The 60,948-nt window shown below is 40.9% G+C and overlaps 2 protein-coding genes and 1 non-coding gene across 3 annotated transcripts; all 3 read left to right on the top strand.

Moving 5' to 3' along the window:
- The first annotated feature begins 13,694 nt into the window (after positions 1-13,694).
- On the top strand, positions 13,695-29,122 carry LOC126028128 (cytochrome P450 2B4-like). Its single transcript, XM_049787178.1, has 9 exons — positions 13,695-13,900; positions 16,564-16,726; positions 17,060-17,209; positions 19,572-19,732; positions 22,189-22,365; positions 22,785-22,926; positions 25,203-25,390; positions 25,694-25,835; positions 28,845-29,122. The coding sequence occupies exons 1-9, from the start codon at positions 13,730-13,732 to the stop codon at positions 29,033-29,035; spliced, it is 1,485 nt and encodes a 494-aa protein (XP_049643135.1). The 5' UTR covers positions 13,695-13,729; the 3' UTR covers positions 29,036-29,122.
- A 1,913-nt stretch (positions 29,123-31,035) lies between these two features.
- Positions 31,036-44,048, top strand: LOC126028540 (cytochrome P450 2B4-like). The gene is made up of 9 exons (XM_049787500.1): positions 31,036-31,206; positions 38,051-38,213; positions 38,304-38,453; positions 39,016-39,176; positions 39,690-39,866; positions 41,727-41,868; positions 42,497-42,684; positions 43,541-43,682; positions 43,858-44,048. Exons 1-9 carry the CDS (start codon positions 31,036-31,038, stop codon positions 44,046-44,048), a joined length of 1,485 nt encoding a protein of 494 aa, XP_049643457.1.
- A 9,848-nt stretch (positions 44,049-53,896) lies between these two features.
- LOC126028935 (small nucleolar RNA U3) lies at positions 53,897-54,109 on the top strand. The gene has a single exon (XR_007502608.1). It is a non-coding gene; the product is annotated as a small nucleolar RNA U3 (small nucleolar RNA).
- The last annotated feature ends 6,839 nt before the right edge of the window (positions 54,110-60,948 follow it).

Here is a 60,948-nt window from a genome sequence, read left to right as displayed (position 1 = left end):
TTCTCTCCACATCCCCGCCAACACTGTTTATTCTCATTCTTTGTGATGTGTGCCATTCTCTGGGGTGTGAGATGGTATCTCATCGTTGTTTTGATTTGCATCTCCCTGATGATTAGTGATGTGGAACATTTTTTCATGTGTCTTTTGGCCATGCGTATTTCTTCTTTGTCAAAGTGTCTGTTCATTTCTTCTCCCCATTTTTTGATGGGGTTAGATGTTTTTTTCTTGTAAAGTTCTGTCAGTGCCTTGTATATTTTGGAGATTAGCCCCTTATCTGATGGGTATTGGGTGAATAGTTTCTCCCACTCAGTGGGTGGCTCTTGTATCCTGGGCACTATTTCCTTTGAGGTGCAGAAGCTTCTCAGCTTAATATATTCCCATCTGTTAATCTCTGCTTTCACTTGCTTGGAGAGTGCAGTTTCCTCCTTGAAGATGCCTGTAATGTCCTGGAGTGTTTTGCCTATGTGCCGTTCTATATATCTTATGGTTTTGGGGCTGATATCGAGGTCTTTAATCCATTTGGATTTTACCTTTGTACATGATGTTAGCTGGGGGTCTAAGTATAATTTTTTGCAAGTGGCTATCCAATTGTGCCAACACCACTTGTTGAAGAGGCTTTCCCTGCTCCATTTAGGATTTCCTGCTCCTTTATCAAAAATTAGATGGTTGTATCTCTGGGGAACATTTTCTGAGTATTCAAGCCTATTCCACTGATCTGAGGACCTATCCTTATTCCAATACCATGCTGTTTTGATAATTGTTGCTTTGTAGTACAGTTTAAAGTTGGGAAAAGTAATTCCTCCCATATTCTTTTTCCCAATGATTGCTTTAGCTATTCGAGGGTGTTTATTGTTCCAAATGAATTTCAAAAGTGTCTGATCCACTTCTTTGAAGAATGTCATGGGTATCTTTAGAGGGATGGCATTAAATCTGTATAATGCCTTGGGGAGTATTGACATTTTGATGATGTTAATCCTGCCAATCCATGAGCAGGGTATGTGTTTCCATTTCCGTGTGTCCTCTCTTATTTCTTGGAGCAGAGTTTTATAGTTTTCTTTGTATAGGTCCTTCACATATTTAGTCAAGTTGATTCCAAGATATTTGAGTTTGTGTGGTACTATTGTGAATGGGGTTGTTTTCTTAATGTCCATTTCATCCTTATTACTATTGGTATATAGAAAGGCCATTGATTTTTGTGTGTTAATTTTGTAGCCTGCCACCTTGCTATATGAGTCTATTGTTTCTAGAAGCTTTTTGATAGAGTCTTTAGGGTTTTCTAAGTAGAGTATCATGTCATCTGCAAACAGTGAGAGCTTGACTTCTTCCTTTCCTATCTGGATTCCCTTGATATCCTTTTCTTGCCTAATCGCTATAGCAAGTACTTCCAGTGCTATGTTGAATAGGAGTGGTGAGAGAGGACAGCCTTGTCTTGTGCCAGAATTTAGAGGGAAGGCTTTCAGTTTTTCTCCATTGAGGATAATATTTGCCACTGGCTTGTGGTAGATGGCCTTCACTATATTGAGAAAGGTTCCCTCCATTCCCATCTTGCTGAGAGTTTTGATCAAGAATGGGTGTTGGACCTTATCAAATGCTTTCTCTGCATCTATTGATATGATCATGTGGTTTTTATTTTTCTTGTTATTGATGTTGTGTATTATGTTGATAGATTTACGGATGTTAAACCAGCCTTGCATTCCTGGGATGAAACCTACTTGATCGTAGTGGATGATCTTCTTAACGAGGCATTGAATCCTATTTGCCAGGATTTTGTTGAGGATCTTTGCATCTGCATTCATCAGTGATATTGGTCTGTAATTTTCTTTTTTGGTAGCATCTCTGTCTGGTTTAGGTATCAAGGTGATGTTGGCTTCATAAAAGCTATTTGAAAGTGTTTCTGTTTGTTCAATTTCATGAAAGAGTCTTGCCAAGATTGGCAGTAGTTCCTCTTGGAAAGTTTGATAGAATTCATTAGTGAATCCATCTGGACCTGGGCTTTTGTTTTTCGGCAGACATTTGATTACTGTTTTAATTTCATCAATGGTGATGGGGGTGTTTAGATATGCTACATCCTCTTCCTTCAACCGTGGAAGATTATAAGAGTCCAAGAATTTATCCATTCCTTCCAGGTTCTCATTTTTAGTGGCGTAGAGTTTTTCAAAGTAGTTTCTGATTACCCTTTGAATCTCTGTCATATCAGTAGTGATCTCTCCTTTTTCATTCCTGATACGAGTTATCAAGTTTCTCTCTCTCTCTTTCTTTGTTAGGTTTGCCAGTGGTCTATCAATCTTGTTTATTTTTTCAAAGAACCAACTTCTGCTTTCGTTGATCTTTCGGATTGTTTTTTGAGTTTCCACTTCGTTGATTTCTGCTCTCAGCTTTGTTATTTCCTTCTGTCTTCCTATTCTTGGGTCCTTTTGTTGAGCATTTTCTAGTTCTATTAGCTGTGTCATTAAGCTACTCAGGTAAGCTCCTTCTTCCTTCCTGATGTGTGCTTGCAAAGCTATAAATTTTCCTCTCAGTACTGCTTTTGCTGTGTCCCATAAGTTCTGAGAGTTTGTGTCTTTATTGTCATTTGTTTCCAGGAACCTTTTGATTTCCTCCTTGATTTCATCTCGGACCCACTGGTTATTGAGCATGAGGCTGTTTAACTTCCAGGTGTTAAAGTGTTTCTTCTGAGTCCCTTTGGAGTTCACAAATAATTTCAGAGCCTTGTGGTCAGCGAAGGTAGTCTGCAAAATTTCTATCCTCTTGATCTTATGGAGGTATGTTTTATGTGCCAGCATGTAGTCTATCCTGGAGAATGTCCCATGTACATTGGAGAAGAATGTGTATCCAGGTTTCTGGGGATGGAGTGTCCTATATATATCCACTAGGCCTCTTTCTTCCATTTCTCTCCTCAGGTCTAGTATATTCTTGTTGGGTTTCAGTCTGGTTGACCTGTCCAGTGTTGACAAAGCCGTGTTAAGGTCCCCCACAATTATTGTGTTGTTGTTGATATTATTTTTCAGATTTGTCAACAGTTGTATTAAATATTTTGCTGGCCCCTCATTCGGTGCATATATGTTTAGGAGAGTGAATTCTTCCTGCTCTACGTACCCCTTGATTAATATAAAATGTCCGTCTTTGTCCCTTACAACCTTCCTGAGTATAAAGTTTGCATTATCTGATATTAGTATGGCCACTCCAGCTTTTTTATGGGTGTTGTTTGCTTGGATAACTTTTCTCCAGCCTTTTATTTTGAGTCTATGTTTGTTCTGACTATTCAGGTGCGTTTCTTGTAGGCAGCAGAAGGTTGGATTGAGTTTTTTGATCCATTTAGCCACTCTGTGTCTCTTAACTGGTGCATTTAGTCCATTGACGTTGAGAGAAAGAATTGTCCTGGGATTTAACGCCATCTTTATTTCAAAATTTGGTGTGTCTTTTGGGTAGTCTTGTCTTAGATTAGGTCTTTCAGTTTTTCTCTTAAGACTGGTTTTGTGTCTGTGAAGTTTCTGAGCTGTTTTTTGTCTGTGAAACCATGTATTCTTCCATCAAACCGGAAAGTGAGTTTTGCTGGGTATAGTATTCTGGGTGAAGCATTCATTTCATTCAGTCTTGTCACAATATCCCACCACTGCTTTCTGGCATTGAGCGTTTCTGGTGACAGGTCTGCTGTAAATCTCAGGGAAGCTTGCTTGAACATGATTTCCCCTTTTGATCTTGCTGTTTTCAGAATTCTGTCTCTATCTGTGGGATTTGTCATTGTGACTAGGATGTGTCTTGGGGTGGTTTTTCTGGGGTCTCTTTTGGTTGGTACTCTTCGGGCATGCAGGATTTGATCACATATATTCTTTAGCTCTGGAAGTTTCTCTTTAATGATGTTCTTGACCATTGATTCTTCCTGGAAATTTTCTCCCTGGGTCTCTGGGACTCCAATGATTCTTAAGTTGTTTCTGTTGATCTTATCATAGACTTCTATTTTCGTCTGTTCCCATTCTTTGACTAATTTTTCCATTGTCTGCTCATTTGCTTTGTTTTTTGTCCAATCTCTCCTGCTGTATGGAATTGTTATGTATCTCATCTTCCACAGCACCAAGTCTATTCTCAGCTTCTGATACCCTGTCCCAGAGCTTATCCATTTTGTCATTCACTTCATTTACTGACTTTTTCAGTCCTGTTAGTTGACATGTTATTTCAGTTTGGAGTTTTGTCATTTCTGCCTTCATATTTTCTTGGTTCTTATTAGTGTTCTGTTCAACTCGATCCATGGTTTCTTGGAGTCTGTTGAGCACCTTCCATATTGTTAGTCTAAAGTCCTTATCTGAGAGGTTGATTAGTTGTTCAGTCATTATCTGGTCCTCAGAATTGTCATCTTCATTCTCTATGTCTGATGCTGGCCTGCGTTGTTTCCCCATTGTCACACTTGTATTGTGGGTTTTTCTACGTGTTTTAGTGGTATTCATTGTCTATATGATGTAGGCAGCACACTCCTCTGGCTCCTCCCTTTCTGGATGGGCTGACTTGCCTCTAAGGGAGGGGAGTCCTCCGTGGATGAAGCCTCACACTGGGTCAAATCTTAGGCCCGAGCATGCAACAGAGAAGACAGTCCAGAGAGAAATGTTTGCTTCTGTGATATAGCGCCGTTCTTAGTGTGATTTTTCCTTCTTGTTGCAATGGAGTTCTTTCCTTAGAAAGAGTGCACGGCCGCGTAGCGAAGCGGAGCGGCCGTGCTCCTCTGAGCCTCTTTTTGCCCCACTCGCAAGAGTTTCACGCAAGAGGACAGTAGACAGACATAGACAGGTCACACTCACAGTCTTTCACAGCTGAGCCCCACTGGGCTGGTGTACTTTCACGGATTTTCCCCGCCTGGTGTCACACACAGGGAGCCAGCTTTTGCAAAAGAGATATTTAGTTCTGTCCTATTTAGATATTAGATATTTAGTTCTGTTCTATTGTCATTGGTTTAGATATTTAGCTCTGTCCTTATTTTTCCTCAATAATGCATCTGAGACCACTTGGCTCCTAGCCCAGAGCCTTTCTTTATTCCTTCTTAGTTTTATAGAAAAATGCAGAAATACGTGGTAAAACAACATAATCCGTGTCCTGGGGTTCAATGAAAAAGGTGGTAGCTCCTATTTAAAATATAAGAAATTAAAAAATAAAAGAAAAAAGAGTGCATGTGTGGCAGAGGTTTTTTTGTTGTTGTTTGCTTGCTTGCTTGCTTTTGTTTTTTGTGGGGTTATTTTTGTTTGGTTTGGTTTGGTTTTTTTGTTTGGTTTGGTTTGGTTTTTTTGTTTTGTTTTGTTTTGTTTTGTTTTGTTTGTATAGGCACAGCAAAAGATGGAGGAAAATAGAAAGGAAATACCCTTGGCCTAAAAACAGGGAGATTCAACCCATGAAGCATAAGGATGCTATAAGCATCCTGCCATAAGACCAACTACAGCTACAGGCATACTAAGTTGTCTAACCCCAAAATCTTTCTTTGTGGCCCCAATAAGTGTGGTCACTGTTCTTAAGTTATTAGGCTGTCATTCTGAGACTGGTTCTCACTTTTTTGCTCAAGTAATCCATTGGCCATTTTTTTGGTGTAATGACTTGTTCAAGACCCCCAAAATTAGACTTAACTTTTCAGAAACATATGGCTATTTGCAAGACTCTTGTTGGGCTTGTGTCAAAACCTGTTTTAGGGCCAGAAAAGAAAGCTTCGGTTTCTTGTTCCTCAAAGAGCAATATGTCACATGCATCTTTTAGATGTGTGTGTGTGTGTGTGTGTGTGTGTGTGTGTTTAGTCCACATCCAGCAGTGCTCATGGGTTTTTCATAGCTCTGCACTCATTAATCACGTCTGGCAGTGCTGTGGGGACCATATGGGATGCCCAGGATCAAATCCAGATCAGCCACGTACAAGGCAAGTGCCTCATTTACTGTACCTCATTTGCATAGCTTTGGCCCGTCCTTTAGATTTTTATACAAGACTTGGTTATTTCTCCATAGCTCGGGATCCACAACTGATCATATTCTGTGAGGCTTCCAAAGAATCAAAATTATTCATTTTTATTAAATCACTGTGATATATAGATTTAAAAAGTTGTTCATAGGTGAGTTTCAATCATACAATATTTCAGCACTTTTCCCTTCACCACCTGCCACCATTTTCCCTAGCTCTCTCTATCTCTATCTCTCTCCCTCCTTCCTTTTAGGTGTCCTAGTTTGGAGTACTGTTTTTGAAGGGGCATCAAGGGCATCAAGCATATCACTTTATTTCCTTTTAGTTTCCAGTTCTTATTCAAAAATGATATTTTCTATTATTGTCATAGAGGTCCCTTCTCAGAGTTACTTTTTGGTTGGTTGTGAGTTTAGGGATATAAAGGATAGATTGAATTACTTCAGTCCTAAGGTCCAGGTTTCTGGGGTTAAAATTACTCCCAGGTACTTAATCTGATGCTTGAGCTGTACTTATTCCTTATTCCTTGTATCTTTATATCCCCTTGAAGTCAGAAAATTGAGAGTCTCAGTGATATACCTCTTATACCTCTTTTTGGGGAGGGTTGTATTTTGGGTCATATCCTGTGGTACTCAGGCTTACTCCTGGCTCTGTGCTCAGGAATTACTCCTAAGGCACTAAGGGACTACATGAGTGTCAAGGATTGTACACAGGTTGGCCATGTATGAGGCAAGAATCCTACCTACTGTACTATCACTCTGGCCCCAAAATGACCTCTTTTCTATAGGACAGAAGATTGTGATATTGGTTATAAGTAACTTCCTGTATAATCTGTCATCATCAATTACCTTTCCTCATCCACATAATAGATAAACTTTCTTTCTGGTATATGTTAATCTTTACTCATAGCCTGTCCAAATAAATGGGGACTGTCCTAAAAAGCCTTAGGAAGGACAATCCAGGTGAGATGTGTGGACAACTTTCCCATGTCCCACCTGAAAGCAAATAGGTATTTGGAATTGTCTACGGAAAAAAAGAAAATATACTTTAGGCCTAAAACTGTAAATCACTGAGTTGGTGGAAGAATATATTGCAAGAGGTGACATGGATTTGGGACTATGAAATGACTCAAGAACATCAGTTTCGGGGGCTGGAGAGATAGCATGGAGGTAAGGCGTTTGCCTTTCATGCAGGAGGTCATTGGTTCGAATCCCGGCGTTCCATATGGTCCCCCGTGCCTGCCAGGAGCAATTTCTGAGCCTGGAGCCAGGAATAACCCCTGAGCACTGCCAGGTGTGACCCAAAAACCACACATACACACACACACAAAGAACATCAGTTTCATTTAGTTTTTAAATTCTGTACCATTCTCCATTCCCCATTGAGCTGTCTTACCACCAAGATTGAAGCATTATGTGGAGATTTGAAAGCTCTTTTGAAAGGCCAGGAGTCTGTCATGAACCAAGGATGAACCAACAGGCTGCAGACCTACCTTTGATTTAGGCCTATAGGGTATTGATATTAGCTTGGAAAGTAGTTGAATTCCTGTAGCTGGATACAGAATAGTATTGATTTAATGGTTCTCCTTGGAGAGCTCCTTGCCCAGATGGCTTTGTTCATTTGGTTTCCCATCCTGGATTTGGACACAAAGGATGGCTGGACCTGACTGCCTGAGAGATTTAATAAAGCTTTCATGTATTAGGAAGATGGACTATAAAACCCGACACATATATATAATTTAAGAAGTTATTAATAACCAAAAAAGCGTGTAAAAATAATATGGCCACGGGGTGAGAGCAATAGCACAGCAGATAGGTGTTTGCCTTGCATGCGGTCAACTGGGTTTAATCCCAGCATCCCATCTCTTCCCAAGCCTACAAGGAGTAACCCTGAGGCTACCAGGTATGCCACCCTAAAAATAAAAATATTAAATCAAGGGCCAGAGAGATAACATAGATAGCACATAGAGATAGTAGAGTGTTTGCCTTGCACACAGCTGATTCAGGACTGACAGTGGTTCGAATCCCAGCATCCCATATGGTCTCTCATGCCTGCCAGGAGCAACCTGGGTGCAGCCAGGTGTGACCCAAAAACCAATAAATAAATAAATAAATAAATAAATAAATAATAAAACAAAAAGATGTTCATATGGTCATGCCTCAAATAGCAAATGGGGGTAAGTATACCATTATATATTGAAGAAAAAGATCTTCAATAAAATTGAACTTGAAAAACTTTTACTGATAAAAACACAACAGGTTCAAGCAGAAGGTCCAATATGGTAGTTACTTGTCCATGTAGTTATTAGCCCTTGATTAACAGGTTAGTTCAATTAATTCTAATTTAAAGTTTAATTTAAATTTTAACTAGAAGACTTGTCCAGAACAAAAGGAGCAGGGAAGGGTCACATAAACAAGATTTCTGATTGATCCTGTATCTATATAGGATATCTTTTTTTTCTTTTTTTTGGTTTTTGGGCCACACCCGGTGATGCTCAGGGGTTACCCCTTGCTATGCACTCAGAAATCACTCCTGGCTCAGGGGACCATATGGAACGCCGCAGATAGAACCCAGGTCTGTCTTGGGTCAGCTGCGTGCAAGTCAAATGCCCTACTGCTGTGCTATTGCTCCAGCCCCAATATATAGGGTATCTGATTGGTCAACTTTACAACTCATCAAGACATATGTGACCTGATTGGTCTGCTCCACAAACCCTCACTTACCTAAAGTGTAACCATTCAGACAAGAAAGGACAGAGATATAATCTCTCTGGTCAGGTCAGTATCGGGATTTTGCACATTTGTGATCTTATTTTTAGGGATTGTGTGTTTGTGGCTTGCTATCTCTGATGGAAAGATTGTTCTTAGTAGATTTCTATTACTAATTCTGTTGCTGAGAATTCCATTAATTTTCTATATAGGTAGAGAGAGAGAGAGAGAGAGAGAGAGAGAGAGAGAGAGAGAGAGAGAGAGAGGTGGGAAGGCAACTGGCCTGAGGGAAGCATTAAATCTGGTATTTCAGGCAGTGCAGAGAGACCAGAAGCTACCACAATGTCTTATATCCTTTATACCTTCCCTCAGAGTCTGAGGCAACATTTTCTTAATAGGAAATAGAAAAACTTGCACTGGTGAAGGGCGGTGTTTTTTGTTTGTTTGTTTTGGTTTTGGGTCACACCCAGCAGTGCTCAGGGGTTACTCCTGGCTCTACCTCAGAAATCGCTCCCGGCAGGCTCAGGGGATCATATGGGATGCCTGGATTCAAACCATCATCCCTTTGCATGAAAGCCAAACGCCTTACCTTCATGCTATCTCTCCAGCCCCGGGGTGTTCTTTTTATGACTGAAATCCAACTACAATCATGTATGTAATCATGGTGCTTAAATAAAGAAAAAAAAACATTTGAAAAGAAAAAAGTGGGCTCACCTCAGAGACGACCCTCCCTCTTCATATTCCATAAGTGTTCCAAGAGTCATGGAGTCACTTAAGGCCCAAAACAAAATGTTTATGGTGGGAGGACCCTAAATGTTACTGTGTTCCCTAAATTCATCCACTTAGAGGACTTGTCACGCATGCAACAACTTTCTTCTACCATTCCAATGGCTTAAGAAGCCATGTATTGCACACACAGCATCACTTGTAAAAGATGCCCTGATTTCAGTGGGGTTTTTTTCTAGCATGGCATGGCCCAGGCAGGGAGGTACAACCACCTCCATGTATAGCACCAAGTCAGTTAAAGGGAAAATATGGACACCCATGTTTTCCCAGACATTCATGGTTTGCTCTCGTATTGGGATTGGCAAGATCAGGACCAAGTGTGGCAGGCTTAGAAGGCCCAGCAAGGGGCTGTAGAGATAGCACAGCTGTAAGGTGTTTGCCTTTCATTCAGCCGACCTGGGAGGGTCCCAGTTCAATTCCCGCATCCCAGCCTGTCAGGGGTGATTTCTGAGTGCAGAGTCAGGAGGATGCCTGAGCTCCCCCTGGATGTGGCCCAGAAACCAATCAATCAATGAATCAATCAATAAATAAAGTAAAAAAGAAAAGAAGGCCCAGCACATACCATCCTTGCCCCCACAAAGGGAGCTACACAAACAGCTATAGTGTTCAAGTACAGCTCCATTCCTTCAACCCCTTCCCAAAGTCTCTGCTCCTTTCATTCCCTTCAGGCTGTGGGGAATGGGTTTAGAAGTGCTCATTCCCTACACTAATGGAAATGCGCTTTGGGAGGAGGGCGGGCCGTTTTAGTACTGGTTTATGTTGGGACAGTCACTGGAATTTTTTTCTCCTTGTTTTCCTATTGATAGTATTGTATGCATGTATTATACATCCATAACATCCATCTTGTATTGTGCCCTTGATACCGCCCTACAAATCTCATTTCTAATATTTTACTGCCTCAGTCCCAACCCTTATTTCCCCCCATCTTCCCATGTAGGTGCAGCTCATGACATGAAGCTCAACACATAGAGTGATAAGTGCAGTTAAAGAAATAACTACACTGAAAACTATCATAACAATGTGAATGAATGAGGGAAAAAGAAAGCCTGTCTCGAGTACAGGTGTGGGTGGGGTGGGGAGTAGATAGATCTGGGAAATTGGTGGTCGGAATCCTGCACTGGTGAAGGGGGTGTTCTTTACATGACTGTAATCATACAACTACAATTATATTTGTAATCACGGTGTTTAAATAAAGATAATTTATGAAAGAAAAAAAGAAGAAGTGCTCATTCCTCATCCCAACGGCATCCCAAAAAGAATAGCCTAGCCAGGTCATTTATCCTGCTGACCTTAGAGCCATCATGAGCCTTGCTGCAATAGCCCAAAATAAAGTTCAGACTCTTGTGTAGAGGGTAAGAACAGCTTACCAACCACCGATGTCTCCATGTCACAGCTCTTTATTTTAGAGTTCACATAAATACATCTCTTTGAGCTGGCTATTTCAATTGTTTTTTTATTTATTTAGGACTGGATAGTACAAGGGTGATATACTCACTTGCTTTGCATGTGGATGACCCTAGTATGATCCCTGGCACCACATTGGACTCCAAAGCATTGCCAAGAATGCAAAGTACAAAGGCAGGAGCCTTGAGCACAGCAAGGTATGGTCCAAACAAGCAAATAGAAAGGTTGTTGCCCTTTCTTGGAGGTCAATCATAAATATTTTCATTAAAATAACATTGATTACATTGTACAAGCTTTTTGTATACATCATTATAAATCAGTATCTGTATAGATTAATTAAAATGAGTAAGTACTTTTTTTAGTTTTAGAAATAAATTTGAGCAGTAAAATCCCTTCCACCCACTTTTATATACTACAGCAGAAGTAGAAATGGAAATCTACTACGAACAACCTTCTCATCAGAGACAGCAAGCCCCAACACATACACCCTAAAAATAAAAATGTTTAAAAAAATTCCTTATACTGACCTGACCAGAGATATTATATCTCTGCCCTTTCTTGTCTGATTGGTTACACACTATGTAGGTGAGGGTTTGTGAAGCTGGCTATCCAGATCACATTTGCCTTGATGAGTTTTAAAGTTGACCAAACAGATAGCTTATATAGATAAAGGACCAATCAGAGATCTTGTTCATCTGATCCCTTTCCTGCTCCTTTTGTCTAGAATAAATCTTCTAATTAAAATTTAATTACATTTTGGGCCCGGAGATAGCACAGCGGTGTTTGCCTTGCAAGTAGCCGATCCAGGACCAAAGGTGGTTGGTTCGAATCCCGGTGTCCCATATGGTCCCCCGTGCCTGCCAGGAGCTATTTCTGAGCAGACAGCCAGGAGTAACCCCTGAGCACCGCCGGGTGTGACCCAAAAACCAAAAAAAAATAATAATAATAATAATAATAATAATAATAATAATTACATTTTAAATTTGAATTAATGGAACTAGCCTATTAATAAAGGGCTAATAACCACATGAGCAAGTGATTGATATATTGGTTCTGCAACTTTAACCTTCTGTATGGTCTTGAGTAAAACTATATTAAACTCAATTTTATTTATTTTATCTTTTGGGGGCAGGTTCCTGGACCACACCCAGCTATGTTGCAGATTTACTTCAGTCTCTGTAACTCAGGGATCACTCCTGGTGGGACTCAGGAGATCTTATGTTATTCTGGGCATCAAACCTGAATTGACTACATGCAAGGCAGGCACCCTACCTGCTGTACTCTGTCTAGCCTTAGCCCCTTGAGTAAAAATGTTTGTTTGTTTTTGTTTTGGTGGTCATACCCAGTGATTCTTAGGGGTTACTCCTAGCTCTGCACTCAGTAGTTACTCCTGGTGGTGTTTGGGGAACCACATGGATGTTGAGGACTGAACCTGAGCAGACCACATCAAGGCAAGCACCTTACCTGCTGTACTCTATAGTTCCAGCCCCTTTTAGTAAAATTTTTAATCTCTGTGCTTGGTAGTCCTCATCTACAAAGTGAATCATTAAAAATGCCATCCACAAAAAGTGAGGATCAGAGGTTCTCCAGGTTAGAAAGGGTCCCAAGTGCAGTGCCAGCTCACACAGCAGAGCCAGGATAAGAGCTGAGGTCAGGAAAGTTCATGGTGGCACCTCTCCCAGGTCAGAAAAGTGCAGGCTCTGCCTCTCGCAGAGGTCAGGAGTGTAAATCCTCCTCCTGCTCCAAAGGGGTATAATTCAGCTTCCGGGGGAGGATCCTGCAAAAGGTTTTCTTAATATTGTAAGGAAGATTTTCCCTCCTCTCCACTCTCTTCATCTCAAGGGCTGCCAAGCAATAGAAAGTCAGGCCAGACCTGGCTCCAGTGAACATGGACATGTTCTTTCATATATTCAGTACATCAATATTGAGCCAAGAGTGTGTGTGGTAAGCTCAGGACAAGTCTTGCAAGAGAAGGGGTCATCAGTTAAACTTGACACCTGTCTCTGTTTGCCTGGAGCTCAAAAAGTGGAGGGAAAAGAAACACTGAGGTTGAGGCAGGAGATGGTTCCCTGAAAGGGTCCTGCTCTATGAAGGCAGAACCCAAGCAGGGCAGGCCAGAGGACCTTCACCCTACACCTGACAAGTCTCCCCTCCACCGGCCTCTCTAATTCTGAATCAGCTCTAGTTGTGGGTACCAGGGAGAGCAGGGTGAAAGACATGGACCAGAGGAGTTTAGACCCTACCAAGACACAGACTTGAAGAGAGACACCCCCCAACACACACAAACTCAGACAGAGAGACAAACCAACTGGCCACACACATGCAAAACCACCATCCTAAGTGAAGTCAAGTAGCACATACAAGCCCCCACACAGGCAAAAGCACCTGTGGATTGAGACCCAGGAACCCAGCTCAGTAAACTCACTGGCAGGCATACACCCCTCCACATATAAAAATCATGTGAACAGAGACAGTGGTGCCAGGGTGAATGGAAAAGCATTTGCAAAAGTGAGCACATACACAGGGCTGGACTTGTAAATCTGCTTGCCTGTGTCCACAGAAAGTGTCAAGAGGTAAGGCTGAGCAGTAGGTGATGACCGTGACTGTGTGTGCAAACACACACACACACACACACACACACACACACACACACACACACACCACAGAGTATGAAATTTGGCAGTTGCTAAGCATCTCGGGAGGGAGAACAAGCAAAGGGAATGAACAAGGGACAGAATGAGCATGTCCCTTATCTGCTTGAGAAGGAAGTTTGGGTTCCTACATTCGGGCTCCTGGTTAATGATGAGAAGGAGGCGGGGATTGGACACAGTTACATAAGGGGGCGTGGTGCAGGCTCTAAAAGGCACTTCTCCTGGGAGCCGTGGAGAGGAGACTGGCCGGCCAGAACCATGGAGCTCAGCGTCCTCCTTCTGCTGGCTCTCCTCATGGGACTTTTGCTACTTGTATCAAGGGGCCATCCCAAGAATCGTGGGCGTCTCCCTCCAGGCCCCCGTCCCTTGCCTTTCTTGGGAAACCTTCTGCAGATGGACAGAAAAGGTCTGCTCAAATCCTTCCTGAAGGTGAGACAAGGACCAAAAAGGGGTGTAGGGGTGACGTCTGTACTCATTTATGGGAAGAGATGAAGCTTCCCTCCAGGTACAGGAGAAGCTGTGCCATGTTTGGCGATTAAGGGCCATGGGATGAAGCTGGTAGAAGGTGGGCAGAACAGAGACTTAGGCGCCCCTGCTTTGTTGGAAGCCCAGGGGCTTTGTCCTTGCAGTGGGTAGGAGGGCAAAAAATGGTGTTTGGGAGGAAGCCAAGAGTGTAGAATTTCACACTTCGGTGCCAGTCTCTGTCTCTGGGAGCTGGTAGAGAAAGAACATAGGGCTGGTTACACCAATCAAATAAGCGTCTCCAAGAACAACAAATTATTTCAAAGACTGTCCCATATCTGTGGCGAATGATGGGAAGGCTGAACGCACCAATGTGGAAATAGAGTTGCTGATACTGCGGGTGACGTCAGGCTTTCTATTATGGTTTCACACATACTGGTTTTGTTATTCACTATTATTCACTGTTATTCACTCACCCACAAACTAATCAACTTGCAGAATCAGAATGATTAAATATGTGCCTTTTTGTTCTGTTTTGTTTTGGCCACACAGGCGTTGCTCAGGAGTTACTCCTGGCTCTGTGCTCAGGAATCACTTCTGGTGGGCTCAGGGGAACATATGGAAAGCCTAAAATCAAACTCAGGAATATCTGTGTGCAAGGCAAATGCCCTACTCACTGTGCTATCACCCCAGCCCTAAATATGTGACTTTTTAAGTACTCTGTGGCTCTGTTCTTCCCTTCTTTAATGCTGGACAAGATGCCCTCAGTCCTTGTCCTTCTCTGATTATATATTTTCTTTTAATTTAAATGTATTTATTTGTTTTAATTTAAAGGAACAGTGCTAGTATGAAGATCACATGTTTACAATAATGTTATGGTCTATGGTTTTGCTATATAATTATAGCCTCTCACCACTACTCAAGTTCCCTATTCCCTATACCAGCATCCTTGTATTTTTTCTAGTCCACCTTTTGGTAGCAAAAAAAATTGTTCTTTTTGCTTTAAAACAAAGAGAGAGTTTAATCCCAGGTGTGGGGTCTCTTGGTCCATATCATTTAATTATCCTAGTTACGAGGATACAGCACTGACTTGCAAATTCTGGAACTTATATTTTTCCCTTGACCCAGAAGAAGCTAGAATCCATAAACATGGTGGGGGAGTTTCCTTGGGTCTTTTTCACAGTGACCTGGTGGTCTGGGTCCAGGTGGACCCTGTCCTCTTAACCAGGTGGACAGTGAGGTTTTTGGGAAAGACTCTTTTTCCTCATCCAATAGTAAGGGTTTCCAGGGAGAAGGCAAGATCGAGGTCAGTGCCTCCCACACTAGAACAGCTGGATGACTTGGTCTTTCCTGAGCCTTTTGGGAATTTGGTGAGAACATTGTGCTCTGACCCTATCCATTCTATGACCTTCTGTGTCAATCTGCCCAACATTGATGAGTTCCTTCCTGACTTCAGACCTTCCCTAGTCTATGCAAGGATCATGTAGGAGACAGACCGAGAGAGAGAGAAGATTGAGAGACAGATAGAGATTGAGAAGATACTAGATGTCAGGTGGTTTTGGAACTAAAGAGATAGGGATTCATGTTGTAATCAACAGGTTTTGCATGTAGAAATCTCATTTACATGCTCCATCATGTACTAGCAAGCAGTAGCCCTCAAGCACTGCTGGATTGCCCCCCTAAAAACAACAATCAAAAGATTTCTATCAAGATTAAATGTCTTGTTACAGCATGGTAGAGCAAATGCTCATTAAATAGAAATGATTTTGTTTGGGAGATGAACCCCATGGCACTCCAAGTTCACTCCTGTCAGGGCTCATGGGACCATATGGGGTGCTTCGGATCAAATCTAGGCCAGCCATATGCAAGGCAAGTGCCCTACTCACTGTACTATTGCTCTAGTCCCAAATAACACCTACTGTGAATCACTGCTTCCTTTATTTGGTAATTCAGTCATAGTTTTCAGGTCACTTCTGTGTGCTGTAGAATATTCTAGGCATTGATAAAGCATATAATATAAACCAATGTATCTACCAATGGTGGTTCAGGATTATTATCCAAGAAAAATGTCGAGCTGTTGGTGTAAAGTTGTGTTTGGAAAGTAAGGTTGATTCTTCAGTTGATATGTCTGAGAGATGTGGCCAGAGTCAAGGGTATGGACAGGAATTATAGTAAAAACTTTGAATTTCTGAAAAAAATGGTCAGAACTGGTACTCAAGCCAAAGTCAATGACAATAGAATCAAGAGACCCAAACTATTACAATCAAAACACAAAATGGACCTATTACTCTGGTAGACTAAGGGGCTAAGAGTGGAAGTATGGAATGCATGCTGGGAACTCTGGTGGAGGTAGGTCAACATTGGTGGTGGGAATGGCTCTAATTCACTGTCACTACATGTCTGAAATACAACTATGAAGGACTTGTAATTCACAATCATCTCAATAAAAAATTTAACAAAAATCATTGAATTTCTGTGCTACAGAGGACATCAGTTATGAGGCCTGGGTTGGTACAACCGCACTCTTTGTGGGAAAGATATGTATAAGTCTATGTGTTATAATGATTAGACAACAAGGATAACCACAGAGATCCAAATATTACTAATCCTGGATATGATATACTTGGCAGATCCGAGACCAATATGGGGATGTTTTCACTGTTTATCTTGGACCAAGGCCTGTTGTCATGCTCTGTGGAACAGAGACCATTCGGGATGCTTTAGTAGACCATGCTGATGGTTTCTCTGGTCGAGGAACAATTGCTGTTGTTGAGCCAATCTTCCAAGGATATGGTAAGGACCTTGAAGGTATCAGGGATAGGATTTACTATGATGCTTTGTAAGGGCGAGTTGGAAGTGGGAGATAAAAGAGTCCTGAGGAAAGTCTTTTTTTGTTTGTTTGTTTGTTTGTTTGTTTTTGGGTCACACCTGGCAGTGCTCAGGGGTTACTCCAAGCTCTATGCTCAGAAATCGCTCCTGGCAGGCTCAGGGGACCATATGGGATGCCAGAATTTGAACCACCCACCCTCTTCATGCAAGGCAAATGCCTTACCTCCATGCTATCTCTCCAGCCCGAGGAAGAGTCTTTTAACCTCTTCTCTGACCTATTATTTTTTCCACCAACAGGTGTTGTCTTTGCCAATGGGGAACGTTGGAAGACCCTTCGGCGATTCTCTCTGGCCACCATGAGGGACTTTGGGATGGGAAAACGCAGTGTGGAGGAGCGGATTCAGGAGGAGGCTCAGTGTCTGATGGAGGAGCTACGGAATTCCAAGGGTGAGCACTGGGGAAATGGTAGGGCAGAAGGACAGTAAAACACATCACAAAGAACAAGAACAACCATGGCTGGTGTGGATGTGGGGAAAAAGGGAATCTCACTCACTGCTGGTGGGAATGCCATCTAGTCCAGCCTTTCTGGAAAACAATGTAGAGTCCTCAAAAAACTAGAAATTGAGCTCCCATATGATTCAGCAATATCATTCCTAAGTATATTCCCTAGGAACACAAAAATATAATACAAAAATGCCCTCTACACTCCTCTGTATATTTCAGCACTATTTACAATAGTCAGAATCTGGAAGCAACCCAGATGCTGACTGGCTAAAGAAACTGTGGTATGTCTACACAAGAGAATATTATGCAGCTGTTAGGGGAAAAAAAATCATCAAATTTGCCCATACATATATGGACATGAAGACTATCATACTGAATAAAATAAGTCAGTGGGAGAGAGATAGACACAGAATAGTCTCACTCATCTGTGGGATATAAGAAAAATAAAAGACAGTAGGGTAATAATATCCAGAGACAATAGAAGTGAGGGCCGGAAGGACCAGCCCATACTATGAAGTCTACCACAAAGAGTGGTGAGCACAGTTGGAGCACTAGCTGCACTGACGATGACAACTATCATGATGATGATCGTGAGAGAGGGAGCAGTAGAATAGCTGTCCTGAAGATTAGGCTGGGGAGAAGGGAAGGAAAATGGGGACATTGATGTCAGGAAAGTTACCCTAGTACAGAATGGTATACATTCTATGACTAAAACTCAACTATGAACACTTCTGTAACCACAATACTTAAAAAGATTAATAAATAAATTAATAAATAAATAAAAGACAAAAAAGAGTGAAACTGAGCTAAGAACACCAAGAGATGTGCAGGGTGCGTGGCAAAATAAATGGGGATGTAGTTATCAATAAAGAGAGGTAAATAGAGAAGGACAAATCCCAGAGATTGCTAGATCTGAGACAAAGAGAGGGTTGGAGAAGGCTCAAGGTGTTCAGAAGAGATGCTGGGATAGACTGGCAAGAGCAGTGGCAAGATATAACCTTACAATCAGGGGTCTCAAACTCAATTTACCTGGGGGCCGCAGGAGGCAAAGTCGGGGTGATCCTTGAGTGCAAAGTCAGTAGTAAGCCTTGAACATTGGGGGATGTGACCCAAACAACTAAAACAAAACAAAACAAAAAAGATTCCTCTAGGGCAGGGCCACAAAATGTTGTACGGAGGGCCGGAAACCCAGGGGCCACGAGTTTGAGACCCCTGCACATGTTAGCACACTCTCTAATTTGCTCAGGGAAAACAACTCACAGTGAAAGAAAAACTAGTGTTTAGAGAAAAGAATGCCCAGAGATAAAAGAGGAAAGCAGAGGTAAGTGCTGTGAGTTTTTCTTCTGGGCTGAAAGGAAGTAAGCAGAGAGGGTAATGGGAGGAAGTGTCCAGTCTAAGTAGCACTTCCACTTGCTTCTGGATTTTCTCCAACTGGGTATGTTGAGACACAGGTCACAGGGTCTCTCCCACAGCAAATGGAGAACATCCACGCTGAGTGTGGAGGGAGAAGCAGAGGCAGAGACACAGGGAGTGAGAAGGATAGGAACAGAAAGACTAAGAGGCAGCATGGCTCAGAAACAGAGAAAGAGAGACAGAAATGGAGGGATCAACACAAAGAGACCAAAGGAAAAGAAAAGGCAGAGAAAATAAAGACACTAAGACAGGGACAGGAAAGACTGCTGGGGAACAAGTGAAACCCAAGAGTGAAGGAGTGAAGCTGCACCCACCTGGGGCTCCTAGACTCAGAGCACTCCTGTCCATCTACTCTGAGCCTGGAGTGTGGAGGCAAAAGTCAAGCAGAGAAGATTAGTTCCCTGAAGATAAACAACCCCGAAGAGACAGGACAAGCACGTGACTTTTAAGGAACAGGGAGATCTGTGTTTTGTAAGATTGAACACCCACTCTATGTTCTCACCCTCGAAACTTCACTCTTCCAGCTCCCAGAGACACAGCAAGGGCCAAGAAAGGGGATCCATCACACAGCTGCTATTGTTGGCTGCTTGAGTCTACCCCTGGGCCCCAGGAATGAGCAGCTGCATAACTGCTCAATCTCCACCATGGAAGAATGATGCACAGAGCTCTGTGTGCCTATGAAATGGGCCATCAGCAGACCTGCCCCTTCCTCAGAACTGCAGTGACAGTTATTGGAGAAGGTCTGAAACATAATATATGCTCATGAGTGTGCCTGCTATTGGGCTGTTTCCTGAATCTTCACTAGGCTAAAGAGGACAGTGACAGAAGTGGGCAGAATGCTGGGCTCCATAGGCCTTTGGGTGAATCTGCAATAATCTACATTTCCTCCTAGGAGCCCTCCAGGATCCCACCTTCTTATTCCATTCCATCACCGCCAACATCATCTGCTCCATTGTCTTTGGGGAACGTTTCTCCTACAGAGATCCCCAGTTCTTGCGGCTGCTGGACTTGTTTTTTCAATCTTTTGCTCTCATCAGCTCCTTCTCCAGTCAGGTCAGTAGAGGGAAAGGGTAATGGGGGAGGTGATAGTCACAGAGGACAAGGGTTAGGGAAGTTCTGCTTAAAGGTGTAGGATTCAGCACAGGGCTAAAAGAGGGAGCAAATTATTAGGCAAATGGAAGGAGGGATGCGAAAACCTGAGGCAGGAAAGGTGGTAAGATAGAGTGAAATATCAAGGAAGAAAGAGTGAGAGACAGTGACATGTGGGCTTGGAAGAAACAGATGGAAAGGTGAAGGCAAAGGGGAAGGAGAAGGAAGAGAGAAAAATAGAGATAAAAGGTTTATGAAAGTGAGAGTAGGGGGAAAAAAGGAGTTAAGTGTGAGACTTTTATACCTAACTCTTCTGTTCCTGATTACACCAAAACTTTGCCTCTATCTCCCGAAAATCAACAAAATAGAGAAATCACATCTCATTATTTTGTCCCACTTCACTTCCCTTCATATGTCTGTCTACTTCTTCCCTTTGTTCTGTTCTGAGGCCCAAGGTGGAACACACAGTTATTCTGGTGTCTCATATTTGGTGCTCCAAATAAGGTGCTCCACAGGACTCACACATCGTGGGTGCAGAGCTTGCATGTGTCTGAATTCCTGATATATCATCATCGTGATACCAACACACACCTGCAGTGTTCGGGCCACATATTTTGTGGCTCTGCAGACTATGTTAGGAGAGACTGATGCTTGGGATTTACTTCTTACTCTATGCTCAGGAATAATTACTGGCAGTGCTCAAAAGATTATATGAGGTATCAGGGATGGAACTCAGATAGTCATGTGCAAGAAAAGCACCTTACCCTCTGTTCTAGCTCTCCAGCCCAAATACTCGGGGACTGACTGGACATAGATTGGCAGTGCCAGCTTGAAATTTCATCATTTATTAAATGCCATCTTTTTTTAAAAAAAAAAATCACTTCATAGATGATAAAGAAATAAGCTTGTCTTTGAAAACAAGTGAATAAACATCCCTTTATTAACTAACCTTAAAATAGACTTAATGTGGGCCTGGAGAGATAGCACAGCGGTGTTTGCCTTGCAAGCAGCAGATCCAGGACCAAAAATGGTTGGTTCGAATCCCAGTGTTCCATATGGTCCTCCGTGCCTGCCAGGAGCTATTTCTGAGCAGACAGCCAGGAGTAACCCCTGAGCACCGCCAGGTGTGGCCCAAAAAAAAAAAAATAGACTTAATGTGTGGGTGGCCCTTGATCCCGTATCTTGGGAGTCAACCGGCAGCATGCAGAGTAGGTGAACTATGAAATCAATAGCACAACTGGGAAAGGAGATCCTTGTCTAAGTGGGTTTGTGTGAGGTAAATAGAAGTCTTTGTAATAGTTTGCATTTATATCTGTTCTCATTGCTTGCTTTTTCCCTTCCCTCTAGGGAAAGGGAATTTGCACACATCAAACCTTGTAGTTGAGACTCAACTATATATATATATATATATTATATATATATATACAATATATATACAATATATGTAATATATAATATATATTAATATATATATTAGTTTTGGGTTACACCTTGAGACACTCAGGAGTTACTCCTGGATCTTCATTCAGAAGTCGCTCCTGGCAGGCTTGGGGGACTATATGGAATACCGGGATTCGAACCGGGTCCATCCTGTGTTGGTCACATGCAAGGCAAATGCCTTACTGCTGTGCTATTATTTGGGCCCCTCAACTGTATTTTAAAGTAAAAAAAAACTTGAACTGCAAAAGAGAGGACTCACTGACATTCTTTAGAGGAATGTAAGTCATATGGTAATTTGGTAATATATCCAGAGTTCCCATGGCCTCACACTTGAGAGTCTGATAGGAAACCAAAAGGGGACACAGGTGAGCTTAAGTGAGCAGTGAAACAAGGGAATTTTAATGGTCTCCCACAGAAAATTTTGGAGAGGAAAAATTTAGTTGGGGTTGGGGGCTCCTATCCAATTGCTTTGGTTATCCTTAGAAGGGGAAATTACAAAAGAATGCTATGTCTTACTGTTACATCCTTCATTTTTAGCAACTCTGCAACAAGTTAGATTTCACTTTTGTCATTGCACTAAGCAATAAAAGTATATGCTCAAATATTTTAATGGTTTGCTCCCTCATCTGTGTTAGCATCATATTCAAAGCACCAGATGCATAACAAGATGACTGAAGGTGAAACTCACAGAGAGATAAGGAGAAAAAGAAAGAAGAGAGAGGTGGGAGAGACCAACATAGGACACAGGATTAATGTGGAAGTTTCAGAAGAGAAAAAAAAAAGCAAAGAAAGAAAAGAGTTGGAATCAGTGCCAAAGGGACTTAAACAAAGGAGAAAGAGACAGAGATGGAGGGAGACAGAGAGGCAGAGGAGACAGAGAGATACACAGAGACAGAGATTCAGGATTGGGATGGATACACCTCCTTGTGACTTGCTTGCTCGGTTCCAAAACGTTTTCCAAACCCATCTTTAACCGACAGGTATTTGAGCTCTTCTCTGGCTTCTTGAAGTACTTCCCCGGCGCACACAGACAGATTTACAATAACCTGCAAGAAATCAACACCTTTATTGGTCAGAGTGTGGAGAAGCATCGCGAGACTTTGGACTGCACTGCTCCCCGGGACTTCATTGACACCTACCTGATCCGCATGGACAAAGTGGGGCTTGGGGGAGAAAAGGGAGGAAAGAAGGGGAGGTGAGATGAGAAAAGGGATACTAGGGCTGGGAATAGTAGGAAGCAAAGACTAGAGCAGGGGAAGGGGAGATTAGGGAAAGGGAAGAGTGGTAGGGCATCAAGGGGTGGAGTGAGAGAGAGAGAAAGAACGCAGGACAAAAAGTGCAGAAATTGGTGGAGACCTTCAGAAGTATAAATAGGGTCAGGGAGGGGAGGAAATAGAACACACCAAAGAGATAGAAAGGCTGAAACAGAGCCCAACAGAGAGAATTGGACACATGAAATAAAGAATAATAGGTGAGCTATTGTCAGACACCCAGACACTGATGGGGGTTCCCAAAAATGTGCATGCATTCATGAAGCTCCAAGCCCCCCAACCCAAACTTTATTCCCTGGATGCAGGAGAAATCCGACCCCAGCACCGAGTTCCACCAGAAGAACCTCATCATTACTACCCTCTCTCTCTTCTTCGCTGGCACTGAGACAACCAGCACCACGCTCCGCTATGGATTCCTGCTCATGCTCAAATATCCACACATCAGAGGTGGGCAGAATGGGTGGGGGTAATTTGTGTAGGTAGCTCTTATATCCATGTTCTGAGCTACCAGAAGTCAGAGTGGGGGGTCCTGCCAGAATAAGAGACAACATGTTAGTGCCTCTCAACCAGAAGCACTGCAGGTTCTGAACAAGCCCCCAACCAAGTGAATATTCTGGAAGGATGGATGTTGGCATGTTCTCCCACTTTCTACTTCTGTCATCTAAAAATCAATTCATCTGGCTGGAGTCTGTGGGGCAAAAAAAGAAAAAAATCGACTCATCTTTTTATCCTTCTATTCAGCCCTCCCTCCTTTTATAACTCCTCCGTCTTCCCACGCATTCATTTCCCTATCTGTTCTTTCATCATTAACTCACCTATCTACCTTCTGATTTTCTTATCTATTATTTACCCATACACATACAAGTCCATTTATTTGTTTGGATTATATGATTCATCAATTATTTGTCATGGATTCATTTATTTCTTCATATATTCACCTTTTCTATGATGCAGATTCATTCCTTATTCCTTCCATCTTTCACATTATATCTTTCACGTCATCAATTTTTTTATTCACTTTGCCGTTAGCAGCTCACTTATTTATGAATATCCTTGATGTAGTCATCGGTCATTTAATTCATTCATGCATTGCCCTTAATTCGCTCATTCCTTTACCGATTTGTTATTGGCCACTATTATTTATGTAATCCTCTAATTCCACTCATTTAGATGATTTATTTGACTAAGTTCATGTTGCTGTCAATTGGCTAGTAATTAATGATACAATTCAACTTTGATTGCTAAGTAAGTAGATCTATCCTTTGATTTCCCATTTATTAATTATTTTTAATTTGGACCAGTTTTAGTGATACTCAGGGACTACTCCTGAATTCGTGATTAGAATCATGTCCAGCAGGACTCAAGGATCTCTGAGGTACAAGGATTTAACTACCGTATTTGCTGGCGTATAAGACGACTTTTGAAATGAAAAAAAGTCAACCGAAAATCAGAGTCGTCTTATACGCCGAGTATATCCCAAAAAGCGTCTCGATATGCCGCTAAACGAAAATCATCTGGATATTGCCATGAAACAAATTTTCCAACTCGATCCTGCATCAATCACTGCAAGGCTGCTCAGACCGCCTCTCTAACTCGGCCAATCCAAGCAGGCTTTTGATGCATGCAAATTAGACAATGTTCTGGACCCGAATCTACACTGTCAAAAGCCTGCTCAGATTGGCCAGAGTCAGAGAGGAAGTCTATGACAGTATAACCTCTGAACCTTTGCTTGTTGTGATTGGCTCACTGTGGTACATACAGTTGCAGCACAGGAACGTTCTGTCTTATACAGCGAATATAGGCCTAAACCTATGTTTTAACTGTAAAATTAGGGGGGCGTCTTATACGACCAGTCGTCTTATATGCCGGCAAATACTGTAGGTATCTCACATATATAGCATATGCTTAGACCATAAAGCTATCTCCCTGACCCTCTTTCACTAATCTTTCCATCCATGAGTGTATTTGTGATATATTCATTTATTTATCTAATTATTTATGGATTAATCTATAGACATCATTTACTACTATATTTCATATGACCTTGATATCTTTTTCTAAATGAATTACTTTATTTAAACACCATAGTTGCAAGATTGTTCATAATAGAATTGGGTTGCTTTCTTTTTCACAATTGCAAAGTGGTTCATGGTTGAATTTCAGCCTAACTTGGTATCTTATCTACAATATAGACGTACTAGCTCACTTTCTACTCATTTTAGAGGGGTTTTTTTTGGAGGGGAAGTTCATTGTTTTAAGTGGGGGTGCCCACCTGGCAGCACTGATGGGTTGATCCTGGCTCTATGCTAAGAAATCATTTCAAGCAGGCATGGGAGACCATATGGGAGTCTCAGGATCGAATCCAGGTCAGCCATATGCAAGGCAAACACCCTACTTACCTGCTGTATTATTGCCCTGGCCCTCTCATTTTAAGTTCTTATTCAGAAATTCTATGCAAAATGGAGGGGGCATGTTATATGCAGGTGTTACCTGTGCATGTAGAAAGAAAACTTGTAACAGTAAGTTTCATAGGATAATAATTCTTGTTGCTTCTTCCTTCCTCTGCCCCAAGCTGGTTGCCAAGGAAGTCAGCCAGAATGTAGCCTTTACTATAGAGTTTTTCTGGTTCATTGGTACATGAACTATTGAAAACCACCAGAGAGCAATTTCCTTGCTGAAATGCCTCTTTCGAACATGCCTCTCTGGTCCCATTTTGTGTGCAGAGAGAGTCCAGAAGGAGATCGACAAGGTGATTGGCTCACACCGTGCTCCAGCCCTCAATGACCGAGCCAACATGCCATACACTGATGCAGTCATCCATGAGATGCAGAGATTTGGGGATCTCCTTCCCATTGGAGTTCCCCATATTGTCACCAAGGACACACACTTCCGAGGGTACATCATCCCAAAGGTGAGGCCAACCTAGGTCTGGAATCTTCTATGTGGTCATCCTGGTTTCTCACACACTCCTAAAGTAAGCCCTTACCAGTTTTTATTTGTTTATTTTTGTTTTGTTTTGTTTTGTTTTTGAGCTGCATCCAGCAGTGCTCAGGGATTACTCTTGGCTCTATGCTCATGGATCATTTTTTGGCCAGGAATCATTCCTGGAGAGGCCCTTGACAGTCTTACCACTGAGCTGTTCTTATTCTGCACCCCCATCCATAAAATAAAGGAATAAATGATAATGCCTTCTGATCTTATAACCTTCCCTAAGGGCACCGAAGTATATCCCATCCTGAACTCTGCTCTCAATGATCCACGTTACTTCAAGAAACCAGAAACCTTCGATCCTGACCATTTTCTGGATGCCAATGGGGCATTGAAGAAGTGTGATGCTTTCATGCCCTTTTCGATAGGTAAGATGGGCTGTACTCTGCATTCCAGTCATGGTGTGATAATCAGTCAGGGACCTTTGTTTATTGATCACTAAGTATCTGCCTTTACCTACCCTGTCATTCTTATTTTCACTACAACCATAGGATGATGTTGAGGCATGAGATCACACCCCTAAAGGTGTGGTGTCTAGACCTGGGCATCTATTTCAATCTGTTTACACTGTAATATACGATATTTATTAAATACTATGCTGAGACCATACTCTATGGGAGGTTAAAACTAATGCACTAGACAGTGACCAAACGCCATATATTTAATCAAGAAAGATGGAATCACAAAGAGAAAGACAGAGACTTGTAGACAGATCGGATCCAAATAGACTAAGACAAGAAGCAGCTGGAAGAAAACAGAAATTTCCTTTTCCAGGAAATGTAGCAAAGGGAATGGAATTTTATCATCTGGCCTCCAAAGAATGATCTCATTCAAAGAATGAATGATTGAAGTGTGTTTAAAATAAGTTGGCACAGGGGCCGGGCGGTGGCGCTGGAGGTAAGGTGCCTGCTTTACCTGCGCTAGCCTAGGAGACGGACCGCGGTTCGATCCCCCGGCGTCCCATATGGTCCCCCAAGCCAGGAGCGACTTCTGAGCGCATAGCCAGGAGTAATCCCTGAGCGTTACCGGGTGTGGCCCAAAAACCAAAAAAAAAAAAAAAAAAATTAGGTTGGCACAAATCAGTTGCTCATAAGGGTGTTTATTGTTGTTCTAAGGAATTAAGACTATGGGAAGTGATCTGTAGAGGCTTTGGAAGCTTATTAATAAAGTTTCTCTGAATTGAAGTTCTTGGCTAACATGAGAATGAGCTGTCAGCCTACAGAAGAGTGTTGTCTGCAGAGAAAACAGCAAGCAGCCTGAGATGGGGAAAGAATGGTGAATTGAGAAATAGGTTAGGATATTGGAGCTCTGCAGAATCTCAACATGCTCTGACGTGTCCTTATGTCCATTCTTCACTCCTCAGTAATACATAGAAAATCCCAATGTCCAGGCATCTCATCCTTTGGGAGAAAGAAAGACCACTATATAAGTTCCTACATTTCATTTTCATCAGTCATGTCAGTGACTCAGAATCCCTGTGTCTGTGTCTGCCCAGTGCTGTGGTACCTCTTATTTTGTCTTAAATGAGAGTGAAGATGGAACATGTGGAGTGGGAGAGTGAGATCCTTCCTACCATTTTTTGGGGGGTCACACCCCGTCAGTGCTCAGGGGTTACTCCTGGCTCTATGCTCAGAAATCATTCCTGGCAGGCTCGGGGAACCATATGAGATGCTGGGATTTGAACCACTGAGCTTCTGCATGCAAGGCAAATGCCTTACCTCCATGCTATCTCTCCAGCCCCTTTTCTACCATTTTAGAAAGAATTTTAAAAACAGATAATTAAGGACTGAAAGAAATAGAGAGACAATGTGAGCAAAAGAGGCATAGAGCTAGATAAGGAGGAAAACAAGGTAGAAGAGATAGAGTCAGAGAAATAGAGAATTTCATTCAAAATCAGATCCAAATAGACATAGACAAGAAACCAAATGGAAGAAACAAAGAAAAGGAGGAAGAGAGTATATAGGGTCCCACAGCAGATACAGAGAAGGGTGCAGGCTTCTGGCTGGCCTTACACAAAAAAATAAATCAAGACCTTGTGTTAAAGTTCCCCAGTCTACAAGACACATTCAAGCAGGTAGAGCTTCTAAAGCCCTGAAGACATAAACAAGGTCTGGAGTTATGTCCTGGAAAAGCCTTTTCTAGCTCATATGCTTGCAGTGTAAGAAGCAGGAGTAAAGATAAAGGTCCCCAAAATTTTCTGTAATATTCAGGGGGTTTTATTTTTTACAACTTTGACGCATATATCTCTGGGACTGAGCTCAAAAGCTAACACACATACAAAGAAGTATCAGAGACAGATCACCTCCCAAATAGAGATAAAAGCATCATAACAACTATACCCACAGAATCTGTTATCCATGCCAGTGTTACTCTTTTTATTTTTGACTTCGAAGTTACACTCGGCAGTGCTCAGAGTTTACTCCTGGCTTTGTGCTTAGAGATCATCTCCAGGGGCCGGCGAGGTGGCACTAGAGATAAGGTGTCTGCCTTGCAAGCGCTAACCAAGGAACGGACAGGGTTCGATCCCCCGGTGTCCCATATGGTCCCCCCAAGCCAGGGGCGATTTCTGAGCGCTTAGCCAGGGGTAACCCCTGAGCATCAAATGGGTGTCCCCCCCCCCAAAAAAAGAGAGAGATCATCTCCAGCACAACTCAAGGCATTCTATTGGTGCTGGAGATACAATCCAGGTTGGCCACATGTAAGACAAGTGCTTCACCCACTGTGTGATCACTCTGGCACCAAAAAATTACCAATGTTGACTTTTAACCTCACAGTAGTTCTTTGAGGTAGGTACTATCTTCTACATTAGAAAGGAAAAATATTAGGGGCTGGAGCAGTGGCACAAGTAGTAGGGCTTTTGCCTTGCACGCACTAACCTAGAATAAACCAAAGTTTGGTTCAATCCCGTAGGGTCCCAGATGGCCCCCTAAGCCAGGAGTAATTTCTGAGTGCATAGCCAGGAGTTAATTCCTGAGTGTCATCATGTGTGGCCCAAAAAAGCAAAAAAAAAGAAAAAAAAGGAAGAACAATAAAGGGCTGAATCATAAATAACATACAGACACATATGGAAGGGGCTATGCAAACATATTCATTTGTGCCCATGTCTAGCTAGAAAGTAGGTCTTTATACTCTTGGAAACACTGAACCTTTGGGATCCTAAGGAAACTACAATCTCTGTGTAAGGCAAAGGATTCAGAGATTGCATTTGGGTTGGGATCCTCCTAATACTCCACCTAGAATTTCAGGGAGAGGCCAACCCCAGGTGTATGTTATAACATGGATTGAGGTGTATGGGCTTACAGATGAGACAGAATAGAGCTTGTGTGTGATCCATTGTTTATAATAGTGTCCATACTAGTGATCCTTTGTGCCCACAGGAAAGCGCATTTGTCTTGGAGAAGGCATCGCCCGTGCAGAATTATTCCTCTTCTTCACCACCATCCTGCAGAACTTCACCGTGGCCACTGACAAGGCCCCTGAGGACATCGACCTCACCCCCATGGAGTGTGGTGTGGGCAAACTGCCCCCAAAATACAAGATCCGTTTCCTGCCCCGCCAAAGAGACTGAGGGAAGGGGCCCAAAAGATGCTGGGATCATTAGGAATCCCAACTTCTTCAGAAAGTGGCTCTTGTCTCTCTTCGTGTCTACCTTCTTCAGAAAGACCCCACTGCAAATCAGTATATTTTCCCTCCATAGTGGTCATCTCCACAGACTCATCCTTCCTCCTTCACACTTATCTTTCATCTCAATGGAGCTCCTCTATGGACTTAGATTTTCTCCTTCCTTCTGTTAATAGAATTCTAGAATGGGTATAGAGAGTGAAACCAAGGTGAAGAGAGGGAAAAATTCGTCTCAAGACACCTGTAGTTCTGTGCTTCCCTACTAAATGACTTCTCCCTAGAATCAACCAGTCCCTAGATATTAATTCCTTACACTCCATGATCTGTGTTTACATAATCATATCTGTATGGTATTCTCATCAATCTCTTATGATGAATGCAGCAATTGTGCCTTTTATGGACAAATTAACAAAGTTTGGACCCTGGCAGCAGTATTGGAGGTCACGTGGGTAGAGGAATGAGGAACAAAAAATAGGACATTATCTTCTTAGCTTTGGAGCTCAAGCTATCACTCTGCATCATTTTACAATGAAAGTGAAATTGGCATAGCATAACTTGAATCAATGTCAGGTGTTCTAGTTAGTAGCCTTTAATTTAACTCACCAGCATTATTTACTTCCAGACATCTTCATCCCCCCAGAAACAGAACCCTTCTCCATCAACAATCTCTCCCCCACTTTCTCAGTCCCTGGCAAACAACAATTTCCTTTCTCTCACCATGGACCATTGTCTCTTCTGGATATTTTCTATAAATGGAAACAACACAAAAAATGTGATCTTTGTGTGTGGCTTCCTTCTCTTGCCATAATATCTTCAGGGTTCAACCGCACTGTGGACCATGGTCATATCTCCCTCCCCTGTTCTTCTACTTAATACCTTGCCCTTCTTATTCCTGCGATGAAAGAATGTCCTCAGCCTACAATCCATCAAGATGTGTTCTCCCCCTACAAGTGCCATCAGACTCAATAAGCCCTACAAGTGTCAGGTGGGGAGCCATGCCATTTCAGATGTGACTTGCCAGCACCCTCAAGTTGTTTCCAGGTTAGAAGTTCCCTTTCACCTCAAGGCTGGCTCTGTCATTTATTTGATTTTAGGCACTGTGCTTTACAATATGGACAACAGCAGGGTTTTTGTACATAAAACTTTCCACAGACACACCCTCCACCAGTATCAACTTCCCACTATGGGCTTTGTTTATTTTGTGTTTTGTTTTGCTTTCCTGGACCATACCCAGCTGTGCTCAGGATTGACTCTTGGCTCTGTGTTCAGGGACTGTTCCTAACAGTAGAATCAGGGGGGCTTTATGTGAAACTAGGAATCAAACCCAAGTTAGAAGCATGCAAAACAAGTGTCCTACCCTGTGCTATATGTCTGACCCCAAAGCCAGTTATCTGAAGGCATGGCTGCTGTCTGGCTTCTTCCTGTATTCTTAATACTGGCACATAACAAAGGCTTAAAGGCATTTACTGATGAACAGTTCAACCATTCAATTTTCAGACCCATCCAACAGAGATTGGTTCCCCCATACTAGATGATACCTCCTCTACATGTCACTCTCTTGATCCCTAGAATAATTTCTATTCCCAAATGTCAGCTGCTCTGGATTACTTATGCTACAATGCATCCCTGGGACAAAATAGGCTGAGGACCAACGTGGCCATGCACACATATACACACACCCCAAACAAACTCCACCTCCCTCTGTTCCATTGAGTGGCTGGTGCTCTCCACTCAAGCACTGAACACAAGAGCTCCTCTGGAACCATTTGGCTTCTGCAGCACTTGTTGCCTCTGGAATCCTGATCACCTCCGGGGAGTTACCAGGAGTTCTGCCAAGGTAGATTGTTGGCAACTCTCCAGCAGCCACAGAAACAACACCAAAAACAACAACAACAGAGCAGCCTGCTTTTGAAGACCAAAAGGAGAAAAGCAGGCATACTGAAAGCGATGGTGCTCTCGGCTACCCTGCTCCTCCTTCTCCTCCTCCTCCTAGGTCTCTGGCTTCTCTGGAGACAACCTACCTCCAGGGGCCGTCTTCCTCCTGGACCTCGACCTCTCCCCTTCCTGGGGAACATTTTGCAAATAGATCCCAAAGGCTTTCTCAAGTCCTTCCTGGCGGTGAGATGGGGTAGGGAACAGGGATTGGGAGCAAGAGGCGGGCAGTTGCAAACATTTCACAAACCCTGGGGCTGCTGAGATTCAGACTTTGGGTGAGACCCAAGAAGATTGTCTGGAGGTGATTTTTTTCATCCAGTTACAATCTAACTTGATAGTCTTAGCTAGCACATACTGAGAAGGAACTGAGGGAAAGTTGACTGAATAGACAAGTTCTGATGGATTTATAGCTTTAATCTAATAAATGCTTCAGTAATTGTGCATATATGTCCTTTTGAATGAATATTTTTGTATCCTGGAGGTAGGTACCCAGAAGTAGAATTTAAATCATGGCAGTTAAATTCCTGCTTTGGGGAGCCAGAGTGATGGTACACTGGCAACTTATTTTCAATCCCTACCATCTGATATGGTTCCTTGAACACTATTCGAGTAATTCCTGAGAGTAGAGCCAGGAGTAACCCCTGAGTATTGCTGAGTGTAGCCCCTAATCAAAAACATACAAAAATTCTAACTTTTCTTTAAAAAAAAATCATACTGTTTTCAAGACTGTTTTTCACAGGGGTTTTGTCTGACAACAATTCTATTCAGTAGTAGGTGACAGTTTCTTTTTCACTAATCCTCACCAACAGCTTATTCCCAGATTCTTTTTTTGATATATACCATTCTCACTGTTGTGAAATAGCATCTCATCATATTGATTTGGATTAATTAATGTGTGATGATGAGCACTTTTTCATGTGCCTATTGGTCATCCATCTTCTTCAAAAAAATATCTGCATTTCGTCTCCCCATTTTTGATAGATTTTGTTGCTATTATTGTTTTTGGAAATACTTTTTATATATTTGAATATTAAACCTTTATCTGATGTGTTAAGTGAAAATATTTTATCCCACTCAATTGGGTGCCTTTTCACTCATTCTTAGTTGTAGCAAATGTATCCAAGCTTTTGTTTGTTTGAATAGGCTTTTATCCCTCCCATGAATCTAAAGGACAGATTTGCAGAGTAGCAAACTCTAGGTTGACATTTTTTTTCCATTTAGTACTTTGAATGTCATTTCACTCTTTTCTTACATGAATAGTATTATATGGGAGGTTTGTAGTGTTTTCTTATTTTTTTCCTTGTCAGTGAAGTTTTTCTTTCCTCTTGACGCATTAATTAATCAATTTCTCTTTTGGGGTTTTGCTATTTTGATTACTATGTGTCTTGGTGTTGTTCTGTTTGAGTCTATTTTGTTTGCTACTCTTTGGGCCTCTTTTAGTCTAAGCAGAAACCTCTCTCCAGAGACTGGGGAAGTTAATAATAAGTCACAATTATTATTTTTTTCTGTCAGTCATTCCTAATTTTTCCTCTTTTTCCTTTCCTCTCCTGCTGGTATTTCTATGATTCTGAGATTATGTCTCTTGCTGCATACATCAACAGTCTTATATTCTCTTTCATTCTTTGAACTTTTACCACTTCATTGCTGTTGGCTTGTCTTTTAGGTTGCTAATAAGTTTATCCACGTTCAGAATTCTGTTGCTGAGACTTGCATTTTAAACACCTTCAATTCCATTTGTATGGACTCTTTCACATTCTGAATCAGTTCTTCCTTAAGCTAATTGAATTTATCTCCCCAAAATTACTTAATTTCTGTTGCTTTTGCAGAATGTTTAATTTGAGCTTCTCCTCCAAGAAGCTTGAGATTTTTGCTGGACTTGAAGATTTGCCTGGACTTTCTGTCACTGTCAACTAATGCAGCTGTTTTACCTCAGCTTTGTTTACCTCATTATCCTTAGAATTTTTATGGGTGCTGACAGTTGAGCTTTAGATTTTTAATTATTTGAGGACTAATCTAATTTACTGATTGTAGTCCCAGGGACTACTGCTTATGATATGCTGTTCTATTTCCGTGGTATTTCAGTGGAACGGGGCAGGTGTGAGTCTAATGCCTCCAGTTTAGATTCCAAGATTATTATGGAGATATTCTGGGACATAATATAGAAACAATAGTTACCCAGCATCCTTTAGAGTTTGTGAGGTGGGAATAAGTTATCTGCCCAGTTCTGGGTGTCAGTGTGGCCACTAGGACTGCTTAGCACACCTGATAGGATTTAGAGAAGACCTCTAGTGTGTCCCTAGAGGTGGGTGCAGGATAGAGGAAAAGGAAGCAGTGGCTTCTCAAAGTCTGGAGATGGAAAATGTGGTGTCCCGTGCCCACTGAAGAGGGAAAAACAGGATTCACGGCCTGTGTTTATTTTCTTTATTTATCATACATTTATGAACCTACAACTATTTAGATTTTTCAATAACTCTTAGCATTATAAAATGCTTCAATAAATATGGAGGTACCTATGTCTTTTTTTAATGCTTTTGTTTTCTTTAGATAAATAGCTATAGTGAGATTACTGAATCATAAGGCAAATTATATTTTTAATTTTTTGAGGGAACTCCAGCTGTTCTATTTCTTTTTTGATATATGTCACCTGTATATCATATCATATATATATATATATTGGTTGGGGGCTCACAAGCAATGTTCAGGAGACCTGGGACATCCACAAACACACACTCTGGTGATTCTTGGCTAATCAGCTCACTTCAGGGGCTGAGAATTTAATGCTACAATAAATGGGATATCCTGTTTATGTTAGGCATGTAGCTTAATCTATTTCCCAGACCCCATACTGATTTTTATGTTGTTTGCAGCACTTAAAATTCTACCAACTATGCACAGGAATAATACTTGTCAGCTTTTGTCGTTTCTTCTTTTTTGTGTGTGGTAATCTTCTTGATAGGGTGCAAGGTGATATCCCATTGTGGCTTGGATTTACATTTCCGTGATGATTAGTGATGCTAAGCATCTTTTCATAGGCTTGTTGGCCATCTCTATATCATTTGTGGGGGAAAAAAGCTACTGAGAACCTTAGTCTGTTTTAGGGATCAGTTTCTATTGTTATTGAATTGTATGAGTTCTTTAACTATTCTGAGCATTAACCACTTGCCTGTGTATGCTTTGCTAATGCTTTTTCCAATTTAACTTCTTGTCTTTATTTTTCACAGAAGCATTTTTGTTTAGAGCAGTCTCATATCTTTTTCTGTTTGTTTGATTTTTTTTTCTCTTGTATGTGGGGTCAATTTAAAAAAAATACATCACTAAGATTGATGCCAAGGAGCTTGCCACCTGTTTTTTTTATTTTTTTAACTTTATTTAAATATGTGGTTTACAAAACTGTTCATAAAACAGTTGTTTTGTCATTCAATGTCCCAGCATTAATTCGACCACCAGAGTAACTTGTCCTCCACCATTGTCTTCAGTTTCCCACCTACCCCCTCAAGCCTGCCCTCTTAGTAGACACTAAATAATTTATTTTATATTGCTTGTTACAATTCTATATTGATTGTTTCTTCTTCTTTTAAAATAATATTTCCAATGTATAGGTTTTTTACTTCCTTTGGGGGTGCAGGGGGCCACACCTGGCAGTGCTCAGGGATTACTCCTGGTTCTGCACTCAGAAATCACTCCTAGCTATGGGATGCTGGGGATCAAACCCACATTTGTCCTGGGTCAGCTGAGTGGAAGGCAAACGTCCTTTTGCCAAACCACTTTAGTCCCAAGTTTTTTACTTCTTTGATTAAATTTGCTACAGGGTATTTTATTATTCTAGATATTTATAGTTATAGGAGTTCTTTTTTTTAAATTTTCTCTTTTTCTTAGCTTATTGTAGTTATAGACATGTGATTATTTTTAATAAATTCTTCTTGTGATTTTCTTTTTTTAATTTAATAATATCTTTATATAAGCACCATGATTACAAACATATATGGGTTTCAGTCATAAAAAGAACATTCCCACCCCCCCTTCACCAGTGCATCTTCTTGTAATTTTCTACTTTACTGAATCTGTTCATTAGTTCTAATAGTTTTGATGGAGTATTTAATATTTTTCATATAAAATATGGCCTCTGGGGGCCGGAGAGATAGCACAGTGGTATGGCATTTGCCTTGCAAGTGGCCACTCCAGGACAGATGGTGGTTTGAATCCCAGAACCCCATTGGTCCCCTGTGCCTGCCAGGAGCAATTTCTGAGCACAGAGCCAGGAGTAACCCCTGAGCACCACTGGGTGTGACCCAAAAACCAAAAAAAAAAAGAATATGTCTTCTGAAAATAGTGGCAGTTTTACTTCTTTTTCTAATTGGTTGCCTTTTATTTCTTTTCCTTGCTGATTGGATTGACAAGACCTTCCAATACTAATTCAATAAAGAGGGGGTTACTAATGAGCTTATATATCATGTCTATTCTCTTAAAAAAAAACTTTTTCAAAAAGATCTCTCTCATCTGTGGAATATAAAGAAACATAGTAAGGAAACAACAAATAGATGAAACCATTACACGGGAGATTTAGCTGATAGAACTGAATTTATGTGGTAGACTCTGGGACAGGCCCCAGGCACACTGGTGACAGGAAGCTGGCACCACAGTGATGGGTGTGGTGTTGGAAAGATATATGCATGAAAAGTTAACAGTATGTAAACCCAGGTACCTAGATAAATGATTTAAAATATTTTTAGCTTTTCACAAGTATGATAGGTGTGATGTCAGCTATGGGCTTGCCATATTGTCTTTCTTAAAGTGATGATGTATGCTCAGAGATGCTTTTATAAATAATTTCTTTATTTAATCACCATGGTTGCAAAATTGTTCATACTTGAGTTTAAGTTATAGAATGTACACCACCCTTCAGCAGTCCACTTTTCCTGCCACCAATGACCAGTTTTCTTTCCATCCACCCCCTCCCCAGCCTGTCTCTGAGGTAAGCATTTTGCTTTTCTCTCTCTCTCTCTCTCTCTCTCTCTCTCTCTCTCTCTCTCTCTCTCTCTCTCTCTCTCTCTCTCTCTCTCTCTCTCTCATTCTCCTTTCTGACACTGTAGTTTGCACTATTGCCAATGAGAGGATGTCATGTATGTCACTTTATCCCTTTCAGTACCCAGTTCTTGTCCAGAGTGATTAGTTCCAATTATCATTGTCACGGTAGACCCTCTTGTACGCTAACTGCACCCACCGCTCTTTGTAGCAAGCTTCCTACCATGGACTGACTGGTCCTCCTTGATTGTATATATTTAGTTTAGGACTTTTGTCATAAATAGATGTTGATTTTCATAAAATACATTTGACATATCTATTTAGAAAAGTAGATGATTTTATCATTTGTTTTGTGTATATCATGTTGATTGGCTTAAAGAAATGTTGAGCCTATCCCTCTAATAAACTTCCTTTGATGGCATATGATCCCTTCGTTACATTGTTAATTTGGTTTACTCACATTTTGTTGAGAATAGTTTGCATCTACATTTATTTGTAATTTTTCTCTTTTTCTATGTATGTGGTATCCTTGCTGGGTTTAGTAAGGTAATTCTGTGCAGTTGGCGGCTTCAATCCTACAGCCATCAATGAATCCACTTCAGGGAGAGTGGGTTGCACGGGCTGCAAAATATGAAATAATGAAAACACACACAGAGTATGTGGGGTCAACACATCTTCAGTGTGACGTTTATTTTCCGAACAGGGGGCTTTATAGGGCCAGTCACAGATGCAAAATTTAATAATAACAATTCTGAGTTGCAAAGGAAAAGGTCACACTCAGGGCAGCTTTTAATTACCAACCTCAAATGCAAAACAAGGGAAACTAAGAAGTAGAAAAAAATCTAGGAACGTGGCGCCAACCAAGGTGAACTTTATTGTTTCAGAGGTCAAGGAAGGGGCCAATTTCCTAAGGTGAGTTCCCATTTTTTGAAAAGGGTCAATAGTTCAGGATCTGCATTCTGGCTATGCCATTGATTACCAGACACTGAGGCTGCAAGGACATAAGAGGGAAAAAATTTTCTTTTGATTTTAGTACTAAATATTATCCAGAAAAGGGGTTCTCTTAGTAATCTCTTAGTAATCTTTGGTGCTTTTCTTTCTGAAAAGAATTTGATTGAGGTCATATTTTTGCCTGAGAATTTACAAAGGAGAGATAGCCAAATAATGACAGAAAATGTAATACCAAGCATGAATTTATCTCTTCTTGAATTCCTCAACTATCCACACAGGGGAAAAGGTGTCCACACAACGTGCCTTTTGAGGAACCCGGGGAGGGGCTATTTCAGCTCTCCACACACCAGGGAAATCTAGGGATACATCTGGTGTACTGAGTTCCCCTAAAATGGAGATGTTTTTGCATGCTGTGGTAATTCTGGTCATGAAGCTTGAGTTTAGAAGCTTCCCTACCTCTTCAATTTGGGGAGAAGAGTTGAGAAGAAAAGATACTAAATCTTTGAATGTTGGTGGGGTTTGCAAGTGAAGTTCTCTGGTCTTGGGTGTTTACATTAAGATATTTTGTTGTTGATGCTTCTATTTTCTTATTAATAATATGTTTGGAGGAGGCTACTATTTCTTCACTGTTCAATTTCTCTGAAATCTTGAGGAACCAAAACTGAGAGAGTTGTTGGAAGAAACAACTTGGAGCCATAAAAATAGAACAGCAGGTAGGGACCTTGTCTTAAATGTGGTCAAGATGTGTTCAATCCCTGGAATCCCATATGGTCCTTTGAGCACTGCTAGGAGTAGTTCCTGAGTACAGAGCTAGGAGTAACTTCTGAGCATTGCTGGGTGAGGTTCAAAAACTGAACCAAAAAATTAAAATAAAATAAAGAAAGAAGAGACTCTAGTCTAAAGGACATATGGGCATGCATGAGGGGCAGAGTTCAAATCTTTTCTTCATTGATGGGGCTGCAGCCAGAGGAACGTAGGCAGTAGAGGAAATATATGAACAAGGATTGAGCCTGATGATTCTTTCCTGGGTGAGTTCTGGACCTTGTTTCCATAGCTACGAGACAAATATGGTGATGTCTTTACAATCTATCTGGGACCCCAACCTGCTGTTGTCTTATGTGGATATAAAGCAGTGAAAGAGGCCCTGGTGGATCAGGCAGAGGCATTCTCTGGCCGAGGACCTGTTGCCATAGTTGACCCCATCTTCCAGGGAACTGGTGAGTGAGGAATGGGACTCCAGATTTGGGAGAGGGAAATAACACATAAGATAGATTCACCAATCCTTCCTTTCTTATCCTGCCAATCAGGTATGCTCTTTTCCAATGGAAAGTGTTGGAAGGTCCTTCGACGATTCTCTCTGGCCACCATGAAGGACTTTGGGATGGGAAAGCGAAGTATTGAGGAACGAATCAAAGAAGAAGCTCAATGTCTGGTGGATGAACTGAGGAAATCCCAAGGTGAGCTCCCCAAGCCAGGAAGAATAGGGGAAGATGAAGAGGTGAGTGAGATGGGGACAGAGAAAGGGGACAGACAAAATGCCCTATCGTGAGGGAATGGGGGAAATCACGGAGACAAAGAGAGAGAAAGAAGGAATGAGGAAGAGTCAGAGAAAGAAGATAGAAAAGAGAGAAGGTAAGACAAGAAAACTGAGAAAGCTGACAAAAATCAACCCAGAAGTGGTAGCTTCAAGGGTAGGGCTTGAAAAGAAAAGGGTGGAGATTAATAAAGAATCAGAGAAGACACAAAGTGTCAGTGGGCACAAAGTCAGAGGCATGAGAAGAGACTTAAAGAGTTGAGGACAAAACTAGAGGAAGGCTCAGATCTACCCAGTAAACAACCCAAAACAAAGACCAAGAAGTGGATGCCCATGACGAAAAGTTGTAATGCAGAGGTGCAGTGGAAGTGGATTGGTCAAGTGTCAGAGAAAGAAACCAATCAAACTAAGCCAACACCAGCTAGTTCAGAACCTCACAGAAGGACTATATAAAGGAACCCCCATGACAGGCCTCTCATCCCCAGGGACCTACTTGGATCCAACCTCCCTTTTTCATTCCATCTCGGCCAACATCATCTGCTCAATTGTTTTTGGTGAACGCTTTCCTTACCATGATGTCCAATTCTTACAACTACTACATTTACTTAATGAAATTTTCACCATTGTCAGCTCTTTCTACAGCCAGGTGAGTTCAAATATTTCGCACTGGGCCAGAAATTAGTGGTGGATGGACCCTGGGAAAAAATCAGATGCTTTCTGTCCTGAGCCTTGAAGAAGACAGTCAGGGATCTCTTTTCTATCTCAATAGTTAACCCCCCCTCTACACCTTCACCCTTACACACACACACACACACACACACACACACACACACACACAACACTCCCAAGTAAGACAATGAGTAATACTGGAGGTCTGAACCTCTGAAAAATGTGAACTTTGGGAGAAGAGACCTTAGTGAATGTAACAGTGAATGGAGCAAAATGCAGCTGCTTCTGTACCACTGTGTGAATGTATCTATGTATTAATATGCTCAGCTGGGAAGATACAGTCCCCATTCCCCTGAGTCAATGGTGCTCTTCTTCACATGTTTCAGTATTCTGCAGTGCACAATCTCCACACCCACTGTGCAAACCCTGGACCCTCAGCACCAACCCAAAGGATAGAACAGGTTCTAGGGCTTTCCTTGTTTTCCTCTAGGTTTTTGAACTCCTCTCTGGTATCTTGAAACACTTTCCTGGCACCCACATACACTTATACAGTAAAGTTCAAAAAGTAAAAGATTTTATCATTAAGAACGTTGAGATGCACCGGAAAACGCTGGATGCCAGTTCCCCAAGGGACTTCATTGACTCTTTTCTGCTACAAATGGACAAGGTAAGGATCATTCTGTATTGAAGATCAATGGGAGGACAAAGGTCACTGTTGCTGATATAGAAACCATATGTTTGGATAGGATATACCTATTTGTTGAATAAAAGCCCTTGGATGGACTGGATGGTGGTGGATGGTGATGGAGGGATAGAGGTCTTTCTCCTCCAGCCCAGGACATGTGTCTGCAACCCCCTCCAGCCAGCAGGTATCTGGGTTCAGGAGAGAGGCAGGGAGAAAATCCACAGCAGTCAAGTTCCAGAATATATCATCTTTATTCATGCCCTAGCCAACAGGTGTGGCTTCTCTCATAACCTTTTGTGCTGGATCTCATCAGCCCTGCATTATACCTTGTCTCTCAGCCATCTCTCTTCCTCATGCTTCTCTCTCAATCCATCCTCCAAATCCTCTCTCCAAAATCTCTTACTGCCTTTCAGGCCAAACCTTTTGTTACCTACCAAAGACCCCTCCCAGAAATGGGCAGGTCCTAATAGCAGATAAGGTTACAGGAAGAGTGGGGATGGGCCAACACTATTGTTTAAACATTGAAATGCTTCTCTATGGTGGGTAAAATAATTCGCTGACTCACCACGCAACCCCCTTTTCTTTAATCAACCTTCACAGGTCTTCTTACAGGAATGTCTTTAAAGGGTAAATTTACATCCAAATAAAATATAAATAAACTATGGATGTATTGTGTAAGTATATAATATTTAATGTTTAATTCATTATAAATAATATTTCATGGCCAAGTGGGATCTTTCCCTAAAATTAAGCATGGGTCAATATTCAAAAAATGTATTGATATAAATTTTAATTTTAATTTGCTTTAATACCAGATAAACATCTAAAAAAGGAATATTTTCAAATATACTGAAAATAAATATTACATATTTATCTTTAAGGATGCTTAAAAGATATTTCATAAATTTTATTATTATTTCTGATGTTAAAAAGCATAATATTAATGAGTGGCTGAAGCAATAGCACAATGGGTGAAGCATTTGCTTCTGAGCACAGAACCAGGAGCACTGCTAAGTGTGGCCCAAAAACCAAAGAAAAGGCATAATATTAATGAAATAGGAACTGGCATATACTAAACATAACAAAATATATATACCATTCAGCCCCAAATCTAGCAAAAGAGAAATTATTAGAGGGATTCTCTCCAAAGTCAAAAACAAGACAAGGATGCTCTTTTACTTATTATTGAAGTAGAGGTATTACCTACCGTAATCAGATAAAAATAAAATCACAATGGCAAACAAATTGGTAAAGCTATGTTAATTCAAGTAATCTTAGTGATACCTAAAAACCCAAAGGTATCAAATCAAGAGTCATCATCTCATCCAGCAAGGGGCCTCTGAGAAATTATTGCATCATTTATTCTGATTGGCCAGAGACTCATGTATAATTTGTTGGAGTCCAACTTCATTCTGGTTATTGAAGATAAATAAAGACATGTGGCTGATTGCCACATGGACTGCTCAACAACTTCAACATCACCCCAGTCTATTTAGCTGCAAAATTCAATAAGGACATATTTTTATCCAATGACTGTTCATCTTTAATGCTTAATAAGCACTTTCATACACACCAAAATTTTAAATGATAAATTAGTCCGGAGAAAGTTAAGTTCCTTGCCTAAAATCACATAGCTGGTAGCTTTTCATTCCAGATCATGACCAGTGCCCACTACTTTTTATTTATTTTGAAAAATTATTGGCCTTGAAAAAATGGAAATAAACGAAAAGAAAAAATGATACAGCCTACAATGGGATCAAATGGGCAGGCAGAAAAGATGACCCAGAAACTTGGGAGCGTTTGCAAGAGTAAACTTGAAGCCTTGTCCTTGACCCTTCCCAGGAGCGCTCTGACCCCCAGAGTGAGTTCCACGAAAAGAACCTTATCCACACTGTTCTGTCTCTGTTCTTCGCGGGCTCAGAGAGCACCAGCACCACTCTACGCTACGCACTGCTGCTCCTTCTGAAGAACCCTGATGTCACAAGTTAGTTAGTTGGGTTGGTGAGGGGCGCTGGTGGTCTACACCCATGCTTGAATGAGTTTTGGGGGTGAGTGAAGCCTGATTGATTTGAAAAATAAAGCACCTTCCCAGTTTGGATACTATAACTTGCTCCTGACAATGGTGGATGAAGCTTGACATTTGGAGGGGTGGGGGAAGTGGTTAGGGACATTGCAAGAATAAAACAATGATTTTTAATATTATTGGAAACTATACTTCAACTAAAACAGATTTGTAAAACTATTTTTTATCATTCAATGGTGTGCCCAATGGTTTGGAAGATAACTTTTGACCTTTGAAAGTATGTTGTAATTTGCCAAAGACATTTGGACTATTGTGCTAGATTAGAAAAAAATGTTTTTGCATTCAGTGATATGCCCAATGGTTCGGATGGTAAATTTTGTACTTCGGGTATATGTTGCAATTTGCAAAAACATTTGAACTATTGTGTTAGTCCAGTTTGGTCATGAAAAGGTTGTTGGAATAAAGAGTTCAAAAGATAACACCCATCCCACTTTCGAGTTGCTGGTTTGGGGGGGATGACATGGTTGAGACCATTGTAAAAGGCATATGCTCATGTTCTTCTTCATTCTCCACTCTCCATAATTCTTAGAGAAGGTTCAAGCAGAGATAGACAGAGTGATTGGCCCACACCGTCTTCCAGCTCTTGAAGACCGGGCAAAAATGCCCTATACAGATGCTGTTATCCATGAGATTCAGAGATTCAGTGACCTCGCCCCAATTGGTCTCCCCCACTGTGTTATCAAGGATACTCGCTTCTGGGGATATCATATACCCAAGGTGAGTCCAAAAATGCACAATGGGTAAAAGCTAGTCTTTCCCTTCTGTTTTTTTTTTATTTACTTTATTGTTAGAGTTGTTGAGAAAAGTACTGTACACTTATTGAGAATAATTATATAGAGCTGACCTTTACTTAAAGCTTTCTCCTACCTTCTTCACAAAAAGTTGTTCTCAAAATGGTGTTTCTATTTTCATAGAATTTTTAAATTTATTCAAACATTTCACATAGATACATACATACACAAAGATTGATATTAATTGCATCTGTCACTTAGCTATGTATGTGACCACTGTACAGTGTCCCTTTTCCTTTACATTCATAGCATGATAATTTTCAAGTTGTTTTCATTGGATTTGTATTTCCTTTTATAATGTGACATACTATATAATTGTGACATACTATAAATGTATTTTCAGGCCTGTAAATATAGTAAAAAAATTTAAGTGAAATTCATCATTAACTTATTTTCTATTATTGTATATTTCCAGGGGTAGATATATTGGGGGTTATATTTGCCATATCTGGTTTCCTAGTGGGCATGAAACTCATATTAGAATGGCTTTCATACTAGCATTGAGTTCTTGGATGCCTCTGATGAAACAGCACTTAGTTGAAGCATCATGAAGAAGTTCAAAGAGATGGGTAAATGGAGAAATAGTGCTTTTTTGGGGTGGGGATAAGGATTTTTGGAGGGCTCAGCACACAAATCTTAAGTAGGTAAATGCAAACAATTACTATAAAACTATAGAGTTTTATAATAGATAAGACTCTATCTACATCCATTCCATAATAATTGATTCAGTCAATATTTCTTGGTGGTCAATTTGAGTTCCCTTGGCTTTGATGACCCTTTAGGACACTGCTGTGTACATCATCATGAGTTCTGTCCTCCATGACCCTCTGCACTTTGAGAAGCCAGATGACTTCTACCCTGGTCATTTCCTGGATGCAGAGGGCAACTTCAAGAAACAGGAAGCTTTCATTCCATTCTCCATGGGTAAGTCAGACCTCCCCTCACTCTCTGAAGATGTTGCTCATCCCCACACACTGTTGACTATTCATACCAAGAACAGGAAGAGAAACAGAAGGACCTCACATGCACACCTATGTAGGTTAGTATGTAACTATGTCAGGCTTTTTTCCAGTAACCATTCCCTCCATTACCACCTCAGGAAAACGCATCTGTATAGGTGAGAGCTTGGCCCGTGCAGAACTCTTCCTCTTCTTCACGTCAATACTGCAAAATTTTTCCTTGGGCTCCTCCAAGGCCCCCGAAGACATTGACCTCACACCCCGGGAGAATGGGCTGGGGAAGTTGCCCCCTCAGTACCAGCTCTGCTTCCTGCCCCGCCAAGGAGAGTGAAAGGGAAGTTGAGACCCTCAGAGTACTGAAGAATGAATCTGGAGAGCCCCTGACTTTTCTTTGCTCATTTTTTCTGTGGGCAGTTCCCTATTTGCTCCCCTTCATTTGGCCCCCTGCAACCACCATTTACCTCTATATGCCCTTAACTGTTAACTAAGGGATTCTGTTGACCAACTATTAACCTTAGAATTTCTAAGTCTTCAACCACATGGCATTCTGACACCTCTTTTACAGTTAGGTAAATTTAGGAGTCAAGGAAAGAAAATTTAGATCCAAGGTTATATAAGATAACCAGTGGCAGAACCAAGTAATACCTTGCACCCCTCTCTTCTTCCTCCCCAGCTACATCCTCCCCTTTCCCTCTTGAGTTCAAAGCCTTCAACCTGTGTGGCTCCATAATGCCTCCCTTCATTTCTGTAACTGAAATAAAATATACATTTCTGCATTTGAAGGCACTCTCTTGTTGCTATTGTTTATTTTAGTGCTCAAGAACAGAGGGGTGTGTGTGTGTGTGTGTGTGTGTGTGTGTGTGTGTGTGTGTGTGTGTGTGTGTTGAGCATAAGGCCTCACACAAGCAAGGCATGTGTTCATTTACTTGAGCCACACTCCCAAGTCACTGTTGTTTCTTCTGAAGTAAAGCTTCCCTACATTAGAATTAATCATTTAATTGAGAGTTTATTTCAATGGCTTTTGCCCAACTACAGCCTCTCCCTGATTTCTTGGGTTTTTTTGTTTGTTTGTTTTTGTTTTTGTTTTCCCTGATTTCAAATATTTTTAGCACCTCCAAAGAAAGCTCCATCCTCTTTTCATTTTTATTTTAGGTCCAATAATGCTTCCACTCAGGAATTACTCCTGCCAAAAAACTCCAACTTTGTTAAGAAGTCTATCCCTCTTATCCCTTTCTCAAGCCAGCTTCATTCTTTGAATAAACTTACTCCAGAACTGTTGCCTACATGTTATCAGTGCTCAGCTTTGGTCTGCAAGTATTAGTCATGTTGTTATCGATCGATAGTTCATTTGTTTTATGGTCGCATAATAACTTGACAAAGATACTCCCATTATATTGATCTCTTCACCCATATGGCTACGTGAATTATTTCCAGTTTTGGGCAACTGTGAGCAAGCTTGTCTTGACATATATGATCAAGGCAGCCTGCTTCTGGTTTCTCTTCATGGCAGTTAACAGTAAAGAAGATGCTGTTTGGGATCTGCTAACAGACCTGGTGCTATGGGAGGCTGAGCCTAGTTCTCCCCTCCCAAATGCTTTTATCAGATGTTCTGCAGATTAAGTGACTAGAACAGGACTCAGCACCAACCTTCAACCTGTATTGAAGACTAGACTCCACAATATCTCCTCTAATCTCTGATATTATCTCTCTAAAGCCACAGAAGTAAAATAGGAATTATGTTATTTACTTGATGGAGAAGTCAATAAACCCGCCTCTTTCTGCTGAGGCTAGAGAGGGGAGATTGCTGTCCTGAGAGCAGAATAGTTTTTTAATCCAACCCACTTATTCCCCAGGAGGAGCTCTTGGGTATGGACCACACAGGCCCTGACATGGGGAAGGTTAGTGAGCCTTTCTCAAAGCCCTGTACCTCAGTTCCCTCCTGTTAAAACTGAGGGATCTAGAGACAGCTTATCTGGAGTCAAGCTGTTCCACAGAGAAGATGGCAAGGATGGTTTGTTTCTTCATCTGGATGTGGGGGTGGGCCCCAACCAGCAAAAATACCTCCCCCTTCCTTTTTTCTATCTTCTTTTCCTCAGCCTTTAGCAGACACAGTTCTTCTACACCTCACACTCAGAAAGGAAATTTGGAAAGTAGGATGTTGAGATGAGAGATTGTCTGCAGCTCAGAATATGGGTATTAGGGAATAGAGCAATAGAGGGTAAGGTGCTAACCTTAGATGCAGCTGACCTGAATTCAATCCTTAGCATCCCATACGGTCCCTCAAGTAATGCCAGGAGTGAGCCCTGAATACATATCTGAGAAGTAAGCCCTGACCACTGCCAGGTGTGGCTACAGAGCCAAAAACAAATAAGAATACAGGTGTTTGCACAGTCTGAGCTGTACCCTGGAACTACCTTTAGAGTTGAGGGAAGGGCACGTGGTATGTAGTTACATAAGGAACTAAAAAATGCTCCTTTTCTTGGTTGTTTTTTCTCAGTGTCTCCCAAGCAACCTCAAATCTACACAACCCAACCACAGAACTGAGCTCTTGGCAGCAGGACTAATGCCCTGTGTTCCTCCTAAAGTTACGACAGAGCTTTTATATCTTTTCTGGCTATATCCCCTGGTTGAACCTGAGTCCTGAGTCCCAAACTGGTCTGTTTTAATCTAACAACACCCATAGCAGCCAATGTAACACCAACTATAATCCAAGCTTCTGTTTCAGTTTCAGTTTGGATAAAGATAACGAGCTTATTGTGCGGGGGACGAATCAAGGTACATTGCTATGTCCAGCTTCAAAGTGAGAGGATAAATGCCATTTTGGAGAGTAAAGAATAAGAGTTTTGGATACCTCTGGGAAGATCGAACTGGGCATGACCTCCAAAGCAAGGTCACAAGAGTCAGTATGTGTTGATCCTTTAGCCAACCTCTTCTCCTGGATTCAAAATTACACTGCCATGAATTTTGTTAAATCTCATCCCTCTTAGAGAATATCTTGATTTTATCAGCCTCTTGAGCAACCCTCTTATCAACAGATTCGGCCATTAGCACTAACACTACTCTTTCTAGAAGTTTATCTTGAAAGAACCTCATTGCTCTCTCTTTACGCTTGCTGTAGACACAGAGACCAAACACGACTTGCTCTTTTAAGCAATCTCTTGCCACAGATGAGCAGGGTTATTAAAAAGCTGGATTTCTCTCACTGGGGTCACCAGGTCAGGACATGGTGTTCAAAGAGGGTGACACTGTTCTGGCTATCTGTATCTCGGCCAAAGAAGTAGCACAGGGGGTAAGGTTCTTGCTTTGCACATGGTTGGCCTGAATTTGATTGCCAGCATGACATATGGTCCCCTACATACAAACCCAGAAGTGACCCCTTAACATTGCTAGGTATGGCCCCCAAGCTAAAACCAAACAAAAAGCCCAGCAAAATCTCTGGTCGTGAATAGTGTCTTAGAAAACACTTTATCCCAAGAAAAATTCTTTTTGGTTGGTAAAGACCTTGGTGTCTTATCAGCTACTTTATGAATTCTAAAATCCTTTGTCATGAAAGCAATGCTTCTGAAATTTTCAAGTCTTTTTTTGGGGGGGGGGAGGGTATAGAAGATATTTCATAACTTAGAAGGAATTTCTGGTAGCAGATTCTTTTCAAATACTGTTAAGGTATGCCAAGAATGAAAGAATGACAAGTATGTTATCTTTTAATATTATTCAAAGTTGTTTACAAATACTTTATCATTTGCTAGCCACTTTACTGATGAATTGATTTAATAAATCTTGCACTGAACTTTTTGTTTTGTTTTGGTTTGGTTTATTTATGGGTATTTTGGGGGGTTTTTTTGGTTGGTTGGTTAGTTGGTTATTTAGAGGTTGTTGTTTTATTTGGGGTTTGGGCTTTGGGCTTTGTTATTACTGTTTATTTGTTTACTCTTTGGGTTTGGGCCACACCTGGCTGTGCTTTGTGTTCGTTATGGCTCTAGGCTCTGGATGCTTAGGGATCACTCCTGGTCAACACTGGAGACCATATGTGATACCAGGTGATAGAAGGCAAGGCAACTCCAGCACCCTATCTGCTGAGCTAATTCTCTGGCCCAATTACACATTGGCTTAAGAAATATTTTGCGGGGCCGGGCGGTGGCGCTAAAGGTAAGGTGCCTGCCTTGCCTGTGCTAGCCTTGGACGGACCGCGGTTCGATCCCCCGGTGTCCCATATGGTCCCCCAAGCCAGGAGCAACTTCTGAGCACATAGCCAGGAGTAACCCCTGAGCGTTACCGGGTGTGGCCCAAAAACCAAAAAAAAAAAAAAAAAAAAGAAAGAAATATTTTGCTCTTCAAGTATTTTATAATTTGTGAAGCAATTGGGAATTAAAAACCACTTCATTGAGCACTCAAGAGTTTGGCAAACTCAAATGTTTGGCAGTCTGAGTCCTGCATTTATTTAAAATAAAGACATTATTTAAAGTAAGACATTTCCTTGTAGATATTTAAAATGACAAAACAAGGAGCCGGAGCGATAGCACCATGGTAGGGTATTTGCCTTGCATGCGGCTGACCCAGGATGGACCTGGGTTCGATCCCCAGAGTCCCATATAGTCCCCCAATCCAGGAGCGATTTCTGAGCACATAGCCAGGCATAATCCCTGAGTGTCACCAGGTGTGGCCCAAAAAACAAACAAACAAACAAAAAAAGACAAAACATTATAATCTATCATCAGTTTGCCAACTATGACATAGTATCACTTATATTATTTGTGAGCTAATATTTAAAATAATTCAAGAGTTGCTTCATTTTATTTTACTTTTTAGTCCACACCCAGTTGTGCTCTCAATTCTGCTTTCAGGGATCACTCCTTTTGGGATCTGGGACGGTTTGGATACCAGATTATGAATCTCAGTTGGCCTACCCATTGTACTATCTCTCCAGCCTTCTCCAAGTACTTGAAAGTTCACAAATTATTCACTTAACACTTATTGAACCTCTGCTCTATTGACAGTAAATGTTTGTAAGTCTTCAAGACCATTTCTGAGATGATTATGACTTTCAAAAGTTCTGGTAGTTACGATTATTTTATAACTGACAGGTCATATACTTAACAAAGTATCAGTGAGAAATATGCTGCTGCAACACAGTTATGAATATGTTTGTAGCCATAGTATTTCAAATAAAGTTTAGAAATTGCCTTTTTCCTTAATGGGCACAGAAATTTATATTATATAAGAGACTTTGCCTCTTAAAAATAATCGGACTGGGGCCGGCAAGGTGGCACTAGAGGTAAGGTGTCTGCCTTGCAAGCGCTAGCCAAGGATCAGGACCGTGGTTCGATTCCCCCAGTGTCCCATATGGTCCCCCCAAGCCAGGGGCAATTTCTGAGAGCTTAGCCAGGAATACCCCTGAGCATCAAACGGGTGTGGCCAAAAAACCAAAAATAAAATAAAATAAAATAAAATAATCGGACTATTATAGAGCATCTAAATGACTTTTTTTTTAATTTTTATTGTGACCAATGTGCATTACAAATCTTTCACTGCATCATTTATGGTACATAGTGACAATGAATGAGGGCCATTCCCACCACCAGTGCTGACCTCCCTCCGTCCCTATTCCCAGCATGCATCCCACATCTCCCTCCTCTACCCCCCAGTATGCCAGTGCAACTGGTCTCCACTTTACAGTTTGTTGTAGATTGAGCATCCATTCCACCGTCATTGGAGATTAAAAAAAAAAAAAAAAAAGAATAAGAAAAAGGGGAGAAAAAAAATTTGGTGACAACTACCAGAAAAAGAAAGGAGAAAAGAAAAAAAAAGAAAAATGGAGGAAAAAAGAAAAAAATGGACCCAGCAAATAAAAATAAAAATAAATCTCTAAATAATAACCAGATGTGTGAAAAAGAAAGAGAAAAGTGGAAGAACGAAGAGAAGGAAAATAAAGTCAAAAACTAACAAATCAAAACAAAACAAGAAAAAGTATGGGTGCTGGGGTGGTGGAGTTTGGTGTTCCCCCCACTTTTTTTTTTTCTTTTTGCATAGGCACAGTAAGCATTGGGGAAGAAAGGGAAATCCCGTGGCCTAAGAAATTCAGGGTTTCTCTAAATAACTTATTTTTTATCTTTCTCAATTTGAGTGTGTTTTGCTATTCACAAATAGTTTACAATGGCCGAACACTTCAGTATAGATTGATCACTTCACATTTAGAAAAAATGGTGTCCCTAGAAAAATTCTTTGACATTCAGAGAGTGCTTTGCAATACCCTGAGCTCTTTGTTGTTTAAGAACATTTTGTAGCTCTTAAAGTACTCTTACAAAACACTTTAAAAACTCGAAATGGGGCACAGGATGAAGTATTTGTAAACACTGTGCTTTATCACATGTAGGGTGATTTTATAAAGGTATTGTTGTTTATAAAAGACCTTAGCTGAGTGCATTGCTAGAAATGATTTTTCTACTTTATAAAGTACATATTTTATGGATTCTTTTGCATGGCTCACCAAGGGCTTTACTTCTACCTTCAAAACACATCAAAATAGACCATTGAGTGACATCTTAAACTTGAAAGGAGTTTCGTCAAAAAAGGAGAAAAAGGGATGAACAGAAATGTTCCCAAAGAAATACAAATGACAAATAAAATCATACACACGTATGAAAAAATGCTCTCTGTCACTAATCACTGAGGAGATGCAAATCAAAGGTCAGAGAAATAGTAAGAGGATAAGACGTTGCCTTGCACATTGCCAACTGAGGTTCATAACCCAGTACCCCTTATCCTTCTCAGAGCCCACCAGAAGTGATCCCTGAGAGCAGAATCAGAACCACAACTGGGTGTGGATCAAAATACCAAAACAAAACAAAGTACTTTAAAAAGTACTTAGAAATATTTTAAATATTAGCCCACAAATAATGGATTAAACTGGTGTTCAATTTCTGACCCTCAAATGATCCCTCAAGCCTGCCGGAAGTGATTCCTGACCACAGAACACCAAAGCGGTGGTGCAAGCGGTAGGGTGTTTGCTTTGTACACACTAACCTAGGATGGACCGAGGTTCGATCCCCTGGCGTCCCATATGGTCCCCCAAGTCAGGAGCGATTTCTGAGTGCATAGGCAGAAGTAACCCCTGAGCGTCACTCGGTGTGGCCCAAAAAGCAGGGCGTGGGGGAGATGAAGTAAGCCCTGAGCACCACCAGGTGAAGCAACCCTATCAACAACAAAAATTAAAATAAAATAAAGAGAGATATCTTTTCGCACCCAGACACTGGCACACATCAAAAAGGACAAGAACAAACAGTACTGGAATTGATGCAGAGAGAAAGACTCTCATTCACTGCTGGCAGGTATGTTGACTGGTCCAGCCTTTCTGGAAAATAATATGGACATTCCTAAAACATCTAGGAATTGTGCTTCCATTTGACCCAGCAACTCCACTTCTAGGAAAATACCCTAAGGCCCCATAATCAAAAGGTAGGAAATAATTTGCACCCCTAAATTCCTTGTAGCACTGCATTTTTTTTGCAGCAGTGCATTTTAGAGTTTTGAAAGTTCTCAGCTATCCTAGTGAATGTTTCCCAATTACTATGATGTTATAATGTGTATCTTATGTAACAGTTTATTTTCAACTGTTTTATCTCTGAAATGTTCTTGTTTGTTTGGGTTTTTTTTTTTCAGAGAAGCTTATGTTCTAGACTTATTAATAGTGCTTGGTGTAATAATACAGAAAAGGTGGAGAATGTGGGTATCCCCTACCCCAAACTTCTTGTTTATTCCATGAATGATCAGAACTGCCCACACCTAGAATGGGCAGGTAAAGAAGTCTGCCTGGGGGGAAAGAGGGAATAAGGAGGAGAGTTAGAGAGAGGAGAGAGGCATCAAAAAAGCCTGGAGAGCAACTGAACGAGAACAGAGGCAGAAGGGATCATAGAGCAGCAGGAAAGAGGCTGCTTAGCTTAGAAGCCATGTAGCCATGGCAGGTAGGGCCCTGAAATAAAGCTGGATTTCTCCTGAAACTTCATCTGACTGCTTTGTGAATTTCTCTGCCATCACCCTTCAACCTTCAGACCTGGCAGGCCATAAGGGCTGCAGGAGCCAGGTCGAGCAGAAAAAGGCCTCACCATCCCCCTACCAACACTAGGACTCACATTAATTTATATTTAACAACACAGCACTATTTACAATAGCCAAAATCTGGAAAGAACCTAAGTGTCAAAAAAAAAGGTGCCTGGATAAACAAACTGTGGTACGTATACACCATGGAATATTACTCAGCCATGATAAGAAACAACGCCATGAAATTATGGCTGCCTGGAAGAACCTGAGGAGTATCATGCTGAGTGAAGTTGGTCAGAGAGAAACTGTCACAGAGTGATCTCCTTTAATGGTTATTGAAGTTGTTGTCCCCATTTATATTTATATTTTTTTCTTCTTTTCTTTTCTTTTCTTTCTTTATGTGCTCTGCCATGTTTTTTAACTCAAGACCATGGCTTTTTTTGTGGTGCTTATCATTATCACTGGAGTGCTCACTGGATATTTGACACTTCTTTTTGTACTGTTGGGGTGTTTCACCTTCTTTTTCTCCTTCGTCTCTCAAACTGACAATGAGAGCCTCTAGAAGGATTCCGCCCATTTTCGGCGTATTGGACTTTTACCCCAGTTTATTACTTTTCTCTTCTTCAAATAAAACCACATAACTTGAACTATGTAGTCCTGCCTGCCAGTTAGAGGGGGAAATAAGGGAGGCACCAAAACCAAGACTACTAAGTAGTAAGCTAGATATAGAGGGGACCACATATTCTCGCAGCCCGGGGGTGAGGGAGGAGGATATGGAAGGTAGGACGAACACAGAGGTGTAGGGAGGACAAATCAGTGATGGGAACCCCCCTGATTTTATGTAAATATGTACCTATAATATTATTGTCAACAATATGTAAGCCACTATGATCAAAATAAAAATTATATTAAAAAAAAGAATGATCTCCTTCATATGAGGGATATAAAGAAACAATGATGGACTAGAAAATACCCACAGACAAATGGAAACAGATAACATGAGAACTGGTGTTCAGTAGGAAACTAGAATTTATTATGCCACTTGTGCCTGCATAAGAAAACCCTGATTCACTCTTTGGTTTAGCCTCACCTTTTTGGTGAACAAAGTGACAAGATGGGAGAGCTCTGGATTCCAAAGAATACGAGACAACATAGACTGTGCACCCCCCACCCCCACCTTGTCTGCTGTTTCTCTTTTGCATTGAGCAAGTTTTGGGTTATTGTCATGAAACTAAAACAATCACACTAAAGAATGGGTGTTGGAATATTGTATCAGTGAAACTCAACTATCAACTTTATTATGACTTTATTTATTTCATTGATTGATTGTTTTTTGTGCCACACTCAGCAGCACTCAGGGGTTACTCCTGGTTCTTCACTCAGATATCACTCCTGGAAGGCTGTGTTAGATCCCCCCCCCCCCCCGGCATCCCATATGGTCCCCCAAGCCAGGAGCTATTTCTGAGCACATAGCCAGAAGTAACCCCTGAGCATCACCGAGTGTGGCCCCAAAAAATCAAAAATATAATAAAGTAACAGCCAAAGTATGTCTTAAATAATATTTATGCTACATCCCTTTATTTCCCGAATGCATCATGGTTTTTCCAGAGCCTTAATGCCTGTGAGTATAGGTTATTTTTTCATGCACCTTTTCTTACAGTTGCTACTTCTTTCAAACATCCTCTCTGAGAGTACAGACTGCTTTGATAAAGTTTCTGTAATAGCAGACAGCTTTGAAAAAAAACCCTCCCTTTGGCAGTTAGTCTTTTTAAACATGGTGCCTTCCTAGGTCTCGGGATTTGTTAACACAGGAGATGTAACCTTCCTCAAGTTCTTGTTTAAACCCTCAATGATCTGAATTTTGCAGGGCCCAAGCAGAGCACTCAGGACATTACTGCATTCTCTTCAACCAACTGACCCTGTAAGTGTTTAGACCTTATTCAACACTGCTCACCACAGAGAAAGTCATCAGAAAGTTAGATTTGCCTCTGAGCAAAGGTTTGCATGGTTCCTTCCACATAAATTTTCACAATCTCCACTATATGGTCCTCATCCCTTTTCCATGGTGTCCATAGGAACCATAAATCTGCAGTGACTTAGACAAGTCCAAGATGTTAGACAAATAGGGTTAAAAAGAAATTTTGAAAGACTATGCTTTCAGGGATCAGTTCTAAGTATGTTACTAGAGAAGTTTCTCTGATCATGTAGAGCATCCAAAACCATGAGTAGGAGTCAGAGCATCCTCTCCTGAGCATGAAGTTGGTTCTAGCTGTTGCTTTTGCAACTGCCTTTTGCCATTGATAATCATTCTTCTCTTCCTTTGGAAGGGTTAGAGGGAGAGAATGCAGTCCGAGTAGTTCTGAGGGGAAAAAAAATTATTTTGAAGGCCAGAACGATAGCACAGCAGAAGGGTATTTGCCTTGTACACAGTCAACCCTGGACAGACCCCAGTTTGATTTCCAGCATCCTATATAGCCCCCTGAGCCTGCCAGGAGAGATTTCTGAGAACAGATCCAGGAGTAACCCTTGAGAGCCACCAGGTGTGACCCAAAAACAAACAAAAAAAAAAGCACATTTTGAAATTATTTTCCACTTCTTCTGCTTGCCACATGGATTTATTAACAAATTGGTTTTTTTCTCTGTATTTATTCTCTGTCTTGGCTACAACAATTTGAACTAATGGCACCCAACATTCAGTATTCAGGGCTTACTCCTGGCAGAGCATGGGGGACCATACATGGTGCAAGGGATCAAACCTAGGTTGGCCTGATGCAATCAGACACCCTACCTGCTGTATTATCACTCCAAGCCTAGGGAGAAATTTTTCTAATTATGTTTGTGTTGACTAGAACAAATCTAAGAAATCCAAAATCAAAGAATTCATAGATCAATAAAACATAATTGGGTTAACCAGAATTGTTTAGCAGAATATTTTTTGTTTTGTTTTGTTTTGTTTTGGGGCCACACCCAGTGGTGCTCAGGAATTACTCCTGGCTCTGCACTCAGGAATCACTTCTGGCAGGCTCGAGGAACTATATGAGATGCCAGGGATCAAACCCAAGTCAGCAGCATGCAAGGCAAATGCCCTACCTGCTGTGCTGTGACTCGGGCTCCTTAGTAGAATATCTTGAAAGTCAATATTCAAACTTCAGTGGAAGTAAAGTGGATAACAGGAACAGGGGAAGGAACCATTAACATAAAATAACTTTAAATATCTGCCAAGTTGGGTTTACTACTTGTGATAGTAAAAGAACTCAAAGTCCATGGAACTATGTCTCAATCATGGAGTATTAGGAAGAACTTATTAAGATTTGGATTTGTGTATCTGTGAGACAATTTAAGTCAAGAAAATGAATTATTTGGGTTATGGGTTGTCAGGAAGTATATGAAATTGTATAATTTAATTTTATAATTTTATATACTTCCTAACAACCTATAGCCCAGATAATTTGTATAACCCAGAAATTGTATAATTTCATATTTACAATTCCACAAATCAAATTGTGCCCCTGCTCCCTATCCCCGTTTGGCACATTGAAGACTAACCAGCAGAGTGAGTGTTTGAAGGAATGAGCCACTCAAAGGGAATTAGAGCTCTGTGAAGTCATGAGACCAGGATCCTAGAATGGAATTCATGTTACATCAAAGGGGGCTCCAGAGAGTGGTCTCTTTTCCAACTGAGGATACAGTGAGCAGGTCTGTGCCAGAGAAAGAACCCTTGTCTGAAACTGGCCATATCAGCTTGCTCTCTAGAAACATAAGAAAATAAATATACTTGGTGGAAACCCCCTTCCCAGTCCACTGGTCTACATTATAGCACTTCGTTGACCACTACTATCTTTGAGGAGGGAAAACTACAGTGTGCCTAAAGTGGCCATTGGTAAGGTAGCAGCTGACACTGTAACTTGAGAGAGAGAGAGAGACAGACAGACAGACAGACAGACAGACAGACAGACAGACAGACAGCGAGACTTAATGTTGCAAGGTTTAGGTGATACTTAAGTTTTATCTGATTTGACTTGCTAATGGAGTGGTTTGGTTTTGTCTTAATTCATAGTAGTCAGCAGCTAGAACATTGGGGCTACATTTATTCTTTCTTTCCTTCCTTGCTAACTCCTTCCTTTCTTCCTTCTACCCCCTTCTTTTCTTCCTTCCATCCTTTCTTCCTTCTACCCCCTCCTTTCTTTCCTTCCTTTCTTTCCTTCTTTTCTCTCTTCCATTCTTTCTTATGTAACAGGGCAGAAGGCCCATGATTTAGTTCTATCCAGTGGACCATGGCAGAAGTAAAGGCTTTGGGCAGAGGTAATTAAGAATCCAAATTAAGTGACTTTGGGTAAATCAGGAGGGGTATTATCTAGAGTAGTTCTCACTTCCTCTCCATCCCAATAATAGACCCTTAATTACAGAACTCAAACTGCAGCAAGTTTAGAATGGTCAGACCATATTCAAGAGAAAGGTAATTAGAACTGATCCCTGACAACATTCTTGGGCATATGTGTGTGAATGATTTTATTTCTTTCTTTTGATGATGATATCTGTTCTAGTCATATATGCATTGTATATGCATATCTGTTCATTTATTTAAATCATTTTGTTTTCCCCCCCAAAAAAAATAAGGGGCCGTGAGGTGGCGCTAGAGGTAAGGTGTCTGCCTTGCAAGCGCTAGCCAAGGAAGGACCGCGGTTTGATCCCCCGGCGTCCCATATGGTCCCCGCAAGCCAGGGGCAATTTCTGAGCACTTAGCCAGAAGTAACTAACCCCTGAACATCAAATGGGTGTGGCCCCAAAAAAAAACAAAAAAAATCATTTTGTTCATTTTTTTTTAAATCTACTTAAATTTATATTTGGGAGGTTGAGTTTATTTTTATTTAAACACCATGGTTACAAAGTTGTTCATATAACAGGTTTTGGGTTTGTTTGGTTTTTTTTTTTTTTGGTTTGGGGCCACACCCAGTGAAGCTCAGGGGTTACTCCTGACTATGCTCTCCGAAATTGCTCCTAGCTCGGGGACCATATGGGATCAAACCCAGATCTGTCCTGGGTCAGCTGCTTGCAAGGCAAAACGCCTTACCGCTGTGCTATCACTCTGGCCCTTATAACAGATTTTTTCCACAGATAAAGTTACTCATGTTTGAGTTACAGTCATACAATGTACAGAAACCTTCACCAGTGCACTTTTCCCACCACCAATGTCAACAGTTTCCTTCTCCCTCCCTGATGCCCTCTTCCCTCTGAGTCACCCTGTCCCACCTGCCTCTGGGAAGGCATTTTACTTCTCTCTTTCTCTTTCTTTGTTTTCGTTTTGGAAAAAATTATTATACTAATTTGATATAAATCATTATGGTTTCTATAAATATTATATAATATATTATATATCTTATATATTATAACACATATAAAGTATAATAATTTGTTCTATTATAATAAATGCATTATAATAGCATATGTCAATGTATAAGTTATATAATATTAATGTAAAAAATTTTACTGTACACCGCCACCAAAACAACCAAAACATGCTTTAGGTGGATAATGGAGGGTCCACCTAGGGTCCACATCTTCATTCCCTCACCTCTCCCCACCATGCTTGGGCATCTGAGTCTTATCCAGGGTGAATGGGTAAGCATTGCTTGCTACTATCTATTTCTTTTGTCTTGTCTTTCTCCATACTACAGATGTGTGAGATCTTTGGATTTGTCCTTATCCCTCAATCAACAGGTAAAGAAGTTGTGGGAAATATATACAGTGGGCAAGTATTAAATACACCACCAGGAAGTGCAGAGGTGTTGGGAAAGGAGGCTGCTAGTTGCTGTCCACTATTTGTGGTGCTGATGACAGTTCCCTTCCTACGAATGGGTCAGTTTTTCCAGTCCTGAAGCAGCAGGACTTTCTAACTGACAAATGTCTGCCAAGTATCTAATACTGAAGAGAATGAATGTTATGTAAAGAGAAGGCAGATCTCCCATACAAAGGAAGAAACTAATTTACAAAAATAGTTGATGGGGCAGAAAGAATCACAGAAACCCAGGGAGAAAAAATCTTACGATTTTTTGTCTATTTGGGAGCCATACTGGTTGTGTTAAGGGCTTATTCTGGAACCCTGCAGAGTGCTCAGGGATCACTCCTGGAGGGGTAACCATGTGGAGTGCCAAGAATAGAATCTGGTTGGCTACATGCAAGCCCTACCTGATGTACAATCCTTCTGGTCCCCAGGTTAATCGTCATTTTCTGTTTATTTGTTTGGTTGATTTTTGGACCATATTCAGCAGTGCTCAGGGGCTGTCTCTGTAATCAGGAATCACTTCTGAAAGCACACAGAGGATCATATAGGATGTTAGGGATCAAATCCAAGTCAACTGCGTGCAACACAAGTGCTCTGTCCATTGAACTATCATGCTGGACCCCTGATAATTTTTACTTAATCAAAGCGACTATTAATAAATAAGTTCCATTCTTTTCTCCATGAAAAACAGAGGGTGGAACTCTTAAGACATGGAAGCAGTATATTTTATATCTTTTATTCCCCCATGTTCACCACTTCCAGTCTCCATTTCCTCCTTTTCAGGCAACTGTACTTAGCTCCTGATACTTTGCATATGGTTGGAATAGCCCATCAAGATTCTATATATGTTCTCCTGCTTCACAGGATTCAGATTCAATCAAGCAAGCACAGCATACCTGGATTTGGGCTCTATTTGTTTTCCTGTTTCATTATATTCCTTCCTTATTTATTTCTATTCTCCTTTGGGAAGGATGTGATACTGAGAATGAAACCCTGAACTCCTTCCCCTGGCTAAAAAGACTCTGTGGCCCAGCTTCTGTCAACCTCTTTGTTGCCATGTTCTCTAGGGCCATGCTCCCATTTCACTGACCTTTTGTTTCTCAGATTCTCTCTCTCTCTCTGAACTCTTTTCAGTCTTGCTGTTTCCTTTAGCCACAATCATCTTCCGCTTTTATTTCTTGGCCGGCTTTTCATTCCTTCTCTTGAGCTTTGTCTAAATGTTCTCTTTACAAAGAGCCCTTTCTGAACCTGACTTATGTTAACTTGGCCCTGCAAGTTCTTTTAAAAGCCATGACTATTTTATTTGTTGAACCCTTTGCCAACTCACACTTTGTTTTATTTTCTCTTCAGTTTGGGCTGTCAATGTCCTTCAAGGTGAATCGAACCATCATGTAAGCAAAAGTTATAAAGGGGTCACTCCCTGAAGTACCACTAGTGCCTCTTCATTACCTGGCCTCTAAGATCTTATGGGTCCCCCCAGCTTGACCTGTTAATGTCACATCTGGAGATAATAAACTTCCCAATAAGGAAACATCTGATGGTCTGACTTGGGGGTCTTGGATATAAAGGAATAGACTTTCCCAAAGTCACACAAGAATTCTGAGCCTCTAAATACCCCCTTTTCTGCTGGAGTTGTAGCAGATACATTTGAAATCAGCCACGAAAGAATAACTCAAGAGTCGCACTAGGCCAATTTATAGGTTCACTCTTTTCTCTAAATAGATGTAAAGCAAGCCATAAAAATTATAGGGAGACTAGCCACACAGTAGAAAGCTGTCAAAATTGGATGGAGAGGGTAGGTCAAACCCCCTCCCTGCTAAAGCCATGCCTGTTGCCTCCATAACCATTTTTCAGTGGCCCCACCTCAACATCCTTCTACAGTTCTCTTTAGAGACACCAATCTGACCACACTTCAGGTACGACAGTATTTGAATTGATATTATGAGGGCTTTTTGGAGCAAGTGCAGGCACTCCATAACTCCACCCATAACCTTCTTCTCTCAGGAGGAATAGCAGATGAGTAAACGCCCCTAAAAGTCATAATATCAGTAATATTGCTTTGAATTTCTAAAAAAATTCATTTCTTTGATGCTTATATCCCTATAGAAACACACCAATGTAACAAATTTAACATAGTGGACAGCTAACAACAAGACTTACTAAACTTTCTGCCATTGTACTAATGAATTCATTGGGAGACACGCTAATTTTCACAAATGTGCTTGATACTGTACTTCTTTCTTCTTTCTTTTTTTTTTTAACTTTCTTCTCTTTCTTTTTTTTTTTCATTTTTTTCTATTATCTTTTAATAACTTTGCTCTTGCTTTTCTGGAAACAAATGCATTATGTTCCACTATGTCAACTAGGTAATGCATTTTCTCTAAATAAAGTTAAAAATTAAGAATACTACTGATGAAAGTCAAAAGAAGAAAAAAAAGTTCTTCAAGATGAAGAAATCAAGAAATAGGGGTGTAACACATGCTGGCCCATAAAACATACCTCTATAAAATCAAGAGGATAGAAATTGTATGAACTACCTCCTTGGATCAAAATATACTGAAATTAGAAGTGAATTACAGACACAGAGGAAAAACTTTAACATCTGGAAATTAAACAGCTCACTACTGAACAACCAGTGGGTCAGAGACTAAATCAAAGAGGAAATCAAAACATTCCTGGAAACAAATGAGAACAAATACATAGAATATCAGAATTTGAGGGACATAGAAAAAGTGGTGCTAAGAGAAATATTTATTCAACGTTGTTGAATGTTGCAAGCATTCAACAAAAAGGAACAAAGGGCTTACATAAATAGCTTAATGGCACAGCTTATAAAATTGGAAAGTGATCAACAAAATGAACCAAAAATAGGAACATGGAAGGAAATAATAAAGCTTAGAGAAGAAATCATTGAATTAAAAATAAAAAAATAATCTGAAAAATCAATGAAAACAAGAGTTGATTCTTTGAAAAAATCAACAAGATTAATAAACCACTAGCAAAACTCATAAAGAAATATAAAGACATATATATATATAGAGAGAGAGAAACTTAATAAAATGAATTAGAGAGTAACAAAACAATAGCACAGTGGTAGGTCGTGTGTGCCTTGCACACAGCCAACTCAGGACAGACCCTAGTTCAATTCCCGGCATCCTATATGGTTTCCTCAAACCTGCCAGGAGCAATTTCTGAGCGCAGAGCCAGGAGTAACCCCTGAGCACTGCCAAGTGTGACAAAAACAAACAAACAAACAAATAAACTGAATTAGAAATAAAAAGGTTAATCTTACTAAAAATTTTACAAAAATTTAAAGGGTAATCAGAGACTACTTTAAGAAACTCTATACCACAAAATAAGAGAACCTAGAAGAAATGGATAAATTCTTAGACTCTTATAATCTCTCAAGGTTGGA

Source organism: Suncus etruscus, chromosome 14, assembly GCF_024139225.1.
Source record: "Suncus etruscus isolate mSunEtr1 chromosome 14, mSunEtr1.pri.cur, whole genome shotgun sequence".
NCBI lineage: Eukaryota > Metazoa > Chordata > Mammalia > Eulipotyphla > Soricidae > Suncus > Suncus etruscus.
This window is presented reverse-complemented; position numbering and strand designations above follow the sequence as displayed.

Coding starts and splice junctions, on each gene's coding strand:
- LOC126028128 (XM_049787178.1), top strand. CDS start 13,730: ATGGAGCTCAGCGTCCTCCTTCTGCTGGCTCTCCTCATGGGACTTTTG. Junction 13,901..16,563: donor TGCTCAAATCCTTCCTGAAG/GTGAGACAAGGA, acceptor TATACTTGGCAG/ATCCGAGACCAATATGGGGA. Junction 25,836..28,844: donor TTTCATGCCCTTTTCGATAG/GTAAGATGGGCT, acceptor TTGTGCCCACAG/GAAAGCGCATTTGTCTTGGA.
- LOC126028540 (XM_049787500.1), top strand. CDS start 31,036: ATGGTGCTCTCGGCTACCCTGCTCCTCCTTCTCCTCCTCCTCCTAGGT. Junction 38,454..39,015: donor TGAACTGAGGAAATCCCAAG/GTGAGCTCCCCA, acceptor TCTCATCCCCAG/GGACCTACTTGGATCCAACC. Junction 39,177..39,689: donor TCAGCTCTTTCTACAGCCAG/GTGAGTTCAAAT, acceptor GTTTTCCTCTAG/GTTTTTGAACTCCTCTCTGG.